This window comes from Eretmochelys imbricata, chromosome 1, assembly GCF_965152235.1.
Source record: "Eretmochelys imbricata isolate rEreImb1 chromosome 1, rEreImb1.hap1, whole genome shotgun sequence".
Lineage (NCBI taxonomy): Eukaryota > Metazoa > Chordata > Testudines > Cheloniidae > Eretmochelys > Eretmochelys imbricata.
Genome location: NC_135572.1, coordinates 7020635 through 7092406, shown reverse-complemented (window position 1 = coordinate 7092406; position 71772 = coordinate 7020635). Strand labels below are relative to the sequence as shown.

General features: G+C 45.9%; 5 protein-coding genes across 5 annotated transcripts; all 5 read right to left on the bottom strand.

Annotated features, from left to right (window-relative positions):
- Positions 1 to 4221: 4221 nt before the first annotated feature.
- On the bottom strand, positions 4222 to 5157 carry LOC144279144 (olfactory receptor 51G2-like). The gene has a single exon (XM_077840614.1). It carries the CDS (start codon positions 5155 to 5157, stop codon positions 4222 to 4224), a length of 936 nt encoding a protein of 311 aa, XP_077696740.1.
- An 11774-nt stretch (positions 5158 to 16931) lies between these two features.
- Positions 16932 to 17867, bottom strand: LOC144279135 (olfactory receptor 51G2-like). The gene has a single exon (XM_077840602.1). The coding sequence runs from the start codon at positions 17865 to 17867 to the stop codon at positions 16932 to 16934; it is 936 nt and encodes a 311-aa protein (XP_077696728.1).
- A 9999-nt stretch (positions 17868 to 27866) lies between these two features.
- Positions 27867 to 28802, bottom strand: LOC144279130 (olfactory receptor 51G2-like). Its single transcript, XM_077840588.1, has one exon. The coding sequence runs from the start codon at positions 28800 to 28802 to the stop codon at positions 27867 to 27869; it is 936 nt and encodes a 311-aa protein (XP_077696714.1).
- A 14230-nt stretch (positions 28803 to 43032) lies between these two features.
- On the bottom strand, positions 43033 to 43968 carry LOC144279121 (olfactory receptor 51G2-like). Its single transcript, XM_077840576.1, has one exon. The coding sequence runs from the start codon at positions 43966 to 43968 to the stop codon at positions 43033 to 43035; it is 936 nt and encodes a 311-aa protein (XP_077696702.1).
- A 14206-nt stretch (positions 43969 to 58174) lies between these two features.
- Positions 58175 to 59110, bottom strand: LOC144279112 (olfactory receptor 51G2-like). The gene has a single exon (XM_077840564.1). The coding sequence runs from the start codon at positions 59108 to 59110 to the stop codon at positions 58175 to 58177; it is 936 nt and encodes a 311-aa protein (XP_077696690.1).
- Between the last annotated feature and the right edge of the window lie 12662 nt (positions 59111 to 71772).

The window sequence follows — 71772 nt, the reverse complement described above, 5'->3', positions numbered from 1 at the left end:
ATAGAACTACTATTGCAATCCCCTTTCCTGCACCTCAGGTCGACTATTTGCTGAAACACAGACCAGTGGTTCTGTTGTCTCATGACTTAGAAAATACATTTGCTGATTAAGTTTCCAGGAGCAAATAAACCTGAGGCAATTTGGGAACTAGTCACTGAGATTCTGTGGGGTCTTCTCTCACACAGGCCCTGGAAGGATCGGGCCCAGAGCACATGGCTCCTCTAGAAACGGGACCCCTTTGACAAATCCTGACTTGGGGCATTGGAGTTTAACACTCCGAGTTCGCTTTTAGTATCAGCTTTCTGTGTAGTTTGAATAACCCAGCATGGAGCATGGGCAGATGTGGGGGAGGGGCTCCCAAGCTGCCTAACCCTGCCTGCCCTCCAGCCCCCTCACTGAGTCACCCCGACAGCCCAGCTGAGTCCTCTGCCACTGCATAGAACACCTGCCAATGAAAACAGCTTCCAGCCTTTCCCCTTCACTTCACATTTTAAAGACAGTGAAACCTGCCAATGTACCCAGTTCTTGCTCGGCGTGGAACTGCTGACACCAGAGGTCTTCACCCAAAAGGACAAGGAGTCATCGGAGAGGTGGCACAGGCGGCAGGCAGTCTCTGTTCAGACGGGGAGGCAGGTGTCTTTATGAAGATGCCGGCACAGTCCCCTGGGGGCCACTTGGCCATCAGGGAATCTCAGCTGCTTGGCTTCGTGTGCACCAGATTTAACTCCCATCACGGCCAATGGCAAACTGCAGGAGGCCAAATCATGGGGGATGTGATGATGCTACCCAACTGAACTAAAGCAGAAGCCCTCGCACAGGCTCTAATTTTGGAATCCGGGCTTATCATCACTTCTTGTATGGTTCTGATCAGTCACATGGCTACCTTGGGGGCGGCCAAGTGGTAACAATGAGATAGTCACAACTGTGATCTTGCTGAAATAAAATAGAATAATAATAATATAGGACCAGATTTTTCCCCATCATCCCCCTTTCCTGCATTACAAACCCAGAGTGCAAGCCAAGGAGGGGAAATTCTACATGGCTCGCTACATGGGAATTTTCCTATTTTTTGACTCTATGAATCATTGTCTTGAGTGGATCTTTATTTTGGCTGCAAGCTGAACAAGCTGCTATTCTGAATATTCAAAGGCACTCAAGGATAGACGCTCACCACGAAGAACTGGTATTGTCACAGTAAAACAAAGATATATGTTCCCTTTACCCTCCCTTCTTTGGGGGAATCTCATGTTGTTCCACTCTTTGAATTGGGAACAATGCCCCTTCCATGCTAAATGCTTCTCATCATGCAGGTCTGGCTACGCTCCTCAGTTTCTTCCCTTCAGGTGCTTGTGACCAGCACGATACAGTCACCCCAGCCACCCTACAACAAATAGGTTTATTAAGAAGCAGAAAAAAGCATTAGGAAAAGTGGTTTAAAAATATCAGGCAGCTCTCATATGTCTAAACTCATCTGTCTCATGTATCACTACAAGCTAAGTTAGACAGGTTTGCTGTGGAGATACAGGAGCAAAACTGTCCCAACTTACGTTCTTTTGGGATGCCAAAGAGCTCCTGGTACCCAGCCTAGTTTCCCAGTGTCCCTGAGAGCATCTTCCCCTCTGTTTGCCCCTTTCTTGCGGCAGCAGCCTTTGCTGAAACCTCTGTGAGCCTGGGCCCAGTCACCATAGCTCGGAGCCATGGCCATGTTACAGGGCCAAATGGTGAAGCTGATCTTTGTGCTCAGACGGCTTTCTCCCAGCCAGATGTCTAAGATGAGGCCCGCCCCCGTGTCTGTTGACCCGTTGCTTGACAGTTAGACCTCATGACACTCCAAATCTCACCTCAGACACAAGTCCGGTAACTTTGCTGAACCTCCCAGCCATCCCATGATGCTCCAGCTCTCCCTCATAAATCCACAACCTACTCCACACTGTTACCCCTGAGCACCCCCACCTCTGCCACAGACACCAAGGGGTGGATTCATGCAGCTTCCCAGAGGCCAGCTGTCACAGGAGGCTGTGGTAAGAAGCCTTTTATAGACAAAGGTCAGAGGTGTTGGTCTGTGGAACCCTGAAACCGCCCTGATCTTACGCTCTCAGAGTATTTGTGCATCCTTGAATGTATTTATCCTCTCGCTACTGCTGTGAGGCCCCACCTCCTGCCTCGTCTTTTTGCACCAGGCCCTTCCTCCTACTCCTCCACTTCCACTAAGTCTCCTCCCCTTGGCTAGGCAGCAGCTAGGCCATGGTAAGAGGTGTCCTAAGAGCACAGACTACTATAGGGAGGCCAGACTCTCCACCTTCCTTAGGCGGTGCATACTGGGGGCTGTGGATGCAGGCTGGGGGATTCTTTTCGGCCCTTCAGCCTAATGCCAAGGACAGGTGGAGGGTCTGGGGCTCCTCACAGTCACTCTGGATCCCTGAGCAGCCCTTTCCATGGCCCAGCTCTGGCTTCTCTCTTGAAGAGAGGGTGGAGTCTCAGGTAAAGAGGAGTGTCAGAAGTGGGGTGTTGGGGGAAGGGACAGGGCAAAGAGAGGGGCCTCAAATGGGAAGAAGAGGGGCATAGCTGGGGGTCACAGAGGGGGTGGGGCTTCTGCATGTGTCCCGCTTTTTCCTTTGGAGAAGGTGATCACCCTACAGTGAATGGGCTGGGCTGGGATAGGAGCCAGCCGTGCTTCTGTGCGGGAGCTGAGTACCATTTCCACCCCTTTGTATTGCTAGGGCAACACAAACAGAAGGGCCAGGGAGGGAATCTGGGTCTGAGTCTCTTGCAAGGTCTCTTGTGTGTCAGATCCACATTCACACATAACTTTTTGAATGTATTTATCCTCTCACCACCTCTGTGAGGCAGGGCAGGGCTATTATCCACCTCTACGGAGGCCACACTGGGTCAGACCAAAGGTCCATCGAACCCAGTATCCTGTCTTCAGACAGTGGCCAGTGCCAGGTGCCCCAGAAGGAATGAACAGAACAGGCAAACATCAGGTGTTCCACCCCTGTTACCCATTCCAAGCTTCTGGCAAACAAAGGCTACGAACACCATCCCTGCCCATCCTGGCTAATAGCCTTTGAGGGGCCTTTCCTCCGTGAATTTATCTAGTTCTTTTTTGAACTCTGTTATAGACTTGGCCTTCACAACATCTTGTGGGTTCTGGGACTAGCTGCTCCAAGAAGCAATCAGTTAAGATGTCGAGAAACTTTATCTCTGCATCCCATCCTGAAGTTACATGTACCCAGTCAGTATGGGGACAGGTGAAATCCCCCATTATTATTATTAATGATTTTTTAAAAATTTTAATAGCCTCTCTAATCATCCTGAGCATTTCACAGTCACTATCACCATCCTGGGTAGGTGGTCGGTAATATATCCCTGCCACTGTATTCTTAACATTAGAGCATGGAATTTCCACTCATAGAGATTCTCTGGTACAGTTTGCTTCATTGAGGATTTTTCCTTCATTTGATGGTCCACTTTCTTTCACATATAGTGCAACTCCCTCACCAGCATTATCTATTCTGTTCATTCAATATATTTTGCATTACAGACAGATGGGTGTGGATTCATCAGGTGCACAGTGCACAGTCATCAATGGGAGAGGAGCTGCCTAAATGACTGCTCCTGGGGCTCCTGCTTTAACCATGTCTCTGACATGACTCAGACACATGCACCTGGCTGAGGGCAGAGGGAAAGGGGGGTGACTGTGTCACTTGAATAGCCCCTGAACACAGCTGTTGGATCACGCGGTACCCAGAGCACTCAGGAAAGGCGAGGACTGGAACTGCAGAACATTTCTCAGTTTTTTCCCTGGCTCATGGGTGTTTAACCAGAGACAGAACAGTGACAGGTCAGGTATAATGGGGAACAACATCCACATCCCTTCTCTTTACTGACTCTTTCAAGAGGAATTCTGAGGTTGGAGCAGGCACCGATACGGCTCTTTATGAGCAAACATCACACTGGTCCACTGGCTCTCCATGAACACAGACAGATTGTAAAAGCTGCTACCTGCCTTGGTCTCCTTCCCCCAGTGTGCTAGCCTCCCTCACCAGCCCCTCTCCCATTTTTCCAGGCCTTATACCCAATCTGAACCTCTCTTTACAGAGTGGAGTTCAGTAGATCATGTCATCTCGGATGTAAGGTCCTGAATAGAATAGGTGGTCGTGGCCCGTGTTTTTCATCTCCCATGTCACTGGCCCTGGAGCCAAGTGATGAACTGACCCTTCACTTGAGAAACGCCCTGATTATCCTTGCACGAAGCTGTTTGCTTTTCACGCTGTACACAATTGGGTTCATAAGTGGTGGGACAAACAGAGAGATGTAGCCCAGGAGAACCTTGAGCAATGGAGGAGAGCCCTCCTCAAATCTGTGTATCACAGACAAGCCAATCCGTGGTGTGTAGAAGAGCAGGACAGCACAGAGGTGGGAGACACATGTGTTCAGGGCCCTAAGGCACTCCGCACGGGATGCGACTTTCAGCACTGTTTTGAGGATCATCACATATGAGAGGAAGATGAACAGTGAATCTAACCCCACCACGGAGATGTTAAGAAAGAAGCCATAGATGTAATTGACTGTGATGTCTGAACAAGCCATCTTCATGACCTCTTGGTGCAGGCAGTAGCAATGGGAGAGGACATTGGCTCGACAATATCGGAACCGTTTAAGGAGAAAGGGGAGTGGGAAGATTAAGGTCACTCCTCTTAGCACAAACACCAGTCCCATCTTTCCAATTCTTGGCAGGGTTAAGATAGAAGCATATCTCAGTGGGTTACAGATAGCAACAAATCGATCAAAGGCCATCAATAGGAGTACCGATGATTCAATGATTGAAAGTGAGTGAATGAAGAACAGCTGGGCAAAACAAGCATCCAGGCTGATCTCCCTAGAGTTAAACAAGAATATACCCAGGGTTGTAGGCATGGTGGATATGGATAAGGCAAGGTCTGTGACGGCCAACATGGAAAGGAAAATGTACATGGGCTCGTGGAGGCTTTGATCTGTTTTTATAATAAACAGAATGACTGAATTTCCTACAATTGAAATAACATACACTAAGCAGAAGGGGATAGAGATCCAGAGATGGAAGTCTTCCTGTCCAGGTATCCCGGTGAGAAGGAGCAGAGCAGAGCTGAATTTGGTGTCATTGACAGCTGACATAATATACTGGAGAAGTCCAAGGAGTTTTGAAATACCCTTCCTGAAAGAAAAAAAAAACCCATGAGACTCGATGATATTTAATGAGACATGGTTCTGATCTCAGTGCAAGTCTAGAGACTCCCAGGAGCTCAAGGAAGATTACCTAAAGCATGGTCTTGGATTTACACCATCGATAGGAACATAGGCATTGCCAGACTAGATTAGACCTGTAGTCCATCTAGGCTCATATGCAGTGCCCAGTACCACATGGTTCAGAAGAAGGTGAAAGAAGCCCTGAAATAGGCAGCTGTGAGATAACCTGCTCCCAGGGAGAGTTTGTCCCCAAGACCCACTAATTAGACATCTATTGTAGTATAAATTAGGCAGGTTTAGAGCCCTTCTAAGAGCTTTGTTGCTAAGTCCTCACTACTGTAATTGGATTTTCTGTTTACCCATATAAACATCCAGTCCCTGTTTGACACCTGTTGAGCTCTCGAGCCCACTGATATTGTTAGGCAACAGTTAAAATTTAGCGAACAGCTAAGATAGAAACAGCAGAACAAGCAGGAATGCTATAGTAGCATTCAGTAGCAAGGACACTGACAACTGTGAACAATTGATAAGTTCATATGGTTAATGGTTGCCCACTAATGTAGCTTTTAGAAGAGAACAAACCTTCCCTTTACAGCCCACCGGATATTTGTAAGCATTTATTTTTACCCCCACCCTGCCTTCTTCCCCCGCAAGGTAGTTATAAATGTTTGATGCAGATAGGATAACCTTTATATGTAGGTATTGTTTTCATTTTTATTTTTGTTTAGGGTTTTATTTTGATTTGTAATAATGTTTGTTTTCATATGTATAAATACATGTAAATACATTAACAAGAAAATGTGTAGAACTGGCCACAATGGCACCATATTTTCAAAGCTGCTTGTCAGTCTTCCCGGTACCGTGACTAAACCCCCTTCAGTATTGTCTGTGCTTGCCTGATTCTTGGGGAAAAGAATCTTTTTGCTTAACAGTTTTGGCTCAACGAGCAGGGTGTGATCGGGAATCCGCAGAGAGTTTCTCACATCCAGGAATAGAGATGAATATCCTTTTACTTACGACCTCTAGTGCACGCTTTGGTTTGGGACACCCCTTCACACCCCTTTTTTTTAATAGGAACCACACATAGGACACACAGACAAGAGGACTGAATGTGCATGTGTTTGTGGCCAAGTTTTCTGGGTGCAGGGATCGCTGGAGGCGACGGCTGCACTGCCAGGGTTTTTGGGGTGCAGGGATCGCTGGAGGCGACGGCTGCACTGCCAGATACTGAGCACCAGAATGTGTGCTGCAGTAAAACTGAGTACAAGGGTGTGCTCAGTTGGTCTCCCCTGAAGTGCTGCTTAAGTGGGTTTCAGGAAGCTGGGATAAAATGTTGTATAAATTGCCCCAGAATGCATCGATGTTTCCCTCTCTGGGAGGGGGACTCGCTGGCATGCCCCAGGGTGCCCCAATCATACCCTCTAGGAGGGAGAGACATTGACTGGTCCTGGGGAACCTCACGAATGCCCTCTGTGGGAGGGAGACTCATTGATTTTATAAAAGGAAAACATAAAAAGCTTCTAAAAACAATAGCAAAAAATAAATGAAATAAGGGCATGAGTACAATGGACAGCACGTTGTGGTGGTCTAATCAAACCAAAAAAAATTAGAGAAGGGGATTGTAATTATAGAATGTGAATATAAAAAAAATGACAAAAGTTGGAAATACTCCAAAAGGCTCTTACAACAGAGCTAAATCAAAAGGCAGATTGCAACTGCAAGCTAAGTCAGTTTAAAGCAAAAAACAAGGCTCTAAAACAAAACTAAAAAAAAAAAGACACAACTCCTCTGCACGTCGTATTGTTGCAAGCATACAACAGAAGGGTATTTTTACTGACCCTGACTCAAAGAGCGATACTGACAAAAACCAAAATAAAATTAATTGGAAACACCTTTAAAAACAAATTCAAAATTGGAACCTGGCACACAGGGGGAAAATCAAGATAATCGGTGGTCTGGGACAGGAGAAAACAGAGTGGCTCATAATACTGATAAGTACACTGCTCTCAGCACAAAGGAAATGAGGGGCTTACTAAAAAAATCTCCCTAATCTAAAACCCAAACCCCCAAATTTAATATTCTGGAAAAAAGTAAGTCACCTTTTCGTTACATCCCAGGAATCTTTATATCTTAACAAAAGCTAAATGCCCTGATCTAGCTTGGGCCAAAATCCCTACAAAAGAACACCGAAACGGCATTTGGGCCTCTGTTACATTTAAATCTTAAAATGGTATGACCCGTGCCTGCACTGAGTTTAAGGAAGCCATCCAGGAAGCCTTGGGGAACAAAGCCAGTAATTGGGGACCGATCGTGGGCTGCATACAAGACAAGAATGAGCCTGCGGCTCAATATTGTAAAAATATAAAAGGGAAATGTATCCCAGCAATGCAGGCATTGCAGACCCAAAGAAAACGAATCAGGTCTTTCTAAAAATCTTAAAGAAAGGTTTTAACTCTCACCTACAAACAGCCCTTAATTTAAAAGTGAACCCAGGCTCTGATTATAAATCCATCTGTATGTGGGCCTCTAAATGCAAAGCCAAACAAGCTAAAGAAATAAGGACAGAGGCTACTCGCGTTTCTGTGGTAACAGCAAAAAGTAATTTAGCCTGCTACAATTGTGGGTGTCTCGGGCATACCCAAAAGAACTGCAGGTGCAAGGCCCAAAAGCCTAGTCAGGGACAAAATCATGGCCAATTGAAGCCGTGCAGCACCTCCCTGACCTTTCAATCTGGTCCTGGTCCCGTCCCCACCCTTCCCCCTATCTCACAGTGTTTTGTATGTGGGGACACAGGACATTGGGCAGCTGAATGCTCAAGCCAAGTACCCCTGGGCAACCGGTCCCAAACGGTATGTCAACCAGCTGCCAAGCCTTACTCACACCTAAGCAAAAAAAAAAAAAAACTGCTCAGGCTTTTAAATTTCATGACCCGCTAGGATCCAGCGACCGCCCCCGCCACACACACACACACTTTTGCCTGTAAGTACTGCTAATGCAAATATAAATCCCTCGAGGCTACACTTACAGGCATGGATAAGGGGCCAGCCATGCACATGCCTCTGTTTCCATTACTGACCTCCCCCTCCCTACTACTCAACAGGATATTACTATTCTGGGGAGGAGGTGCGCAACTCACAGATTATTAAAGCTATCCTCTTCCTATAAAATCTAATATATTCTTCTGGAATCAGTCTTTTCTTTACATAGCTCCAAATGCACAGGGGACTATTTTGGGCATGGACGTCCTCTGCGACCTTGCAGCAATTCTTAACCTCACTCAAAGTACAGTTCCGAATAAACGTATGTATACTCATACCATTCCTCTCCGTGATAATACATTTCTTTCTTCTCTAGCACTGCCAAATCTGAGGCTTTCCCTTGGGATACCTCAAACCCTTTTCCCAGGTGTTATGTCCCAGATTCCCCTGGGTTTGGGCAAAAAATAAGCTGTTTTGCAGTTCAATGCCTGCTCATCTTTGCCCACCCATCCAAGTTACCAGTCAACTCCCTTTTTTTAAGGTCAGGCTTGACAAAGCCCTGGCTGGGATGATTTAGTTGGGGATTGGTCCTGCTTTGAGCAGGGGGTTGGACGAGATGACCTCCTGAGGTCCCTTCCAACCCTGATATTCTATGATATTCTAGTCCCACTCCCTCCACCTACCAAGCAATACCCTCTCACACCTAAGGTTGCAACCTGAACAAGCTGCTATTCTGCTATACTTCAGCAAGGCATACTGGTTCCTTGTGGAAGTGCACCTTCTTAATCCCAGGACCCTCCAGAAACCCCCTCTTGGGCGGATGTACAGGAGGGAAATCAGGTCATGGCAAGAACATATAACCCCCTGTTTTCATAAAATACGTAGCACCCAGGAATGGCATGCTGTCAGACATGGAGCTGAGCTGCCATAATGTATGAACATGTTTAACCCAGTTCTTGGGATGTTTGCGGTAGAGCTATATTGGGTTAACGATTGGGATGTTTATGTTATCTCTCTATTGGCTGAAACCATTGTGGCTCTTCCTAGTTTCATAGCAGGCTGCTGGAAAACAAGCAGGAAGGGAAGCAACTGTTCAAAAATAGGCATTTCTCAGACAGCACTTCAGGGAGGTCGAGAGATAGAACTGGAGCTACAAGCTGGGAAGAGCCTATTTCTGGGTTCCAGCCACAACACACAGCTTGTTTTGGCCAGTGCTGTGAGTCTGGCCAGAGGTGGGACAGCTGCTGTGAGAAGCGCTGCAGACCGACAGACACAGACACCTCTGGGGAGATCTGAAGGCCTCGGCCTGCCTGGGTCCCCATCAGAGTAGGAGGGTTTGGAGGTCAGTGACGCGCACAAACTGCTGTTTGAAAACCCTCTGATTCTCCCATGTTACGCTTTTTCCTGCTGTTCACATTAAAGAGTAGTTTGGGTTAAGAAGGCTGGTTGGTCCCTCATCTCACCACGGGTCACAGGCTCCCAAGGGAAGAACTATGGGATGCAGTCTGAGGGTGGGAGGATGGCGAGATTCTACCCCATGAAAGGGAAGGCTACTTGCCCTGACATCTGGCACTCGGAGACCAGAGAGGGGGGTGAGATGCAGGTAGCCCTGTAACTTTTAGTGATATCTACAGAGCAGAGATGCTAGAGCCCTCAGCCATTCAGAAAACAGAAATATGCCTTATCTCACCTGTTACCACAGAGCAACACAGCTCTGAATACCTGCGTTCATAATCAATCCAAATAATAAAACCTTTGAAAATTTATTTGCTGATTCAATTTCCAGGAGCAAATAAACCTGTGGCAATTTTTTGAACTATTGACTGATATTTCATGGGTTCTCCAGTCACTCAGCCCTTGGCAGGATTGGGCCCAGAGCACACCGTACCTCCAGAAATGGGACCCACTGATAAAATCTCATTGGGGATATTGCGGTTCTTTAACACTTCAAGTTCTCTTTGATTGTCAGATTGATGTGTAGGTTCAATAGCCCCTTGAGGAGTTTGGGCAGGTGTAGTGGAGGGGTTCCCAAGTTCCCCAGTTCTACCAGCCTTTCATTGAGTCAACCCAACAGCCCAGCTGAGTTCTCTGACACTGCACAGAACATCGACACATGTAAACAGCTTGCAGCCTTTCCCCTCCACTTTGCATTTGTAAGGTAGCAAAACCTGCCAACGTACCCAATTCCTACTAGAAGGGGAGCCGCTGACACCAGAGGTCTTCACCCTAAAGGACAAGGAGTCATCAGGGAGGTAGCACGGGCAGCAGGCAGTCTCTGTTCACATAGGGAGGCAGCTGTCTTTATGAAGCGTGCTTGCATATTCCCTTGGGGGGTCACTTGGCCATCAGGGAGCCTCAGCTGCTTGGCTCAGTGTGCACCAGCTGTAACCCCCATCACGGGCAATGGCAAAGTGCAGGAAGCCAAATCACAGGGGATTTGTGGTGATCCTACCCAACTGGACTGCAGGCCAGCCCTGCTGCAGGCTCTATTCCTGGAAACTGGGCTTCTCATCACTGTTCCTATTGTTCGGATTAGTCCCTCGGGGGCAGCTGAGCGGTAATGATGATGCTGTCACACCTGTGATCTTGCTGAAATAAATAATAGTAATAATACTGATACTTAATAGAGGATCAGATTTCTCCCCGGCAGCCCCCTTTCCTGCATTACACACCCAGGGTGCAAGCTCGGAAAGGGAGAGTCTACAAGGCTGCATACTTGGAAATTTCCTTGGATCCTTCCAGTAGGATATAAACTTCGTCTCCGTTAGGGTGGTTAAGTGCTGGAATAAATTGCCCAGGGAGGTTGTGGAATCTCCATCAGTGTAATTTTTAAGAGCAGGTTAGACAAACACCTGTCAGGAATGGTCTCGATAATACTTAGATCTTCTATGAGCACCGGAGTCTGGACTTGATGACCTCTTGAGGTCCCTTCCAGTCCTGCAATTCTCCCTGAGGCATAATAGGAGGCCCCAGGATCCAGGGGGACCCAAAGTTATACACACATTTCAGTGACCACTGGTAGCTAGGCCACCTCCCCACAATCTCTGGGCCTCCACAAGTGCTCTAGGACCCTCTCCAGCTCCCGGATAGCACAGGTTCATCAGAGATGTGTGACCTGGGCCTATCACAGTAGCCACTGCCCCCAGGATCTGCTGAAGGAGCGCTGTACAGTGTGGAAGGGGCTGTACAGTGATGGGAAGGCTGCTTAGAGTAGCGGATGGACACAATACCCCAGCCCTAGACTGGTCAGGGGGTTTTGAACTTTCTATACCCAGAGTGCAGCCATAGACTCCATCAGTGCAACCTTCATTATGTTGTGAGGGAGAGGCAGATGGAAAGTCTCCAATTTCTCTTGGGGATCCATAAGCTCATTGGTCATTCAAAGGTCATCACCTATCTATTCCACATTGAGTGGAAGGTGACCTATATTAATGAGCTTGTATTGTGCAGATCTATGTGCGGTGCAAGACGGTATGAATCCGGGTTTATACTTCATCAAGGGTGCAAGGTTGGGGAGCTGGGAAATTGGCTGTTGTCTCCTGTTTGTCCTTGAGTGGTTTAGGAATAAAACACTCAGGTAGCTTAGTTGGGTGTGTGGCATCACCTGCTCTCGCGTTGGGTAACAGCATTGTCTGGGGAAGCTAGCAGAGCAGTGTGAGAGAGGCCAGCCCAGCTGACTGGATAAGGGGGCTCAATAGTTCCATCAGCTCCCAGATTGCACCCCAAGGGGGACAACGCATCACAGAGTTTTTACAACTAACTGATAAATTAAACATAAAAGTCACTAGGACCAGATGATACTCACCCAAGAGTTCTGCAGGAACTCAAATATCAAATTGCAGAACAATTAACTGTGGCGTGTAACCTATCACTTAAGGCAACCTCTGGACCAGAGGACTGGCATATAGCTAATGTGATGCTGATTTTTAAAAAAAGACTGCGGTGGTGATCCTGTCACTTACAAGGCCTGTAATTCTTGCTTCAGTACAAAGCAAACTGGTTGAAACTATGGTAAAGAACAGAATTATCAGACACATGGACGAACATGGTTTGTTCTTGTTCCCACAGGGATCTGTACTGGGACCAGTGCGGTTCCACATATTCATAAATGATCTGGGAAAAGGGGTAAAAAATGAGGAGGCAAAATTTGCAGACAAGACACAATTATTCAATATACTTAACTCCAAAGTAGTCTATGATAAGTTACAAAGGGATCTCAGAAAATTTGGTGACTGGGGAACAAATTTTTTTTGCTTGACAAATACAAAGTCATGCATTCAAAATGATGGTTCCAAATTAGTTGTTGCCACTCAAGAATGAGATCTTGGAGTCTGTCAAGGTTCCTTCCCCACTCTGAACTCCAGGGTACAGATGTGGGGAGTTGCATGAAAACCTCCAAAGCTTACTTTTACCAGCTTAGGTTTAAACTTCCCCAAGGTACAAACTATTTTACCCTTTGCCCTTGGACTTCCACTGCCACCTGGAACTTTGCCTGGAATATATGTTTTACATCCTTCCCCCATGGATTCCTCCAGTAAAGGGGAGATTTTTTTTCAATTCACATGACTGGCATCTACCAGTTTTCGCAGCATGAGTTGAAGAACATAAGAATGGCCATAGTGAGTCAGACCAAATGTCCCTCAAGCCCAGTATCCTGTCCTCTGACAGTGGCCAATGGCAGGTTCCCCAAAGGGAATGAAAAGGCAGGTCATCATCAAGTGATCCATGCCCTGTCACCCAATCCCAGCTTCTGGCAAACTAAGGCTCGGGACATCATCCCTGCCCATCCCGGTTAATAACCATTGATGGACCTAACTTTCATGAATCTATCTACCTTCCTTTTGAACCCTATTATAGTATTGGCCTTCACAACACCCTCTTGCAAGGAGGTCCAGAGGTTGACAATACATTCAATGAAAAAATACTTTCTTGTGTTTGATTTTAACCTGCTACCTATTAATTTCATTTGGTGGCCCCTAGCTCTTATATCATGGGAACAAGTAAATAACTTTTCCTTATTTACTTTCTCCACACCACTCATGATTTTATAGACCTCCATCATATCCGCCCCTTTGTTGCCTCAAGCTGAAAAGTCCCACTCTTATTAATCTCTCCAAATATGGAAGCCGTTCTATCCCCCTAATCATTTTTGTTGCCCTTTTCTGAACCTTTTCCAATTCCAGTCCATCTTTTTTGATATGGGACGACCACATCTGCACGCAGTATTCAAGGTGTGAGCATATCATGGATTTATATAGAGGCAACGTGATATTTTCTGTCTTATTATCTATCGCTTTCTTGATGATTCCCAACATTCTGTTTGCTTTTTTGACTGCCGCTGCTTGTTGACTGGATGATTTCAGAGAACTATCCACAATGACTCCAAGATCTCTTTCTTGAGTGGTAACAGCTAATTTCGACCCCATCGTTGTAGATGTGTAGTTGAGATTATGTTTTCCAATGTGTATTACTTTGCATTTAGCAACATTAAAATGCATCTGCCATTTTGTTGCCCAGTCACCCAGTTTTGTGCGATCCTTTAGTAGCTCTTCACAGTCTGCCTGAGAGTTAACTATCTTGAGTAGTTTTGTATCATCTGCCAATTTTGCCACCTCACTGTTTACCCCTTTTTCCAGATCATTTATGAATATTTTAAATAGGACTGGGCCCAGTACAGATCCCTGGGCGACACCACTATTTACCTCTCTCCATTCTGAAAACTGACCCTTTATTCCTACCCTTTGTTTCCTATCTTTTAACCAGTTCCTGATCCAGGAGACAACCTTCCTTCTTATCCCAAGAGTGCTGTTTTCTTAAGCGCCTTTGGGGAGGGAACTTGTCAAAGGCTTTCTGGATCACCTTTGACCACATGTTTGTTCCCCCCTCAAAGAATTATAATTAATTGGTGAGGCAGGATTTCCCTTTGAAAAGCTGTGTTGAGTCTACCCAACAAATCATGTTCATCTATGTGTCTGATAATTCTGTTCTTTATGAGTTTCAGCCAATTTGCTTGGTACTGAAGTTGGCCTGCGTTGCCAGTGTCAGCTCTGGAGCCTATTTTAAAAATCAGCATCTCACCTGATGTACACAGAAAAGACTTTTCCTCTAAAGCTTGTTACATCCCTTTCTATGAAGACATTCTGCACCACCCAAGGGGGTCCTGCCCCTTCCCATTTGAGAAGCTCTGGACGAGATAATTTATTCGCTCCTTCTGGCCTTTAGTTATTTGACTCTATAAATCATTGTCTTGAGTGGATCTTTATCTTGGCTGCAAGCTGAACAAGCTGCTATTCTGAATATTCAAAGGCATTCAAGGATAGATGCTCCCCAAGAAGAACTGGTATTGTCACAGTAAAACAAAGATATATGGTCCCTTTCCCCTCCCTTCTTTAGGGGAATCTCATGTTGTTCCACTCTTTGAATTGGGAACAATGCCCCTTCCATGCTAAATACTTCTCACCATGGAGGTCTGGCTACACTCCTCAGTTTCTTCCCTTCAGGTGCTTGTGACCAGCGTGATTCAGTCACCCCAGCCTCCCTACAACAAATAGGTTTATTAAGAAGCAGAAAAAAGCATTAAGAAATGTGGTTTAAAAATATCAGGCAGCTCTCATATGTCTACACTCATCTGTCTCATGTATCACTGCAAGCTAAGTTAGACAGGTTTGCTGTGGAGATACAGGAATAGAACTGGCCCAACTTACGTTCTTTTGGGATGCCAAAGAGCTCCTGGTACCCAGCCTAGTTTCCCAGTGTCCCTGAGAGCATCTTCCCCTCTGTTTGCCCCTTTCTTGCGGAAGCAGCCTTTGCTGAATCCTCTGTGAGCCTGGGCCCAGTCACCATAGCTCGGAGTCATGGCCATGTTACAGGGCCAAATGGTGAAGCTGATCTTTGTGCTCAGACAGCTTTCTCCCATCTAGATGTCTAAGATGAGACACTCCCCCCACCCCGCCCCGTGTCTGTTGATCCGTTGCTTGACAGTTAGACCTCATGACACGCCAAATCTCACCTCAGACACAAGTCCGGTAACTTTGCTGAACCTCCCAGCCATCCCATGATGCTCCAACTCTCCCTCATAAATCCACAGCCTATCCTGCACTGTTACCCCTAAGCACCCCCACCTCTGCACAGACACCAAGGGGTGGATTCATGGAGCTTCCCAGAGGCCAGCTGTCACACGAGGCTGTGGTAAGAAGCCTTTTATAGACAAAGGTCAGAGGTGTTGGTCTGTGGAACCCTGACACCGCCTTGATCTTACGCTCTCAGAGTATTTGTGCATCCTTCCATGTATTTATCCTCTCACTACTGCTGTGAGGCCCCACCTCCTGCCTCGTCTTTTTGCACCAGGCGCTTCCTCCTACTCCTCCACTTCCACCAAGACTCCTCCCCTTGGCTAGGCAGGAGCTAGGGCATGGTAAGAGGTGCCCTAAGAGCACAGACTACTATAGGGAGGCCAGACTCTCCACCTTCCCTAGGCGGTGCATACTGGCGGCTGTGGATGCAGGTTGGGGGATCTTTTGGACCCTTCAGGTTAATGCCAAGGACAGGAGGAGGGTCTGGGGCTCCTCACAGTGGCTCTGGATCCCTGAGCAGCCCTTTCCATGGCCCAGATCTGGCTTCTCTCCTGGAGAGAAGGTGGAGTCTCAGGTAAAGAGGAGTGGCAGGAGTGGGGTGTTGGGGAAGGGACAGGGCAGAGAGAGGGGACTGAAATGGGAAGAAGAGGGGCATAGTTGGGGGTCACAGAGGGGGTGGGGCTTCTGCATGTGTGCTGCTTTTTCACTGTGATCACCCTACAGTGAATGGGCTGGGCTGGGATAGGAGCCAGCCGTGCTTCTGTGTGGGAGCTGAGTACCATTTCCACCCCTTTGCATTGCTAGGGCAGCACAAACAGAGGGGCCAGGGAGGAAATCTGGGCCTGAGTCTCTTGCAAGGTCTCTTGTGTGTCAGACCCTCATTCACACATAACTTTTTGAATGTATTTATCCTCTCGCCACCTCTGTGAGGCAGGGCAGGGCTATTATCCACCTCTACGGAGGCCACACTGGGTCAGACCAAAGGTCCATCTAACCCATTATCCTGTCTTCAGACTCTGTGAATTTATCTCGTTCTTTTTGGAACCCTGTTATAGGCTTGGCCTTCACAACTTCTTGTGGGTTCCAGGAGTAGCTGCTCCAAGAAGCAGTCAGGTAAGGTGTCAAGAAACTTTATCTTGGCATCCCGTCCTGAAGTGACATGGTCCCAGTCAGTATGGGGACAGTTGAAATCCCCCATTACTATGATTAATGATTTTTTTAAAATTTTAACAGCCTTTTTCCCTGACGCATGGATGTTTAACCAGAGACGGAACAGTGACAGGTCAGGTACAATGGGAAACAACATCCACATCCCTTCTCTTTATTGACTCTATCAAGAGGTAATCTGAGGTTTGAGCAGGCACCGATACGGCTCTTTGTGAGCAAACATCACACTGGTCCACTGGCTCTCCAGACAGATTGTAAAAGTTGCTACCTTCCTTGGTCTCCTTCTCCCAGTGTGCTAGCCTCCCTCACCAGATCCTCTCCCATTTTTCCAGGCCTTATACCCAATCTGAACCTCTCTTTACAGAGTGGAGTTCAGTAGATCATGTCATCTCGGATGTAAGGTCCTGAATAGAATAGGTGGCCATGGCCTATGTTTTTCATCTCCCATGTCACTGGCCCTAGGGCCAAGTGATGAACTTACCCTTCACTTGACAAACACCCTGATTATCCTAGCACGAAGCTGTTTGCTTTTCACGCTGTACACAATTGGGTTCATAAGTGGTGGGACAAACAGAGAGATGTAGCCCAGGAGAACCTTGAGCAATGGAGGAGAGCCCTCCTCAAATCTGTGTATCACAGCCAAGCCAATCCGTGGTGTGTAGAAGAGCAGGACAGCACAGAGGTGGGAGACACATGTGTTCAGGGCCCTAAGGCACTCCGCACGGGATGCGACTTTCAGCACTGTTTTGAGGATCATCACATATGAGAGGAAGATGAACAGTGAATCTAACCCCACCACGGAGATGTTAAGAAAGAAGCCATAGATGTAGTTGACTGTGATGTCTGAACAAGCCATCTTCATGACCTCTTGGTGCAGGCAGTAGCAATGGGAGAGGACATTGGCTCGACAATATCGGAACCGTTTAAGGAGAAAGGGGAGTGGGAAGATTAAGGTCACTCCTCTTAGCACAAACAGCAGTCCCATCTTTCCAATTCTTGGCAGGGTTAAGATAGAAGCATATCTCAGTGGGTTACAGATAGCAACAAATCGATCAAAGGCCATCAACAGGAGTACCGATGATTCAATGAATGAAAGTGAGTGAATGAAGAACAGCTGGGCAAAACAAGCATCCAGGCTGATCTCCCTAGAGTTAAACAAGAATATACCCAGGGTTGTAGGCATGGTGGATATGGATAAGGCAAGGTCTGTGACGGCCAACATGGAAAGGAAAATGTACATGGGCTCATGGAGGCTTTGATCTGTTTTTATAATAAACAAAATGACTGAATTTCCTACAATTGAAATAACGTACACTAAGCAGAAGGGGATAGAGATCCAGAGATGGAAGTCTTCCTGCCCAGGTATCCCGCTGAGAAGGAGCAGAGCAGAGCTGAATTCGGTGTCATTGACTGCTGACATAATATACTGGAGAGGTCCAAGGTGTTTTGAAATACCCTTCCTGAAAGAAAAAAAAAACCCATGAGAGTAGATGATATTTAATGAGACATGGTTCTGATCTCAGTGCAAGTCTAGAGACTCCCAGGAGCTCAAGGAAGATTACCTAAAGCATGGTCTTGGATTTACACCATCGATAGGAACATAGGCATTGCCAGACTAGATTAGACCTGTAGTCCATCTAGGCTCATATGCAGTGCCCAGTATCACATGGTTCAGAAGAAGGTGAAAGAAGCCCTGAAATAGGCAGCTGTGAGATAACCTGCTCCCAGGGAGAGTTTGTCCCCAAGACCCACTAATTAGACATCTATTGTAGTATAAATTAGGCAGGTTTAGAGCCCTTCTAAGAGCTTTGTTGCTAAGTCCTCACTACTGTAATTGGATTTTCTGTTTACCCATATAAACATCCAGTCCCTGTTTGACACCTGTTAAGCTCTCGAGCCCACTGATATTGTTAGGCAACAGTTAAAATTTAGCGAACAGCTAAGATAGAAACAGCAGAACAAGCAGGAATGCTATAGTAGCATTCAGTAGCAAGGACACTGACAATTGTGAACAATTGATAAGCTTATATGGTTCATGCTTGCCCACTAATGTAGCTTTTAGAAGAGAACAAACCCTCCCTTTACAGCCCACCGGATATTTGTAAGCACTTATTTTTACCCCCACCCTGCCTCCTTCCCCGCAAGGTAGTTATAAATGTTTGATGTAGATAGGATAACCTTTATATGTAGGTATTGTTTTCATTTTTATTTTTGTTCAGGGTTTTATTTTGATTTGTAATAATGTTTGTTTTCATATGTATAAATACATGTAAATACATTAACAAGAAAATGTGTACAACTGGCCACAATGGCACCATATTTTCAAAGCTGCTTGTCTGTTTTCCCGGTACCGTGAATAAACCCCCTTCAGTATTGTCTGTGCTTGCCTGATTCTTGGGGAAAAGAATCTTTTTGCTTAACAGTTTTGGCTCAGCGAGCAGGGTGTGATCGGGAATCCGCAGAGAGTTTGTCACATCCAGGAATAGAGATGAGTATCCTTTTACTTACGATCTCTAGTGCACGCTTTGGTTTGGGACACCCCTTCACACCCCTTTTGTTTAATAGGAACCACGTATAGGACACACAGACAAGAGGACTGAATGTGCGTGTGTTTGTGGCCAAGTTTTCTGGGTGCAGGGATCACTGGAGGCAAAGGCTGCACTGCCAGGGTTTTTGGGGTGTGGGGATCGCTGGAGGCGACGGCTGCATTGCCAGGTACTGAGCACCAGAATGTGTGCTGCAGTAAACAGAAGGGTATTTTTACTGACCCTGACTCAAGGAGCGATACTAATAAAAACCAAAATAAAATTAATTGGAAACACCTTAAAAACAAATTCAAAATTGGAACCTGGCACACAAGAGGGAAAATCAAGATAATGGGTGGTCCGGGACAGGTGAAAACAGACTGGCTCATAATACTGATAAGTACACTCCTCTCAGCACAAGGGAAATGAGGGGCTTACTAAAAAATCTCCCTAATCTAAAACCCAAACCTCCAAATTTAATATTCTGGAAAAAAGTAAGCCACCTATACGTTAAATCCCAGGAATCTTTATATCTTAACAAAAGCTAAATGCCCTGATCTATCATGGGCCTAAATCCTTACAAAAGAACACCGAAACGGCATTTGGGCCTCTGTTACATTGAAATCTTAAAATGATATGACCCGTGCCTGCACTGAGTTTAAGGAAGCTGTTCAGGAAGCCTTGGGGAACAAGCCAGTAATTGGGGACCGATCATGGGCTGCATGCAAGGCAAGAATGAGGTTGCGGCTCAATATTTTAAAAATATAAAAGGGAAATGTATCCCAGCAATGCAGGCATTGCAGACCCAAAGAAAACGAATCAGGCCTTTCTAAAAACCTTAAAGAAAGGTTTTAACTCTCACTTGCAAACAGCCCTTAATTTAAAAGTGAACCCAGGCTCTGATTATTAATCCATCCAAATCCAAATGCAAAGCCAAACAAGCTAAAGAAATAAGGAGCAAGGCTACTCGTGTTTCTGTGGTAACAGCAAAAAGTAATTTAGCCTGCTATAATTGTGGGTGTCTCGGGCATACCCAAAAGAACTGCAGGCGCAAGACCCAGAAGCCTAGTCAGGGACAAAACCATGGTCAATTGAAGCCGTGCAGCACCCCCCTGCCCTTTCAATCTGGTCCTGATCCTGTCCCCACCCTTCCCCCATCTCACATGTGTTTTGTATGTGGGGACACAGGACATTGACTAAATGCTCAAGCCAAGTACCCCTGGGCAACCGGCCCCAAGCGGTATGTCAACCAGCTGCCAAGCCTTCCTCACACCTAAGCAAAAAAAAAAACTGGTCAGGCTTTTAAAATCCATGACACGGTCGGATCCATCACCCCCCCCACACACACACACACACTTTTGCCTGTAAGTACTTCTAATGCAAATATAAATCCCTCAAGGCCACACTTACAGGCATGGATAAGGGGCCAGCCATGCACATGCCTCTGTTTCCATTACTGACCTCCCCCTCCCCTCCCTACTACTCAACAGGATATTACTATTCTGGGGAGGAGGTGCGCAACTCACAGCTTATTAAAGCTATCCTCTTCATATAAAATCTAATCTATTCTTCTGGACTCAGTCTTTTCTTTACATAGCTCCAAATGCACAGGGGACTATTTTGGGCATGGATGTCCTCTGCGACCTTGCAGCAATTCTTAACCTCACTCAAAGTACAGTTCCAAATAAACGTATGTGTACTCATACCATTCCTCTCCGTGATAATACATTTCTTTCTTCTCTTGCACTGCCAAATCTGAGGCTTTCCCTTGGGATACCTCGAACCCTTTTCCCAGGTGTTATGTCCCAGATTCCCCTGGGTTTGGGCAAAAAATAAGCTGTTTTGCTGTTCAATGCCTGCTCATCTTTGCCCACCCATCCAAGTTACCAGTCAACTCCCTTTTTTTAAGGTCAGGCTTGACAAAGCCCTGGCTGGGATGATTTAGTTGGGGATTGGTCCTGCTTTGAGCAGGGGTTTGGACGAGATGACCTCCTGAGGTCCCTTCCAACCCTGATATTCTATGATATTCTATTCCCACTCCCTCCACCTACCAGGCAATACCCCCTCACACCTAAGGCTGCAACCTGAACAAGCTGCTATTCTGCTATACTTCAGCAAGGCATACTGGTTCCTTGTGGAAGTGCACCTTCTTAATCCCAGGACCCTCCAGAAACCCCCTCTTGGGCGGATGTACAGGAGGGAAATCAGGTCATGGTAAGAACATATAACCCCCCTGTTTTCATAAACTACGTAGCACCCAGGAATGGCATGCTGTCAGACATGGAGCTGAGCTGCCATAATGTATGAACATGTTTAACCCAGTTCTTGGGATGTTTGCGGTAGAGCTATATTGGGTTAACGATTGGGATGTTTATGTTATGGCTCTATTGGCTGAAACCATTGTGGCTCTTCCTAGTTTCATAGCAGGTTGCTGGAAAACAAGCAGGAAGGGAAGCAACTGTTCAAGAACAGGCATTTCTCAGTCAGCACTTCAGGGAGGTCGAGAGATAGAACTGGAGCTACAAGCTGGGAAGAGCCTATTTCTGGGTTCCAGCCACATCACACAGCTTGTTTTGGCCAGTGCTGTGAGTCTGGCCAGAGGTGGGACAGCTGCTGTGATAAGCGCTGCAGACCGACAGACACAGACACCTCTGGGGAGATCTGAAGGCCTCGGCCTGCCTGGGTCCCCATCAGAGTAGGAGGGTTTGGAGGTCAGTGACCTGCACAAACTGCTGTTTGAAAACCCTCTGATTCTCCCATGTTACGCTTTTTCCTGCTGTTCAGATTAAAGAGTAGTTTGGGTTAAGAAGGCTGGTTGGTCCCTCATCTCACCACGGGTCACAGACTCCCAAGGGAAGAACTATGGGATGCAGTCTGACGGTGGGAGAATGGCGAGATCCTACCCCATGAGAGGGAAGGCTACTTGCCCTGACATCTGGCACTCGGAGACCAGAGATGGGGGTGAGATGCAGGTAGCCCTGTAACTTTTAGTGATATCTACAGAGCAGAGATGCTACAGCCCTCAGCCATTCAGATAACAGAAATATGCCTTATCTCACCTGTTACCACAGAGCAACACAGCTCTGAATACCTGCGTTCATAATCAATCCAAATAATAAAACCTTTGAAAATGTATTTGCTGATTCAATTTCCAGGAGCAAATAAACCTGTGGCAATTTTTTGAACTATTGACTGATATTTCATGGGTTCTCCAGTCACTCAGCCCCTGGCAGGATCGGGCCCAGAGCACACCGTACCTCCAGAAATGGGACCCACTGATAAAATCTCATTGGGGATATTGCGGTTCTTTAACACTTCAAGTTCTCTTTGAATCTCAGATTTGTGTGTAGCTTCAATAGCCCCTTGAGGAGCTTGGGCAGGTGTAGTGGAGGGGTTCCCAAGTTCCCCAGTTCTACCAGCCTTTCACTGAGTCAACCCAACAGCCCAGCTGAGTCCTCTGACACCCCACAGAACATCGACACATGTAAACAGCTTGCAGCCTTTCCCCTCCACTTTGCATTTGTAAGGTAGCAAAACCTGCCAACGTACCCAATTCCTACTAGAAGGGGAGCCGCTGACACCAGAGGTCTTCACCCTAAAGGACAAGGAGTCATCAGGGAGGTAGCACGGGCAGCAAGCAGTCTCTGTTCAGATAGGGAGGCAGCTGTCTTTATGAAGCGTGCTTGCATATTCCCTTGGGGGGTCACTTGGCCATCAGGGAACCTCAGCTGCTTGGTTCAGTGTGCACCAGCTGTAACCCCCATCACGGCCAACGGCAAAGTGCAGGAGGCCAAATCACAGGGGATTTGCGGTGATCCTACCCAACTGGACTGCAGGCCACCCCAGCTGCAGGCTCTGCTCCTGGAAACTGGGCTTCTCATCACTGTTCCTAGTGTTCAGATTAGTCCCTCGGGGGCAGCTGAGCGGTAATGATGATGCTGTCACAGCTGTGATCTTGCTGAAATAAATAATAGTAATAATACTGATACTTAATAGAGGGTCAGATTTCTCCCCGGCAGCCGCGTTTCCTGCATTACACAACCAGGGTGCAAGCTCGGAAAGGGAGAGTCTACAAGGCTGCATACTTGGAATTTCCTTGGATCCTTCCAGTAGGATATAAACTTCGTCTCCGTTAGGGTGGTTAAGTGCTGGAATAAATTGCCCAGGGAGGTTGTGGAATCTCCATCAGTGTAATTTTTAAGAGCAGGTTAGACAAACACCTGTCAGGAATGGTCTCGATAATACTTAGATCTTCTATGAGCACCGGAGTCTGGACTTGATGACCTCTTGAGGTCCCTTCCAGTCCTGCAATTCTCCCTCAGGCATAACAGGAGGCCCCAGGATCCAGGGGGACCCAAAGTTATACACACATTTCACTGACCACTGGTAGCTAGGCCACCTCCCCAAAATCTCTGGGCCTCCACAACTGCTCTAGGACGCTCTCCAGCTCCCGGATAGCACAGGTTTATCAGAGATGTGTGACCTGGGCCTATCACAGTAGCCACTGCCCCCAGGATCTGCTGAAGGAGCGCTGTACAGTGTGGAAGGGGCTGTACAGTGATGGGAAAGCTGCTTAGAGTAGCGGATGGACACAATACCCCAGCCCTAGACTGGTCAGGAGGTTTTGAACTTTCTATACCCAGAGTGCAGCCATAGACTCCATCAGTGCAACCTTCATTATGTTGTGAGGGAGAGGCAGATGGAAAGTCTCCAATTTCTCTTGGGGATCCATAAGCTCAGTTCTGTAAACAAAGGTCACATCCTATGTATTCCACACTTTGTGGAAAGTGACCTATATTAATGAGCTTGCATTGTGCAAATCTTTGTGCGGTGCAAGATGGTATGAATCTGGGTGGACGCTCCACCAAGGGTGCTAGGCTGGGGAGCTGGGAAATTGGCTGTTGTCTCCTGTTTGTCCTTGAGTGGTTTAGGAATAAAACACTCAGGTAGCCTAGTTGGGTGTGTGGCATCACCTGCTCTCGCGTTGGGTAACAGCGTTGCCTGGAGAAGCCAGCAGACCAGTGTGAGAGAGGCCAGCCCAGCTGACTGGATAAGGGGGCTCAACAGTTCCATCAGCTCCCAGATTGCACCCCAGGGGGGACATCCCATCACAGAGTTTTTACAACAAACTTCTCTGACAACATCTGCTCAATGTGCAGGGGCAGTCAAAAGAAAAGCTAGCTGAATTTTGGGAACCAGAGGTGGTGGATATAAAATACCAGGACAGGCTTAGCCTCCCCTGGTGCAGCTGTGACCTCCGGACACCAGTTGTGGGGTGTGCACAGGGAAATTTTTGCTTATTTTTATGTGCCATGTAGGTTCCAGTGTGGCTGAGGAGGCAGAATGTGCTACTCAGTTTCCTGGGTTCATTTGTAATCTCCGTGGACTCAATGGAGATTACCGATGAACTCAGGAAGCTGAGTTGGCCAATCCGACTCTGCTTTGCTGGTGACACAGCCAGCCTCTCCAGGCCCTGTTATCACCCAACACGACAGTAGGTGGTGTCACACACCCAACTAAGATGCCTGAGTGCTTTACCGAAGCCGATTGTACACAGGCAGAAGACAACAGCCAATTTCCCAGCTCCCCTGCCTTGCGCCCTTGCTGGCGTATTAACTCAGAATTATACTCTCTTGCACTGCACAGGTGTCTATACACCGGGAAAGATATACAACAGCCTTTGAACACAGAGCTGAGATTTTCCCCTGACACGTTACTCAAAACACGCTGGTAAATAAAAGGCATAAAACAAGTTTATGCATGAATTGTACTTGGTGGATTAATACCCCTGGCATAGGTGTGGCAGTGAGATGACTAGGAGGGCCTTTCTGTAATGATGGACATTCCACGGAGTTCTATGAATCGTGGTTCCCCCCCTTCCCCGCTGTCATTGCCTTTACCTCTACTTTAAAATATGTATGAATAACTTTGACATTATCCAAAACCTTAATTAGTTTACTGGCTTTATATTTTTCCTTATTCTTATGCTTTAGATTGTATTTGAATATTGCGTCACTTCTTATTGAGCTGGTATGGTCACAGTAAAACAAAGATATATCGTCCCTTTCCCCTCCCTTCTTTAGGGGAATCTCATGCTGTTCCACTCTTTGAACTGGGAACAATTCCCCTTCCATGCTAAATGCTTCTCACCATGGAGGTCTGACTGCACTCCTCAGTTTCCTCCCTTCGGGTGCTTGTGACCAGCGAGATACAGTCACCCCAGCCACCCTAAAAGAAATAGGTTTATTAAGAAGTAGAAAAAAGCATTAGGAAAAGTGGTTTAAAAATATCAGGCAGCTCTCATATGTCTACACTCATAGTCTCATGTATCACTGCAAGCTAAGTTAGACAGGTTTGCTCTGGAGATACAGGAACAGAACTGGCCCAACTTATGTTGTTTTGGGATTCCAAGGAGCTCCTGGTACCCAGTCTAGTTTCCCAGTGTCCCTGAGAGCATCTTCCCCTCTGTTTGCCCCTTTCTTGCGGAAGCAGCCTTTGCTGAAACCTCTGTGAGCCTGGGTCCAGTCACCATAGCTCGGAGCCATAGCCATGTTCCAGGGCCAAATGGTGAAGCTGATCTTTGTGCTCAGACAGCTTTCTCCCAGCTAGATGTCTAAGATGAGGGCCCCCCATGTCTGTTGACCCATTGTTTGACAGTTAGACCTCATGACACTCCAAATCTCACCTCAGACACAAGTCCGGTAACTTTGCTGAACCTCCCAGCCATCCCATGATGCTCCAACCCTCGCTCATAAATCCACAGCCTATCCCACACTGTTACCCCTGAGCACCCCCACCTCTGCCACAGACACCTAGGGGTGGATTCATGGAGCTTCCCAGAGGCCAGCTGTCACAGGAGGCTGTGGTAAGAAGCCTTTTATAGACAAAGGTCAGAGGTGTTGGTCTGTGGAACCCTGACACCGCCCTGATCTTACGCTCTCAGAGTATTTGAGCATCTTCGAATGTATTTATCCTCTCACTACTGCTGTAAGGCCCCACCTCCTGCCTCGTCTTTTTGCACCAGGCCCTTCCTCCTACTCCTCCACTTCCACCAAGCCTCCTCCCCTTGGCTAGGCAGGAGCTAGGGCATGGTAAGAGGTGCCCTAAGAGCACAGACTACTATAGGGAGCCCGGACTCTCCACCTTCCCTAGGCGGTGCATACTGGCAGCTGTGGATGCAGGTTGGGGGATCTTTTGGACCCTTCAGCCTAATGCCAAGGACAGGAGGAGGGTCTGGGGCTCCTCACAGTGGCTCTGGATCCCTGAGCAGCCCTTTCCATGGCCCAGCTCTGGCTTCTCTCCTGAAGAGAAGGTGGAGTCTCAGGTAAAGAGGAGTGGCAGGAGTGGGGTGTTGGGGGAAGGGACAGGGCAAAGAGAGGGGCCTCAAATGGGAAGAAGGGGGCATAGTTGGGGGTCACAGAGGGGGTGGGGCTTCTGCATGTGTGCTGCTTTTTCACTGTGATCACACTACAGTGAATGGGCTGGGCTGGGATAGGAGCCAGCCATGCTTCTGTGCGGGAGCTGAGTACCATTTCCACCCCTTTGCATTGCTAGGGCAGCACAAACAGAGGGGCCAGGGAGGGAATCTTGTCCTGAGTCTCTTGCAAGGTCTCTTGTGTGTCAGACCCTCATTCACACATAACTTTTTGAACGTATTTATCCTCTCGCCACCTCTGTGAGGCAGGGCAGGGCTATTATCCACCTCTACGGAGGCCACACTGGGTCAGACCAAAGGTCCATGGAACCCAGTATCCTGTCTTCAGACAGGTTTCAGAGTAGCAGCCGTGTTAGTCTGTATTCGCAAAAAGAAAAGAAGGACTTGTGGCACCTTAGAGACTAACCAATTTATTTGAGCATAAGCTTTCGTGAGCTACTGCTCACTTCATTGGATGCATGAAGTGGAAAACACAGTGAGGAGATTTATATACACACAGAACATGAAAAAATGTGTGTTTATCATGCACACTGTAAGGAGAGTGATCACTTTAGATGAGCTATTACCAGCGGAGAGTGGGTGGTGGGGGGGAAGAAAACCTTTTGTAGTGATAATCAAGGTGGGCCATTTCCAGCAGTTAACAAGAATGTCTGAGGAACAGTGAGTGGGCCAGTGCCAGGTGCCCCAGAAGGAATGAACAGGACAGACAAACGTCAAGTGTTCCACCCCTTTTTACCCATCCCAAGCTTCTGGCAAAGAAAGGCTATGAACACCATCCCGGCCTATCCTGGCTAATAGCCTTTGAGGGGCCTGTCCTCCGTAAATTTATCTAATTCTTTTTGGAACCCTGTTATAGGCTTCGCCTTCAAAACATCTTGTTGGTTCCAGGACTAGCTGCTCCAAGAAGCAGTCAGGTAAGGTGTCAAGAAACTTTATCTCGGCATCCCGTCCTGAAGTGACATGGTCCCAGTCAGTATGGGGACAGTTGAAATCCCCCATTACTATGATTAATGATTTTTTAAAATTTTAATCGCCTTTTTCCCTGGCTCATGGATGTTTAACCAGAGACAGATAAGTGACAGGTCAGGTACAGTGGGGAACAACATCCACATCCCTTCTCTTTACTGACTCTTTCAAGAGGAATTCTGAGGTTGGAGCAGGCACCGATACGGCTCTTTATGAGCAAACATCACACTGGTCCACTGGCTCTCCATGAACACAGACAAATTGTAAAAGCTGCTACCTGCCTTGGTCTCCTTCCCCCAGTCTGCTAGCCTCCCTCACCAGCCCCTCTTCCATTTTTCCAGGCCTTATACCCAATCTGAAGCTCCCTTTACAGAGTGGAGTTCAGTAGATCATGTCATCTCGCATGCAAGGTCCTGAATAGAATAGGTGGTCGTGGCCCATGTATTTAATCTCCCATGTCACTGGCCCTGGAGCCAAGTGATGAACTGACCCTTCACTCGACAAACACCCTGATTATCCTAGCACGAAGCTGTTTGCTTTTCACACTGTACACAATTGGGTTCGTAAGTGGTGAGACAAACAGAGAGATGTAGCCCAGGAGAACCTTGAGCAATGGAGGAGAACCCTTCTCAAATCTGTGTATCACAGACAAGCCAATCTGTGGTGTGTAGAAGAGCAGGACAGCACAGAGGTGGGAGACACATGTGTTCAGGGCCCTAAGGCACTCCGCACGGGATGCGACTTTCAGCACTGTTTTGAGGATCATCACATATGAGAGGAAGATGAACAGTGAATCTAACCCCACCACGGAGATGTTAAGAAAGAAGCCATAGATGTAGTTGACTGTGATGTCCGAACAAGCCAGCTTCATGACCTCTTGGTGCAGGCAGTAGCAATGGGAGAGGACATTGGCTCGACAATATCGGAACCGTTTAAGGAGAAAGGGGAGTGGGAAGATTAAGGTCACTCCTCTTAGCACAAACACCAGTCCCATCTTTCCAATTCTTGGCAGGGTTAAGATAGAAGCATATCTCAGTGGGTTACAGATAGCAACGAATCGATCAAAGGCCATCAACAGGAGTACCGATGATTCAATGAATGAAAGTGAGTGAATGAAGAACAGCTGGGCAAAACAAGCATCCAGGCTGATCTCCCTAGAGTTAAACAAGAATATACCCAGGGTTGTAGGCATGGTGGATATGGATAAGGCAAGGTCTGTGACGGCCAACATGGAAAGGAAAATGTACATGGGCTCATGGAGGCTTTGATCTGTTTTTATAATAAACAGAATGACTGAATTTCCTACAATTGAAATAACATACACTAAGCAGAAGGGGATAGAGATCCAGAGATGGAAGTCTTCCTGTCCAGGTATCCCAGTGAGAAGGAGCAGAGCACAGCTGAATTCGGTGTCATTGACAGCTGACATAATATACTGGAGAGGTCCAAGGGGTTTTGAAATGCCCTTCCTGAAAGAAAAAAAAACCCATGAGAGTAGATGATATTTAATGAGACATGGTTCTGATCTCAGTGCAAGTCTAGAGACTTGCAACAGTTAAAATTTAGCGAACAGCTAAGATAGAAACAGCAGAACAAGCAGGAATGCTATAGTAGCATTCAGTAGCAAGGACACTGACAATTGTGAACAATTGATAAGTTATATGGTTAATGATTGCCCACTAATGTAGCTTTCAGAACAGAACAAACCCTCCCTTTACAGCCCACCGTATATTTGTAAGCACTTATTTTTACCCCCCCACCCACCGCCTCCTTCCCCCGCAAGGTAGTTATAAATGTTTGATGCAGATAGGATAACCTTTATATGTAGGTATTGTTTTCATTTTTATTTTTGTTTAGGGTTTTAGTTTGATTTGTAATAATGTTTGTTTTCATATGTTTAAATACATGTAAATACATTAACAAGAAAATGTGTAGAACTGGCCACAATGGCACCATATTTTCAAAGCTGCTTGTCAGTCGTCCCGGTACCGTGAATAAACCCCCTTCAGTATTGTCTGTGCTTGCCTGATTCTTGGGGAAAAGAATCTTTTTGCTTAACAGTTTTGGCTCAGCGAGCAGGGTGTGATCGAGAATCCGCAGAGAGTTTCTCACATCCAGGAATAGAGATAAGTATCCTTTTACTTATGACCTCTAGTGCACGACTTGGTTTGGGACACCCCTTCACACCCCTTTTTTTTTAATAGGAACCACATATAGGACGCACAGACAAGAGGACTGAATGTGTGTGTGTTTGTGACCAAGTTTTCTGGGTGCAGGGATCACTGGAGGCGACGGCTGCATTGCCAGGTACTGAGCACCAGAATGTGTGCTGCAGTAAACAGAAGGGTATTTTTACTGACCCTGACTCAAGGAGCGATACTAATAAAAACCAAAATAAAATTAATTGGAAACACCTTAAAAACAAATTCAAAATTGGAACTTGGCACACAAGAGGGAAAATCAAGATAATGGGTGGTCCGGGACAGGTGAAAACAGACTGGCTCATAATACTGATAAGTACACTCCTCTCAGCACAAAGGAAACGAGGGGCTTACTAAAAAATCTCCCTAATCTAAAACCCAAACCCCCAAATTTAATATTCTGGAAAAAAGTAAGCCACCTATACGTTAAATCCCAGGAATCTTTATATCTTAACAAAAGCTAAATGCCCTGATCTAGCATGCGCCTAAATCCTTACAAAAGAACACCGAAACGGCATTTGGGCCTCTGTTACATTGAAATCTTAAAATGATATGACCCGTGCCTGCACTGAGTTTAAGGAAGCCGTTCAGGAAGCCTTGGGGAACAAGCCAGTAATTGGGGACTGATCATGGGCTGCATGCAAGACAAGAATGAGGCTGCAGCTCAATATTTTAAAAATATAAAAGGGAAATGTATCCCAGCAATGCAGGCATTGCAGACCCAAAGAAAACGAATCAGGCCTTTCTAAAAACCTTAAAGAAAGGTTTTAACTCTCACTTGCAAACAGCCCTTAATTTAAAAGTGAACCCAGGCTCTGATTATTAATCCATCTGTATGTGGGCCTCTAAATGCAAAGCCAAACAAGCTAAAGAAATAAGGAGCAAGGCTACTCGCGTTTCTGTGGTAACAGCAAAAAGTAATTTAGCCTGCTACAATTGTGGGTGTCTCGGGCATACCCAAAAGAACTGCAGGCGCAAGACCCAGAAGCCTAGTCAGGGACAAAACCATGGTCAATTGCAGCACCTCCCTGCCCTTTCAATCTGGTCCTGATCCTGTCCCCACCCTTCCCCCATCTCACATGTGTTTTGTATGTGGGGACACAGGACATTGACTAAATGCTCAAGCCAAGTACCCCTAGGCAACCGGTCCAAACCGGTATGTCAACCAGCTGCCAAGCCTTACTCACACCTAAGGAAAAAAAAAAAACTGGTCAGGCTTTTAAATTCCATGACACGGTGGGATCCATCACACACACACACACACCCCCCACACACACTTTTGCCTGTAAGTACTGCTAATGCAAATATAAATCCCTCAAGGCCACACTTACAGGCATGGATAAGGGGCCAGCCATGCACATGCCTCTGTTTCCATTACTGACCTCCCCCTCCCTACTACTCAACAGGATATTACTATTCTGGGGAGGAGGTGCGCAACTCACAGCTTACTAAAGCTATCCTCTTCATATAAAATCTAATCTATTCTTCTGGACTCAGTCTTTTCTTTACATAGCTCCAAATGCACAGGGGACTATTTTGGGCATGGATGTCCTCTGCGACCTTGCAGCAATTCTTAACCTCACTCAAAGTACAGTTCCAAATAAACGTATGTGTACTCATACCATTCCTCTCCGTGATAATACATTTCTTTCTTCTCTTGCACTGCCAAATCTGAGGCTTTCCCTTGGGATACCTCGAACCCTTTTCCCAGGTGTTATGTCCCAAGTTCCCCTGGGTTTGGGCAAAAAATAAGCTGTCTTGCAGTTCACTGCCTGCTCATCTTTGCCCACCCATCCAAGTTACCAGGCAACTCCCTTTTTTTAAGGTCAGGCTTGACAAAGCCCTGGCTGGGATGATTTAGTTGGGGATTGGTCCTGCTTTGAGGAGGGGGTTGGACGAGATGACCTCCTGAGGTCCCTTCCAACCCTGATATTCTATGATATTCTAGTCCCACTCCCTCCACCTACCAGGCAATACCCTCTCACACCTAAGGCTGCAACCTGAACAAGCTGCTATTCTGCTATACTTCAGCAAGGCATACTGGTTCCTTGTGGAAGTGCACCTTCTTAATCCCAGGACCCTCCAGAAACCCCCTCTTGGGTGGATGTAGAGGAGGGAAATCAGGTCATGGTAAGAACATATAACCCCGGGGTACTTCAGCCAAAATACTCCAGCACGCACATGGTATTGGCCTATACAAAAACCTCTGTAAAAGTGCAAAACATTCCAACATAAGTTCATAAAACCAAAGTTAAAATATATAAATAAATTCATATTGTTTATATTGTATCCTTTTAAAAGTGACTCCCCATGTTAATCCTGCTGGCAAACATACCTGATGCAGCCTCCTGGGACCTGCCCTTGGTACATGTAACACAAAATACCTGTTTCAAAGCTGGCCAGTTTGTGCAACTCCCTACAAAAGGCAGCTGCAAAAGGGTAAAAAAAAAGAAACACTTGGCTTACCCCCAGACCAAACCACCTCGGACCTATCATGCTTACAAAAACGGACAGTTACATCGTGCATTCCTGTTCCACCCTTCGTCCTTTAACCTTGGTCTCTTCTGTCGTTGTGGATGTCCTTCCTCTTGCAAATGATAAAATTGCTGTACAAGTATCCGCTCCTCAGTGGTGTTTCATCACTGCTGCATCTTATTACATGTATGAACCATTACAGTGCCTGCAAATTACTAACTCATTTATCCCAGGGAATGTGCACCTCCCCAGCCGTATGTTCACTAAAATAACAGCGGCTTCTCAATAATATAACAACCTATACCTAACCTTTACACTGGTTCAACTGGCCAAAAAGCTACTACTCAAAGTGGTCCCGGCTGCTGCATCTGCGTTTATCACCGTTCATAACCACATCACCAAAGGTCGCATTCAAGTCCAACTCTCCAATCAAACTATCACCCATCTAAAAAACTCATTCATAATGCATGCTACATCCCCATCTCCCAATGAACTATTGTCCAACCAACAATTTCTGCTGCTTCTATATTTGTGTTACTAACCTCTCTGGTCACGTGTGAGTACTTTAAACACAGGCATAAAAATCTTACTATGTTTCTTACCTTTACCCCCTTCCCCCAATTCCCCTCTCCCTCCTCCTTCCCACCTCCCTTGGGCAACCCTAAAACAAATCATGCATATCAAAGCATTTACAGTATTAAATTTATCTCATCTAAAAGTTCAATATGTCAACAGGAGGGCATTGTCAGGCAAACGTTAAAATTTAGCTCACAGCTAAGACAAACACCACAGAACAAGCAGGAATGCTTCAGTAGCATTCAGTAGCAAGGACCCGGACAATTGTCAACAATTGATAAGCTTATATGGTCAATGCCCTCCTGGTAACTCAGGTCTTAGAACAGAACAAACCCTCCCTTCACAGCCCGCTGGATATCTGTAAGCACTCATCCCTACCTCCCCGCACTCCGCCTCCTTCCCCCGCAAGGTAGTCATAAACGTTTGATGCAATTAGGATAAACTCTATATGTACGTACTGTTCCTATTTTTATCTTTGTTCACCGTTCTCTCTTGATTTGTAACAATGTCTGTCTCTGTATGTACAAATAAATGCAAATAAATTAATAAGAAAATGTATATAACTGGCCACTATGGCACCATATTTTTAAAGCTGCTTGTCAGTCTTCCCCATACCATGAATAAACCCCCTTCAGTATTGTATGGGCTTGCCTAATTCTTGGGGGGAAAAAAAACCTTTTGCCTAACAACATGTTGTCGTTGGGAGTTCCGCAGCCTACTTGAACACTGTGTGATTTTACAGTTGTGACTCTCCACTGATACCCCTTCTGGCCCTCCACTTTGGAGTGTGGCCCACAGTACCATGACATGTGCGTAAACACATGGCAAGTGCATAGTGAAAATGGTCATTGTATTCACCTGTCCTGCATTGAAGCTATTTATTAATGTGTTTCCTTCATGGGCAGAGGGTAAGGAAGGCAAGGGAAGGCAGGCTGCTCTTGGTCTGGTGCTGGGGCTGGCAACTGGGTCCAGGTGGCTGCCCGGACCCTGAGCTCCAGGGCCAGAGAGGCTGGGGCTGCACCTCAAATTGGGAGCGGGGAGGCTGGGGAGCTTGGTGTGCTCTGGGGCTGGGGGCAATAGTCTGGGGAACGGCCTGTTGCGGCGGTTGGGGGGCTGGCTTGGCTCCATGGGGGGTTGTGGAAGGGGCGGGGCTGGCGGCCTGCCTGCCCCAGTTCAGGCTTCAACACCACCCATGATTTCCTTGCCTAATTTTTTATATATATTATTATTATATTATAGATAGATTAGATAGAAAGATTATTTTCTCCACTCCTCAAATTCTACATTATGCCATTGTCTCTTTGCGGTAGAGGGATAAATTCTTAGGGCCAGTTTCTTAATTCAGTAATAATGACTTCAACTGCATCACTCCAGATTTATATGTGTAAATTCAACCAGAACTAGGCCCGAATACATTTCTCTACCAAATGCTCCCAGTGATACACTCTGACTTAGAAGAATCCCTTCATAGAGAAGCTGAAGTGCTTTGCCTGGCCAATGTTGACTGACTCCAGAGAGTCTGATCATCCTACAGGCTTCATTTTATCCTCACAGGATCTGCATCCTCTCCCCATGCAAGTGTCGGTAGGTATTTGGCAAGTTACAAGCAAACATAGTCAGACGGGCAGGGGAGGGGTTGGCGTCACAAGGTGAATAGTGCAAACACTAGGTTTCCACTTATATCCAGTTGAGGGTGCAAGTTACTTCAGCCATGCTCATGTAAGAGATGATAGGTGTCAATTACATACAACCCTTATTACACTCCCCTATCCTGCACCTCAGCTCTATTCTTTCCTCCTTTGCTGAAACACTGACCAGCAATTCGGTTCTCTTAGGACGTCTTTAAAAGGTATTGCAGTGTTATTGAGTGCATGACCCTGAATATAAGTGTTAGAAACAGTTTTTGGTCGGTTACCAGGAGACAGTATCGTATAACTGTTCACTGAAGATAGATTTAATAACACAAACTATTACAAACAGCATTTAGAGTATTTCTGAAATACTTTCTAAACCTAAAACCATTAAATAATTTTGATATGTAATATTTGTATTACAAAGAAAAGTCTTGGCATAATATTTACACCTCTGTACTTTAGTACACACATGTCAACTCATTCTTTCCCCTCTGATCTGCTTTCAGAGATGATTTCTCGGGATAGAGAGTGACTTAAAATGTAGCGTCTGTCGCTTGGATTTCTTCAGAACCTGGACAGATCACAGCATCTCAGTCCTCATTCAGTCACTTGTCAGCAAAGAAAAGTCTAGTAGCTCCTCTGTCCCTGGGTTAATAACTGACCGGTTCTCCTCTTGTTCTGTTCTGTCAGTCTGTAGGCTGTACCGGGAGTGGTAACAGGCATTGGGGTCAGTATAGAAAATATTCATTCCCTGAGCTCTCACTGTCTTGTATATAGTAACCGCAGCACCTGTTATTCAGCCACGATGAAGGTTGGCAGGACACAGATTTCAAAGTCAAATGCATGAGTATTCATGGAAATGGAATTTAATTTCCCACGTGAAAGTACTCTCCCCACCCCCAGCCCTACCCCCCGTTTTCATAAAATACGTAGCACCCAGGAATGGCATGCTGTCAGACATGCAGCTGAGCTGCCATAATGTATGAACACGTTTAACCCAGTTCTTGGGATGTTTTCGGTAGAGCTATATTGGGTTAACGATTGGGATGTTTATGTTATGGCTCTATTGGCTGAAACCATTGTGGCTCTTCCTAGTTTCATAGCAGGCTGCTGGAAAACAAGCAGGAAGGGAAACAACAGCTCAAGAAAAGCCATTTCTCAGTCAGCACTTCAGGGAGGTCGAGAGATAGAACTGGAGCTACAAGCTGGGAAGAGCCTATTTCTGGGTTCCAGCCACATCACACAGCTTGTTTTGGCCAGTGCTGTGAGTCTGGCCAGAGGTGGGACAGCTGCTGGGAGAAGCGCTGCAGACCGACAGACACAGACACCTCTGGGGAGATCTGAAGGCCTCGGTCTGCTTGGCTCCCCATCGGAGTAGGAGGGTTTGGAGGTCAGTGACCTGCACAAACTGCTGTTTGAAAACCCTCTGATTCTCCCATGTTACGCTTTTTCCTGCTGTTCACATTAAAGAGTAGTTTGGGTTAAGAAGGCTGTTTGGTCCCTCATCTCGCCAAGGGTCACAGACTCCCAAAGAGAAGAACCAGAGGATGCAGTCTGAGGGTGGGAGGATGGCGAGATCCTACCCCATGAGAGGGAAGGCTACTTGCCCTGACATCTGGCACTCAGAGACCAGAGATGGGGGTGAGATGCAGGTAGCCCTGTAACTTTTAGTTGTATCTACAGAGCAGAGATGCTGGAGCCCTCAGCGATTCAGATAACAGAAATATGCCTTATCTCACCTGTTACCACAGAGCAACACAGCTCTGAATACCTGCGTTCATAATCAATCCAAATAATAAAACCTTTGAAAATGTATTTGCTGATTCAGTTTTCAGGAGCAAATAAACATGTGGCAATATTTTGTAATACAGACTGATATTTCATGGGTTCTCCAGTCACTCAGCCCCTGGCAGGATCGGGCCCAGAGCACACCGTACCTCCAGAAATGGGACTCACTGATAAAGTCTCACTGGGGATATTGCAGTTTTTTAACACTTCAAGTTCTCTTTGAATGTCAGATTTGTGTGTAGCTTCAATAGCACCTTGAGGAGCTTGGGCAGGTGTAGTGGAGGGGTTCCCAAGTTCCCCAGTTCTACCAGCCTTTCACTGAGTCAACCCAACAGCCCAGCTGAGTCCTCTGACACCGCACAGAACATCGACACATGAAAACAGCTTGCAGCCTTTCCCCTCCACTTTGCATTTGTAAGGTAGCAAAACCTGCCAACGTACCCAATTCCTACTAGAAGGGGAGCCACTGACACCAGAGGTCTTCACCCTAAAGGACAAGGAGTCATCAGAGAGGTAGCACGGGCAGCTGGCAATCTCTGTTCAGATAGGGAGGCAGCTGTCTTTATGAAGCGTGCTTGCATATTCCCTTGGGGGGTCACTTGGCCATCAGGGATCCTCAGCTGCTTGGCTCAGTGTGCACCAGCTGTAACCCCCATCACGGGCAATGGCAAAGCGCAGGAGGCCAAATCACAGGGGATTTGCGGTGATCCTACCCAACTAGACTGCAGGCCAGCCCTGCTGCAGGCTCTATTCCTGGAAACTGGGCTTCTCATCACTGTTCCTATTGTTCGGATAAGTCCCTCGGGGGCAGCTGAGCAGTAATGATGATGCTGTCACAGCTGTGATCTTGCTGAAATAAATAATAGTAATAATACTGATACTTAATAGAGGATCAGATTTCTCCCCGGCAGCCCCCTTTCCTGCATTACACACCCAGGGTGCAAGCTCGGAAAGGGAGAGTCTACAAGGCTGCATACTTGAAATTTCCTTGGATCCTTCCAGTAGGATATAAACTTCCTCTCCGTTAGGGTGATTAAGTGCTGGAATAAATTGCCCAGGGAGGTTGTGGAATCTCCATCAGTGTAATTTTTAAGAGCAGGTTAGACAAACACCTGTCAGGAATGGTCTCGATAATACTTAGATCTTCTATGAGCACCGGAGTCTGGACTTGATGACCTCTTGAGGTCCCTTCCAGTCCTGCAATTCTCCCTGAGGCATAACAGGAGGCCCCAGGATCCAGGGGGACCCAAAGTTATACACACATTGCAGTGACCACTGGTAGCTAGGCCACCTCCCCACAATCTCTGGGCCTCCACAACTGCTCTAGGACCCTCTCCAGCTCCCGGATAGCACAGGTTCATCAGAGATGTGTGACCTGGGCCTATCACAGTAGCCACTGCCCCCAGGATCTGCTGAAGGAGCGTAGTACAGGGTGGAAGGGGCTGTACAGTGATGGGAAGGCTGCTTAGAGTAGCGGATGGACACAATACCCCAGCCCTAGACTGGTCAGGGGGGTTTGAACTTTCTATACCCAGAGTGCAGCCATAGACTCCATCAGTGCAACCTTCATTATGTTGTGAGGGAGAGGCAGATGGAAAGTCTCCAATTTCTCTTGGGGATCCATAAGCTCATTGGTCATTCAAAGGTCATCGCCTATCTATTCCACATTGAGTGGAAGGTGACCTATATTAATGAGCTTGTATTGTGCAGATCTATGTGCGGTGCAAGACGGTATGAATCTGGGTTTATACTTCATCAAGGGTGCAAGGTTGGGGAGCTTGGAAATTGGCTGTTGTCTCCTGTTTGTCCTTGAGTGGTTTAGGAATAAAACACTCAGGTAGCTTAGTTGGGTGTGTGGCATCACCTGCTCTCGCGTTGGGTAACAGCGTTGTCTGGAGAAGCCAGCAGAGCAGTGTGAGAGAGGCCAGCCCAGCTGACTGGATAAGGGGGCTCAATAGTTCCATCAGCTCCCAGATTGCACCCCAAGGGGGACAACGCATCACAGAGTTTTTACAACTAACTGATAAATTAAACATAAAAGTCACTAGGACCAGATGATACTCACCCAAGAGTTCTGCAGGAACTCAAATATCAAATTGCAGAACAATTAACTGTGGCGTGTAACCTATCACTTGAGGCAGCCTCTGGACCAGAGGACTGGCACATAGCTAATGTGATGCTTTTTTTAAAAAAAGGCTGCGGTGGTGATCCTGTCACTTACAAGGCCTGTAATTCTTGCTTCAGTACAAAGCAAACTGGTTGAAACTATGGTAAAGAACAGAATTATCAGACACATGGACGAACATGGTTTGTTCTTGTTCCCACAGGGATCTGTACTGGGACCAGTGCGGTTCCACATATTCATAAATGATCTGGGAAAAGGGGTAAAAAATGAGGAGGCAAAATTTGCAGACAAGACACAATTATTCAATATACTTAACTCCAAAGTAGTCTATGATAAGTTACAAAGGGATCTCAGAAAATTTGATGACTGGGGAACACATTTTTTTTGCTTGACAAATACAAAGTCATGCATACAAAATGATGGTTCCAAATTAGTTGTTGCCACTCAAGAATGAGATCTTGGAGTCTGTCAAGGTTCCTTCCCCACTCTGAACTCCAGGGTACAGATGTGGGGAGCTGCATGAAAACCTCCAAAGCTTACTTTTACCAGCTTAGGTTTAAACTTCCCCAAGGTACAAACTATTTTACCCTTTGCCCTTGGACTTCCACTGCCACCTGGAACTTTGCCTGGAATATATGTTTTACATCCTTCCCCCATGGATTCCTCCAGTAAAGGGGAGATTTTTTTTCAATTTGCATAACTGGCATCTACCAGTTTTCGCAGCATGAGTTGAAGAACATAAGAATGGCCATAGTGAGTCAGACCAAATGTCCATCAATCCCAGTATCCTGTCCTCTGACAGTGGCCAATGGCAGGTTCCCCAAAGGGAATGAAAAGGCAGGTCATCATCAAGTGATCCATGCCCTGTCACCCAATCCCAGCTTCTGGCAAACTAAGGCTCGGGACATCATCCCTGCCCATCCCGCTTAATAACCATTGATGGACCTAACTTTCATGAATCTATCTACCTTCCTTTTGAACCCTATTATAGTATTGGCCTTCACAACACCCTCTTGCAAGGAGGTCCAGAGGTTGACAATGCATTCAATGAAAAAATACTTTCTTGTGTTTGATTTTAACCTGCTACCTATTAATTTCATTTGGTGGCCCCTAGCTCTTATATCATGGGAACAAGTAAATAACTTTTCCTTATTTACTTTCTCCACACCACTCATGATTTTATAGACCTCTATCATATCCCCCCCTTTGTTGCCTCAAGCTGAAAAGTCCCACTCTTATTAATCTCTCCAAATATGGAAGCCGTTCTATCCCCCTAATCATTTTTGTTGCCCTTTTCTGAACCTTTTCCGATTCCAATCCATCTTTTTTGATATGGGACGACCACATCTGCACGCAGTATTCAAGGTGTGAGCATATCATGGATTTATATAGAGGCAACGTGATATTTTCTGTCTTATTATCCATCGCTTTCTTGATGATTCCCAACATTCTGTTTGCTTTTTTGACTGCCGCTGCTTGTTGACTGGATGATTTCAGAGAACTATCCACAATGACTCCAAGATCTCTTTCTTGAGTGGTAACAGCTAATTTCGACCCCATCGTTGTAGATGTGTAGTTGAGATTATGTTTTCCAATGTGTATTACTTTGCATTTAGCAACATTAAAATGCATCTGCCATTTTGTTGCCCAGTCACCCAGTTTTGTGCGATCCTTTAGTAGCTCTTCACGGTCTGCCTGAGAGTTAACTATCTTGAGTAGTTTTGTATCATCTGCCAATTTTGCCACCTCACTGTTTACCCCTTTTTCCAGATCATTTATGAATATTTTAAATAGGACTGGGCCCAGTACAGATCCCTGGGTGACACCACTATTTACCTCTCTCCATTCTGAAAACTGACCCTTTATTCCTACCCTTTGTTTCCTATCTTTTAACCAGTTCCTGATCCAGGAGACAACCTTCCTTCTTACCCCATGAGTGCTGTTTTCTTAAGCGCCTTTGGGGAGGGAACTTGTCAAAGGCTTTCTGGATCACCTTTGACCACATGTCTGTTCCCCCCTCAAAGAATTATAATCAATTGGTGAGGCAGGGTTTCCCTTTGAAAAGCTGTGTTGAGTCTACCCAACAAATCATGTTCAACTATGTGTCTGATAATTCTGTTCTTTATGAGTTTCAGCCAATTTGCTTGGTACTGAAGTTGGCCTGCGTTGCCAGTGTCAGCTCTGGAGCCTATTTTAAAAATCAGCATCTCACCTGGTGTACACAGGAAAGACTTTTCCTCTAAAGCTTGTTACATCCCTTTCTATGAAGACATTCTGCACCACCCAAGGGGGTCCTGCCCCTTCCCATTTGAGAAGCTCTGGATGAGATAATTTATTCGCTCCTTCTGGCCTTTAGTTTTTTGACTCTATAAATCATTGTCTTGAGTGGATCTTTATCTTGGCTGCAAGCTGAACAAGCTGCTATTCTGAATATTCAAAGGCATTCAAGGATAGATGCTCCCCAAGAAGAACTGGTATTGTCACAGTAAAACAAAGACATATGTTCCCTTTAACCTCCCTTCTTTAGGGGAATCTCATGTTGTTCCACTCTTTGAATTGGGAACAATGCCCCTTCCATGCTAAATGCTTCTCACCATGGAGGTCTGGCTACACTCCTCAGTTTCTTCCCTTCAGGTGCTTGTGACCAGCGTGATACAGTCACCCCAGCCTCCCTACAACAAATAGGTTTATTAAGAAGCAGAAAAAAGCATTAAGAAATGTGATTTAAAAATATCAGGCAGCTCTCATATGTCTACACTCATCTGTCTCATGTATCACTGCAAGCTAAGTTAGACAGGTTTGCCGTGGAGATACAGGAACAGAACTGGCCCAACTTACGTTCTTTTGGGATGCCAAAGAGCTCCTGGTACCCAGCCTAGTTTCCCAGTGTCCCTGAGAGCATCTTCCCCTCTGTTTGCCCCTTTCTTGCGGAAGCAGCCTTTGCTGAATCCTCTGTGAGCCTGGGCCCAGTCACCATAGCTCGGAGCCATGGCCATGTTACAGGGCCAAATGGTGAAGCTGATCTTTGTGCTCAGACGGCTTTCTCCCAGCTAGATGTCTAAGATGAGACACCCCCGCCCCCCCCGCCCCGTGTCTGTTGATCCGTTGCTTGACAGTTAGACCTCATGACACTCCAAATCTCACCTCAGACACAAGTCCGGTAACTTTGCTGAACCTCCCAGCCATCCCGTGATGCTCCAACTCTCCCTCATAAATCCACAGCCTATCCCACACTGTTACCCCTAAGCACCCCCTCCTCTGCCACAGACACCAAGGGGTGGATTCATGGAGGTTCCCAGAGGCCAGCTGTCACACGAGGCTGTGGTAAGAAGCCTTTTATAGACAAAGGTCAGAGGTGTTGGTCTGTGGAACCCTGACACCGCCTTGAGCTTACGCTCTCAGAGTATTTGTGCATCCTTCCATGTATTTATCCTCTCGCTACTGCTGTGAGGCCTCACCTCCTGCCTCGTCTTTTTGCACCAGGCGCTTCCTCCTACTTCTCCACTTCCACCAAGCCTCCTCCCCTTGGCTAGGCAGGAGCTAGGGCATGGTAAGAGGTGCCCAAAGAGCACAGACTACTATAGGGAGGCCAGACTCTCCACCTTCCCTAGGCGGTGCATACTGGGGGCTGTGGATGCAGGTTGGGGGATCTTTTGGACCCTTCAGCCTAATGCCAAGGACAGGAGGAGGGTCTGGGGCTCCACAAAGTGGCTCTGGATCCCTGAGCAGCCCTTTCCATGGCCCAGCTCTGGCTTCTCTCCTGAAGAGAAGGTGGAGTCTCAGGTAAAGAAGAGTGGCAGGAGTGGGGTGCTGGGGGAAGGGACAGGGAGAGAGAGGGGACTCAAATGGGAAGAAGAGGGGCATAGTTGGGGGTCACAGAGGGGGTGGGGCTTCTGCATGTGTGCTGCTTTTTCACTGTGATCACCCTACAGTGAATGGGCTGGGCTGGGATAGGAGCCAGCCGTGCTTCTGTGTGGGAGCTGAGTACCATTTCCACCCCTTTGCATTGCTAGGGCAGCACAAACAGAGGGGCCAGGGAGGAAATCTGGGCCTGAGTCTCTTGCAAGGTCTCTTGTGTGTCAGACCCTCATTCACACATAACTTTTTGAATGTATTTATCCTCTCGCCACCTCTGTGAGGCAGGGCAGGGCTATTATCCACCTCTACGGAGGCCACACTGGGTCAGACCAAGGGTCCATCTAACCCAGTATCCTGTCTTCAGACTCTGTGAATTTATCTCGTTCTTTTTGGAACCCTGTTATAGGCTTGGCCTTCACAACTTCTTGTGGGTTCCAGGAGTAGCTGCTCCAAGAAGCAGTCAGGTAAGGTGTCAAGAAACTTTATCTTGGCATCCCGTCCTGAAGTGACATGGTCCCAGTCAGTATGGGGACAGTTGAAATCCCCCATTACTATGATTAATGATTTTTTAAAAATTTTAACAGCCTTTTTCCCTGACGCATGGATGTTTAACCAGAGACGGAACAGTGACAGGTCAGGTACAATGGGAAACAACATCCACATCCCTTCTCTTTATTGACTCTATCAAGAGGTAATCTGAGGTTTGAGCAGGCACCGATACGGCTCTTTGTGAGCAAACATCACACTGGTCCACTGGCTCTCCAGACAGATTGTAAAAGTTGCTACCTTCCTTGGTCTCCTTCCCCCAGTCTGCTAGCCTCCCTCACCAGCTCCTCTCCCATTTTTCCAGGCCTTATACCCAATCTGAACCTCTCTTTACAGAGTGGAGTTCAGTAGATCATGTCATCTCGGATGTAAGGTCCTGAATAGAATAGGTGGCCATGGCCTGTGTTTTTCATCTCCCATGTCACTGGCCCTGGGGCCAAGTGATGAACTGACCCTTCACTTGACAAACACCCTGATTATCCTAGCACGAAGCTGTTTGCTTTTCACGCTGTACACAATTGGGTTCATAAGTGGTGGGACAAACAGAGAGATGTAGCCCAGGAGAACCTTGAGCAATGGAGGAGAACCCTTCTCAAATCTGTGTATCACAGACAAGCCAATCTGTGGTGTGTAGAAGAGCAGGACAGCACAGAGGTGGGAGACACATGTGTTCAGGGCCCTAAGGCACTCCGCACGGGATGCGACTTTCAGCACTGTTTTGAGGATCATCACATATGAGAGGAAGATGAACAGTGAATCTAACCCCACCACGGAGATGTTAAGAAAGAAGCCATAGATGTAATTGACTGTGATGTCCGAACAAGCCATCTTCATGACCTCTTGGTGCAGGCAGTAGCAATGGGAGAGGACATTGGCTCGACAATATCGGAACCGTTTAAGGAGAAAGGGGAGTGGGAAGATTAAGGTCACTCCTCTTAGCACAAACACCAGTCCCATCTTTCCAATTCTTGGCAGGGTTAAGATAGAAGCATATCTCAGTGGGTTACAGATAGCAACGAATCGATCAAAGGCCATCAATAGGAGTACCGATGATTCAATGATTGAAAGTGAGTGAATGAAGAACAGCTGGGCAAAACAAGCATCCAGGCTGATCTCCCTAGAGTTAAACAAGAATATACCCAGGGTTGTAGGCATGGTGGATATGGATAAGGCAAGGTCTGTGACGGCCAACATGGAAAGGAAAATGTACATGGGCTCGTGGAGGCTTTGATCTGTTTTTATAATAAACAGAATGACTGAATTTCCTACAATTGAAATAACATACACTAAGCAGAAGGGGATAGAGATCCAGAGATGGAAGTCTTCCTGCCCAGGTATCCCGGTGAGAAGGAGCAGAGCAGAGCTGAATTCGGTGTCATTGACAGCTGACATAATATACTGGAGAGGTCCAAGGAGTTTTGAAATACCCTTCCTGAAAGAAAAAAAAACCCGTGAGAGTAGATGATATTTAATGAGACATGGTTCTGATCTCAGTGCAAGTCTAGAGACTCCCAGGAGCTCAAGGAAGATTACCTAAAGCATGGTCTTGGATTTACACCATCGATAGGAACATAGGCATTGCCAGACTAGATTAGACCTGTAGTCCATCTAGGCTCATATGCAGTGCCCAGTATCACATGGTTCAGAAGAAGGTGAAAGAAGCCCTGAAATAGGCAGCTGTGAGATAACCTGCTCCCAGGGAGAGTTTGTCCCCAAGACCCACTAATTAGATATATATTGTAGTATAAATTAGGCAGGTTTAGAGCCCTTCTAAGAGCTTTGTTGCTAAGTCCTCACTACTGTAATTGGATTTTCTGTTTACCCATATAAACATCCAGTCCCTGTTTGACACCTGTTAAGCTCTCGAGCCCATTGATATTGTTAGGCAAAAGTTAAAATTTCGCTAACAGCTAAGATAGAAACATCAGAACAAGCAGGAATGCTATAGTAGCATTCAGTAGCAAGGACACTGACAATTGTGAACAATTGATAAGCTTATATGGTTCATGCTTGCCCACTAATGTAGCTTTTAGAAGAGAACAAACCCTCCCTTTACAGCCCACCGGATATTTGTAAGCACTTATTTTTACCCCCACCCTGCCTCCTTCCCCGGCAAGGTAGTTATAAATGTTTGATGCAGATATGATAACCTTTATATGTACGTATTGTTTTCATTTTTATTTTTGTTCAGGGTTTTATTTTGATTTGTAATAATGTTTGTTTTCATATGTATAAATACATGTAAATACATTAACAAGAAAATGTGTAGAACTGGCCACAATGACACCATATTTTCAAAGCTGCTTGTCTGTTTTCCCGGTACCGTGAATAAACCCCCTTCAGTATTGTCTGTGCTTGCCTGATTCTTGGGGAAAAGAATCTTTTTGCTTAACAGTTTTGGCTCAGCGAGCAGGGTGTGATCTGGAATCCGCAGAGAGTTTCTCACATCCAGGAATAGAGATGAGTATCCTTTTACTTACGATCTCTAGTGCACGCTTTGGTTTGGGACACCCCTTCACACCCCTTTTGTTTAATAGGAACCACGTATAGGACACACAGACAAGAGGACTGAATGTGCGTGTGTTTGTGGCCAAGTTTTCTGGGTGCAGGGATCACTGGAGGCAAAGGCTGCACTGCCAGGGTTTTTGGGGTGTGGGGATCGCTGGAGGCGACGGCTGCATTGCCAGGTACTGAGCACCAGAATGTGTGCTGCAGTAAACAGAAGGGTATTTTTACTGACCCTGACTCAAGGAGCGATACTAATAAAAACCAAAATAAAATTAATTGGAAACACCTTAAAAACAAATTCAAAATTGGAACTTGGCACACAAGAGGGAAAATCAAGATAATGGGTGGTCCGGGACAGGTGAAAACAGACTGGCTCATAATACTGATAAGTACACTCCTCTCAGCACAAAGGAAACGAGGGGCTTACTAAAAAATCTCCCTAATCTAAAACCCAAACCCCCAAATTTAATATTCTGGAAAAAAGTAAGCCATCTATACGTTAAATCCCAGGAATCTTTATATCTTAACAAAAGCTAAATGCCCTGATCTATCATGCGCCTAAATCCTTACAAAAGAACACCGAAACGGCATTTGGGCCTCTGTTACATTTAAATCTTAAAATGATATGACCCGTGCCTGCACTGAGTTTAAGGAAGCCGTTCAGGAAGCCTTGGGGAACAAGCCAGTAATTGGGGACTGATCATGGGCTGCATGCAAGACAAGAATGAGGCTGCAGCTCAATATTTTAAAAATATAAAAGGGAAATGTATCCCAGCAATGCAGGCATTGCAGACCCAAAGAAAACGAATCAGGCCTTTCTAAAAACCTTAAAGAAAGGTTTTAACTCTCACTTGCAAACAGCCCTTAATTTAAAAGTGAACCCAGGCTCTGATTATTAATCCATCTGTATGTGGGCCTCTAAATGCAAAGCCAAACAAGCTAAAGAAATAAGGAGCAAGGCTACTCGCGTTTCTGTGGTAACAGCAAAAAGTAATTTAGCCTGCTATAATTGTGGGTGTCTCGGGCATACCCAAAAGAACTGCAGGCGCAAGACCCAGAAGCCTAGTCAGGGACAAAACCATGGTCAATTGCAGCACCTCCCTGCCCTTTCAATCTGGTCCTGATCCTGTCCCCACCCTTCCCCCATCTCACATGTGTTTTGTATGTGGGGACACAGGACATTGACTAAATGCTCAAGCCAAGTACCCCTAGGCAACCGGTCCAAACCGGTATGTCAACCAGCTGCCAAGCCTTACTCACACCTAAGGAAAAAAAAAAAACTGGTCAGGCTTTTAAATTCCATGACATGGTCGGATCCATCACACCCCCCCACACACACACACACTTTTGCCTGTAAGTACTGCTAATGCAAATATAAATCCCTCGAGGCCACACTTACAGGCATGGATAAGGGGCCAGCCATGCACATGCCTCTGTTTCCATTACTGACCTCCCCCTCCCTACTACTCAACAGGATATTACTATTCTGGGGAGGAGGTGCGCAACTCACAGCTTACTAAAGCTATCCTCTTCATATAAAATCTAATCTATTCTTCTGGACTCAGTCTTTTCTTTACATAGCTCCAAATGCACAGGGGACTATTTTGGGCATGGATGTCCTCTGCGACCTTGCAGCAATTCTTAACCTCACTCAAAGTACAGTTCCAAATAAACATATGTGTACTCATACCATTCCTCTCCGTGATAATACATTTCTTTCTTCTCTTGCACTGCCAAATCTGAGGCTTTCCCTTGGGATACCTCGAACCCTTTTCCCAGGTGTTATGTCCCAAGTTCCCCTGGGTTTGGGCAAAAAATAAGCTGTCTTGCAGTTCACTGCCTGCTCATCTTTTCCCACCCATCCAAGTTACCAGTCAACTCCCTTTTTTTAAGGTCAGGCTTGACAAAGCCCTGGCTGGGATGATTTAGTTGGGGATTGGTCCTGCTTTGAGCAGGGGGTTGGACTAGATGACCTCCTGAGGTCCCTTCCAACCCTGATATTCTATGATATTCTAGTCCCACTCCCTCCACCTACCAGGCAATACCCTCTCACACCTAAGGCTGCAACCTGAACAAGCTGCTATTCTGCTATACTTCAGCAAGGCATACTGGTTCCTTGTGGAAGTGCACCTTCTTAATCCCAGGACCCTCCAGAAACCCCCTCTTGGGGGGATGTAGAGGAGGGAAATCAGGTCATGGTAAGAACATATAACCCCGGGGTACTTCAGCCAAAATACTCCAGCACGCACATGGTATTGGCCCATACAAAAACCTCTGTAAAAGTGCAAAACATTCCAACATAAGTTCATAAAACCAAAGTTAAAATATATAAATAAATTCATGTTGTTTATATTGTATCCTTTTAAATGTGACTCCCCATTTTAATCCTGCTGTCAAACATACCTGATGCAACCTCCTGGGACCTGCCCTTGGTACATGTGACACTAAATACCTGTTTCAAAGCTGGCCAGTATGTGCAACTCCCTACAAAAGGCAGCTGCAAATGAGTGAAAAAAAGAAACACTTGGCTTACCCCCAGACCAAACCACCTGGGATCTATCATGCTTACAAAAACGGACAGTTACATCGTGCATTCCTGTTCCACCCTTCGTCCTTTAACCTTGGTCTCTTCTGTCGTTGTGGATGTCCTTCCTCTTGCAAAAGATTAAATTGCTGTACAAGTATCCGCTCCTCAGTGGTGTTTCATCACTGCTGCATTTTATTACATGTACGAACCATTACAGTGCCTGCAAATTACCAACTCATTTATCCCAGGGAATGTGCACCTCCCCAGCCGTATGTTCACTAAAATAACAGCGGCTCCTCAATAATATAACAACCTATACCTAAACAATACACTGGTTCAACTGGCCAAAAAGCTACTACTCAAAGTGGTCCTGGCTGCTGCATCTGCGTTTATCACCGTTCATAACCACATCACCAAAGGTCGCATTCAAGTCCAACTCTCCAATCAAACTATCACCCATCTAAAAATCTCATTCATAATGCATGCTACATCCCCATCTCCCAATGAACTATTGTCCAACCAACAATTTCTGCTGCTTCTATATTTGTGTTACTAACTCTCTGGTCACGTGTGAGTACTTTAAACACAGGCTTAAAAATCTTACTATGTTTCTTACCTTTACCCCCTTCCCCCAATTCCCCTCTCCCTCCTCCTTCCCACCTCCCTTGGGCAACCCTAAAACAAATCATGCATATCAAAGCATTTAAAGTATTAACTTTATCTCATCTAAAAGTTCAATATGTCAACAGGAGGGCATTGTCAGGCAAAAGTTAAAATTTAGCTCACAGCTAAGACAAACACCACAGAACAAGCAGGAATGCTTCAGTAGCATTCAGTAGCAAGGACCCGGACAATTGTCAACAATTGATAAGCTTATATGGTCAATGCCCTCCTGGTAACTCAGGTCTTAGAACAGAACAAACCCTCCCTTCACAGCCCGCTGGATATCTGTAAGCACTCATCCCTACCTCCCCGCACTCCGCCTCCTTCCCCCGCAAGGTAGTCATAAACGTTTGATGCAATTAGGATAAACTCTATATGTACGTACTGTTCCTATTTTTATCTTTGTTCACCGTTCTCTCTTGATTTGTAACAATGTCTGTCTCTGAATGTACAAATAAATGCAAATAAATTAATAAGAAAATGTATATAACTGGCCCCTATGGCACCATATTTTCAAAGCTGCTTGTCAGTCTTCCCCGTACCATGAATAAACCCCCTTCAGTATTGTCTGGGCTTGCCTAATTCTTGGGGGGAAAAAAAACCTTTTGCCTAACAACATGTTGTCGTTGGGAGTTCTGCAGCCTACTTGAACACTGTGTGATTTTACAGTTGTGACTCTCCACTGATACCCCTTCTGGCCCTCCACTTTGGAGTGTGGCCCACAGTACCATGACATGTGCGTAAACACATGGCAAGTGCATAGTGAAAATGGTCATTGTATTCACCTGTCCTGCATTGAAGCTATTTATTAATGTGTTTCCTTCATGGGCAGAGGGTAAGGAAGGCAAGGGAAGGCAGGCTGCTCTTGGTCTGGTGCTGGGGCTGGCAGCTGGGTCCACGTGGCTGCCCGGACCCTGAGCTCCAGGGCCAGAGAGGCTGGGGCTGCACCTCAAATTGGGAGCAGGGAGGCTGGGGAGCTTGGTGTGCTCTGGGGCTGGGGGCAATAGTCTGGGGAACGGCCTGTTGCGGCGGTTGGGGGGCTGGCTTGGCTCCATGGGGGGTTGTGGAAGGGGCGGGGCTGGCGGCTTGCCTGTCCCAGTTCAGGCTTCAACACCAACCATGATTTCCTTGCCTAATTTTTTATATATATTATTATTATATTATAGATAGATTAGATAGAAAGATTATTTTCTCCACTCCTCAAATTCTACATTATGCCATTGTCTTTTTGTGGTAGAGGGATAAATTCTTAGGGCCAGTTTCTTAATTCAGTAATAATGACTTCAACTGCATCACTCCAGATTTATATGTGTAAATTCAACCAGAACTAGGCCCGAATACATTTCTCTACCAAATGCTCCCAGTGATGCACTCTGACTTAGAAAAATCCCTTCATAGAGAAGCTGAAGTGCTTTGCCTGGCCAATGTTGACTGACTGCAGAGAGTCTGATCATCCTACAGGCTTCATTTTATCCTCACAGGATCTGCATCCTCTCCCCATGCAAGTGTCGGTAGGTATTTGGCAAGTTACAAGCGAACATAGTCAGACGGGCAGGGGAGGGGTTGGCGTCACAAGGTGAATAGTGCAAACACTAGGTTTGCACTTATATCCTGTTGAGGGTGCAAGTTACTTCAGCCATGCTCATGTAAGAGATGATAGGTGTCAATTACATACAACCCTTATTACACTCCCCTGTCCTGCACCTCAGCTCTATTCTTTGCTCCTTTGCTGAAACACTGACCAGCAATTCGGTTCTCTTAGGATGTCTTTAAAAGGTATTGCAGTGTTATTGAGTGCATGACCCTGAATATAAGTGTTAGAAACAGTTTTTGGTCGGTTACCAGGAGACAGTATCGTATAACTGTTCACTGAAGATAGATTTAATAACACAAACTATTACAAACAGCATTTAGAGTATTTCTGAAATACTTTCTAAACCTAAAACCATTAAATAATTTTGATATGTAATATTTGTATTACAAAGAAAAGTCTTGGCATAATATTTACACCTCTGTACTTTAGTACACACATGTCAACTCATTCTTTCCCCTCTGATCTGCTTTCAGAGATGATTTCTCGGGATAGAGAGTGACTTAAAATGTAGCGTCTGTCGCTTGGATTTCTTCAGAACCTGGACAGATCACAGCGTCTCAGTCCTCATTCAGTCACTTGTCAGCAAAGAAAAGTCTAGTAGCTCCTCTGTCCCTGGGTTAATAACTGACCGGTTCTCCTCTTGTTCTGTTCTGTCAGTCTGTAGGCTGTACCGGGAATGGTAACAGGCATTGGGGTCAGTATAGAAAATATTCATTCCCTGAGCTCTCACTGTCTTGTATATAGTAACCGCAGCACCTGTTATTCAGCCACGATGAAGGTTGGCAGGACACAGATTTCAAAGTCAAATGCATGAGTATTCATGGAAATGGAATTTAATTTCCCACGTGAAAGTACTCTCCCCACCCCCACCCCTACCCCTCGTTTTCATAAAATACGTAGCACCCAGGAATGGCATGCTGTCAGACATGGAGCTGAGCTGCCATAATGTATGAACACGTTTAACCCAGTTCTTGGGATGTTTTCGGTAGAGCTATATTGGGTTAACGATTGGGATGTTTATGTTATGGCTCTATTGGCTGAAACCATTGTGGCTCTTCCTAGTTTCATAGCAGGCTGCTGGAAAACAAGCAGGAAGGGAAACAACAGCTCAAGAATAGGCATTTCTCAGTCAGCACTTCAGGGAGGTCGAGAGATAGAACTGGAGCTACAAGCTGGGAAGAGCCTATTTCTGGGTTCCAGCCACATCACACAGCTTGTTTTGGCCAGTGCTGTGAGTCTGGCCAGAGGTGGGACAGCTGCTGTGATAAGCGCTGCAGACCGACAGACACAGACACCTCTGGGGAGATCTGAAGGCCTCGGCCTGCCTGGGTCCCCATCAGAGTAGGAGGGTTTGGAGGTCAGTGACGTGCAGAAACTGCTGTTTGAAAACCCTCTGATTCTCCCATGTTACGCTTTCTTCCTGCTGTTCAGATTAAAGAGTAGTTTGGGTTAAGAAGGCTGGTTGGTCCCTCATCTCACCACGGGTCACAGACTCCCAAGGGAAGAACTATGGGATGCAGTCTGAGGGTGGGAGGATGGCGAGATCCTACCCCATGAGAGGGAAGGCTACTTGCCCTGACATCTGGCACTCGGAGACCAGAGAGGGGGGTGAGATGCAGGTAGCCCTGTAACTTTTAGTTGTATCTACAGAGCAGAGATGCTGGAGCCCTCAGCCATTCAGATAACAGAAATATGCCTTATCTCACCTGTTACCACAGAGCAACACAGCTCTGAATACCTGTGTTCATAATCAATCCAAATAATAAAACCTTTGAAAATGTATTTGCTGATTCAGTTTTCAGGAGCAAATAAACCTGTGGCAATATTTTGAAATACAGACTGATATTTCATGGGTTCTCCAGTCACTCAGCCCCTGGCAGGATCGGGCCCAGAGCACACCCTACTTCCAGAAATGGGACCCACTGATAAAATCTAATTGGGGATATTGCGGTTCTTTAACACTTCAAGTTCTCTTTGAATGTCAGATTTGAGTGTAGCTTCAATAGCCCCTTGAGGAGCTTGGGCAGTTGTAGTGGAGGGGTTCCCAAGTTCCCCAGTTCTACCAGCCTTTCATTGAGTCAACCCAACAGCCCAGCTGAGTCCTCTGACATGGCACAGAATATCGACACATGAAAACAGCTTGCAGCCTTTCCCCTCCACTTTGCATTTGTAAGGTAGCAAAACCTGCGAACGTACCCAATTCCTACTAGAAGGGAGCTGCTGACACCAGAGGTCTTCACCCTAAAGGACAAGGAGTCATCAGAGAGGTAGCACGGGCAGCAGGCAGTCTCTGTTCAGATAGGGAGGCAGCTGTCTTTATGAAGCGTGCTTGCATATTCCCTTGGGGGGTCACTTGGCCATCAGGGATCCTCAGCTGCTTGGCTCAGTGTGCACCAGCTGTAACCCCCATCACGGCCAACGGCAAAGTGCAGGAGGCCAAATCACAGGGGATTTGCGGTGATCCTACCCAACTGGACTGCAGGCCAGCCCTGCTGCAGGCTCTATTCCTGGAAACTGGGCTTCTCATCACTGTTCCTATTGTTCGGATTAGTCCCTCGGGGGCAACTGAGCAGTAATGATGATGCTGTCACAGCTGTGATCTTGCTGAAATAAATAATAGTAATAACACTGATACTTAATAGAGGATCAGATTTCTCCCCGCCAGCCCCCTTTCCTGCATTACACAACCAGGGTGCAAGCTCGGAAAGGGAGAGTCTACAAGGCTGCATACTTGGAATTTCCTTGGATCCTTCCAGTAGGATATAAACTTCCTCTCCGTTAGGGTGATTAAGTGCTGGAATAAATTGCCCAGGGAGGTTGTGGAATCTCCATCAGTGTAATTTTTAAGAGCAAGTTAGACAAACACCTGTCAGGAATGGTCTCGATAATACTTAGATTTTCCATGAGCACCGGAGTCTGGACTTGATGACCTCTTGAGGTCCCTTCCAGTCCTGCAATTCTCCCTGAGGCATAACAGGAGGCCCCAGGATCCAGGGGGACCCAAAGTTATACACACATTGCAGTGACCACTGGTAGCTAGGCCACCTCCCCACAATCTCTGGGCCTCCACAACTGCTCTAGGACCCTCTCCAGCTCCCGGATAGCACAGGTTCATCTGAAATGTGTGACCTGGTCCTATCACAGTAGCCACTGACCCCAGGATCTGCTGAAGGAGCATTGTACAGGGTGGAGGGGGCTGCACAGAGATGGGGAGCCTGGTTAGAGTAGCGGATGGACACAGTACCCCAGCCCTAGACTGGTCAGGAGGTTTTGAACTTTCTATACCCAGAGTGCAGCCATAGACTCCATCAGTGCAACATTCATTATGTTGTGAGGGAGAGGCAGATGGAAAGTCTCCAATTTCTCTTGGGGATCCATAAGCTCAGTTCTGTAAACAAAGGTCACAGTCTATCTATTCCACACTGTGTGGAAGGTGACCTATATTAATGAGCTTGCATTGTGCAGATCTATGTGCGGTGCAAGATGGTATGAATCTGGGTGGACGCTCCACCAAGGTTGCAAGGCTGGGGAGCTGGGAAATTGGCTGTTGTCTCCTTTTTGTCCTTGAGTGGTTTTGGAATAAAACACTCAGGTAGCCTAGTTGGGTGTGTGGCATCACCTGCTCTCGCGTTGGGTAACAGCGTTGTCTGGAGAAGCCAGCAGACCAGTGTGAGAGAGGCCAGCCCAGCTGACTGGATAAGGGGGCTCAACAGTTCCATCAGCTCCCAGATTGCACCCCAGGGGGGACATCCCATCACAGAGTTTTTACAACAAACTTCTCTGACAACATCTGCTCAATGTGCAGGGGCAGTCAAAAGAAAAGCTAGCTGAATATTGGGAACCAGAGGTGGTGGATATAAAATACCAGGACAGGCTTAGCCTCCCCTGGTGCAGCTGTGACCTCCGGACACCAGTTGTGGGGTGTGCACAGGGAAATTTTTGCTTATTTTTATGTGCCATGTAGGTTCCAGTGTGGCTGAGGAGGCAGAATGTGCTACTCAGTTTCCTGGGTTCATTTGTAATCTCCCTGGACACAATGGAGATTACTGATGAACCCAGGAAGCTGAGTTGGCCAATCCGACTCTGCTTTGCTGGTGACACAGCCAGCCTCTCCAGGCCCTGTTATCATCCAACACGACAGTAGGTGGTGTCACACACCCAACTAAGATGCCTGAGTGCTTTACCGAAGCCGATTGTACACAGGCAGAAGACAACAGCCAATTTCCCAGCTCCCCTGCCTTGCGCCCTTGCTGGCGTATTAACCCAGAATTATACTCTCTTGCACTGCACAGGTATCCATACACCGGGAAAGATATGCAACAGCCTTTGAACACAGAGCTGAGATTTTCCCCAGACACATTACTCAAAACACGCTGGTAAATAAAAAGCATAAAACAAATTTATGCATGAATTGTACTTGGTTGATTAATACCCCTGGCATAGGTGTGGCAGTGAGATGACTAGCAGGGCCTTTCTGTAATTCTGGAGATTCCACGGAGTTCTATGAATCGTGGTTCCCCCTCTCCCCCACTGTCATTGCCTTTACCTCTACTTAAAGTATGTATGAATAACTTTGACGTTATCCAAAACCTTAATTAGTTTACTGGCTTTATATTTTTCCTTATTCTTATGCTTTAGATTGTATTTGAGCTTTGACATTTGATTCTGTTTTCCCATGATCCAAATGCAATTTCATTACTTATTGGCAAAGAGTGAACTTTGCCTGGAATATATGTTTTACATCCTTCCCCCCTAGATTCCTCCAGTAAAGGGGAGATTTTTTTTCAATTCACATAACTGGCATCTACCAGTTTTCGCAGCATGAGTTGAAGAACATAAGAATGGCCATAGTGAGTCAGACCAAACATCCATCAAGCCCAGTATCCTGTCCTCTGACAGTGGCCAATGGCAGGTGCCCCAAAGGGAATGAAAAGGCAGGTTATCATCAAGTGATCCATGCCCTGTCACCCAATCCCAGCTTCTGGCAAACTAAGGCTAGGGACACCATCCCTGCCCATCGCGTTTAATAACCATTGATGGACCTAACTTTCATGAATCTATTTAGCTTCCTTTTGAACCTGTTATAGTATTGGCCTTCACAACACCCTCTTGCAAAGAGGTTCAGAGGTTGACAGTGTGTTGCATGAAAAAAATACTTTCTTGTGTTTGTTTTAAACCTGCTACCTATTAATTTCATTTGGAGGCCCCTAGTTCTTGTATAACGGGAACAAGTAAATAACTTTTCATTATTTACTTTCTCTATACCACTCATGATTTTATGGACCTCTATCATATCCCCCCCTTTGTTGCCTCTTTTCCAAGTTGAAAAGTCCCAGTCTTATTAATCTATCCTCATACGGAAGCTGTTCTATACCTCTAATCTAATCTATTCGCTCCTTCTGGCCTTTAATATTTTGACTCTATGAATCATTGTCTTGAGTGGATCTTTATCTTGGCTGCAAGCTGAACAAGCTGCTATTCTGAATATTGAAAGGCACTCAAGGATAGACGCTCACCAAGAAGAACTGGTATTGTCACAGTAAAACAAAGATATATGGTCCCTTTCCCCTCCCTTCTTTAGGGGAATCTCATGTTGTTCCACTCTTTGAACTGGGAACAATACCCCTTCTATGCTAAATGCTTCTCACCACGCAGGTCTGACTGCACTCCTCAGTTTCTTCCCTTCGGGTGCTTGTGACAAGCGTGATACAGTCACCCCAGCCTCCTTAAAACAAATAGGTTTATTAACAAGCAGAAAAAAGCATTAGGAAAAGTGGTTAAAAAATAGCTTGCAGTGATACATGAGACAGATGAATGTAGACACATGAGAGCTGCCTGTTAAGTTAGACAGGTTTGCTCTGGAGATACAGGAACAGAACTGGCCCAACTTACGTTCTTTTCGGATGCCAAGGAGCTCCTGGTACCCAGCCTAGTTTCCCAGTGTCCCTAAGAGCATCTTCCCCTCTGTTTGCCCCTTTCTTGTGGAAGCAGCCTTTGCTGAAACCTCTGTGGCCCAGTCACCATAGCTCTGAGCCATGGCCATGTTACAGGTTACATGAAGCTGATCTTTGTGCTCAGACAGTTTTCTCCCAGCCAGATGCCTCAGGTAAAGAGGAGTGTCAGAAGTGGGGTGTTGGGGGAAGGGACGGGGCAGAGAGAGGGTTGTCAAATGAGAAATAGAGGGGCATAGTTGGGGGTCACAGAGGGGGTGGGGCTTCTGCATGTGTCCCACTTTTTCCTTTGGAGAAGGTGGTCACCCTACAGTGAATGGGCTGGGCTGGGATAGGAGCCAGCCGTGCTTCTGTGCGGGAGCTGAGTACCATTTTCACCCCTTTGCATTGCTAGGGCTGCACAAACAGAGGGCCAGGGAGGGAATCTGGGTCTGAGTCTCTTGCAAGGTCTCTTGTGTGTCAGATCCACATTCACACATAACTTTTTGAATGTATTTATCCTCTCACCAACTCTGTGAGGCAGGTTAGGGCTATTATCCAGCTCTATGGAGGCCATACTGGGTCAGACCAAAGGTCCATCGAACACAGTATCCTGTCTTCAGACAGTGGCCAGTGCCAGGTGCCCCAGAAGGAATGAACAGAACAGGCAAACATCAGGTGTTCCACCCCTGTTACCCATTCCAAGCTTCTGGCAAACAAAGGCTATGAACACCAACCCTGCCTATCCTGGCTAGTAGCCTTTGAGGGGTCTGTCCTCCGTGAATTTATCTAGTTTTTTTTTTAACCCTGTTGTAGACTTGGCCTTCACAACATCTTGCGGGTTCCCGGACTAGCTGCTCTAAGAAGCAGTCAGTTATGGTGTCAAGAAACTTTATCTCGGCATCCTGTCCTGAAGTGACATGTACCCAGTCAGTATGGGGACAGCTGAAATCCCCCATTATTATCATTAATGATTTTTTAAAATTTTAATAGCCTCTCTAATCGCCCTGAGCATTTCACAGTCACTATCACCATCCTGGGTAGGTGGTCAGTAATATATCCCTACCACTGTATTCTTAACATTAGAGCATGGAATTTCCACTCATAGAGATTCTCTGGTACAGTTTGCTTCATTGAGGATTTTTCCTTCATTTGATGGTCCACTTTCTTTCACATATAGTGCAACTCCCTCACCAGCATTATCTATTCTGTTCATTCAATATATTTTGTATTCTGGTATTACTGTGTCACATTGATTATCCTCATTCCACCACGTTTCTGTGATGGCTATTAGATCAATATCCTCATTTAATACGAGGCACTCTAGTTCACCCATCTTATTATTTAGCTTTCTGCATTACGTGATGTAATTGAACGGGACTTTTTTTGAATTGGATTTTTTCTCAACAGATCCTACCTGTATTTTATCATCTTCCATCCTCTCCTCCTTACTAGGAAATAGAGAATCTCCATTAATCTATCCTCCCTAACGGGTGTCGCTGTCCAAAGTATGTTCTCCTCTGCACCTCTCAGCTGTCCCCCAGCCCTTAGTTTATAAATGGCTCTACAACCTTCTTAATGTTAAGCGCTAGCAATCTGGTTCTATTTTGGCTTAGGTGGAGCCCAGCCTTCCTGTTCAGGCTCCCTCATTCACAAAAATTTCTCCATTTCCTAATAACACACGCAGCACTGCTCTGACTGGCATTACAGTCAGATGGGGGTGGATTCATCAGGTGTGCAGTGCGCAGTCATCAATGGGAGAGGAGCTGCCTAAATGACTGCTCCTGGGGCTCCTGCTTTAACCATGTCTCTGACACATGCACCTGGCTGAGGGCAGAGGGAAAGGGGGGTGACTGTGTCACTTGAATAGCCCCTGAACACAGCTGTTGGATCACACGGTACCCAGAGCACTCAGGAAAGGCGAGGACTGGAACTGCAGAACATTTCTCAGTTTTTTCTCTGGCTCATGGGTGTTTAACCAGAGACAGAACAGTGACAGGTCAGGTATAATGGGGAACAACATCCACATCCCTTCTCTTTACTGACTCTTTCAAGAGGAATTCTGAGGTTGGAGCAGGCACCGATACGGCTCTTTATGAGCAAACATCACACTGGTCCACTGGCTCTCCATGAACACAAACAGATTGTAAAAGCTGCTACCTGTCTTGGTCTCCTTCCCCCAGTCTGCTAGCCTCCCTCACCAGCCCCTCTCCCATTCTTGCAGGCCTTATACCCAATCTGAAGCTCCCTTTACAGAGTGGAGTTCAGTAGATCTTGTCATCTCAGATGTAAGGTCCTGAATAGAATAGGTGGTCGTGACCCATGTTTTTCATCTCCCATGTCATTGGCCCTGGAGCCAAGTGATGAACTGACCCTTCACTTGACAAACACCCTGATTATCCTAGCACGAAGCTGTTTGCTTTTCACACTGTACACAATTGGGTTCATAAGTGGTGGGACAAACAGAGAGATGTAGCCCAGGAGAACCTTGAGCAATGGAGGAGAGCTCTCCTCAAATCTGTGTATCACAGCCAAACCAATCTCTGGTGTGTAGAAGAGTAGGACAGCACAGAGATGGGAGACACATGTGTTCAAGGCCCTAAGGCACTCCGCACGGGATGCGACTTTCAGCACTGTTTTGAGGATCATCACATATGAGAGGAAGATGAACAGTGAATCCAACCCCACCATGGAGACTGTAAGAAAGAAGCCATAGATGTAGTTGACTGTGATGTCCGAACAAGCCATCTTCATGACCTCTTGGTGCAGGCAGTAGCAATGGGAGAGGACATTGGCTCGACAGTATCGGAACTGTTTAAGGAGAAAGGGGAGTGGGAATATAACAGCCACTCCTCTTAGCACAAACACCAGTCCCATCTTTCGAATTCTCGAAAGGGTTAAGATAGAAGCATATCTCAGTGGGTAACAGATAGCAACAAATCGATCAAAGGCCATCAGAAGGAGTACCGATGATTCAATGAAAGAAAGTGAGTGAATGAAGAACAGCTGGGCAAAACAAGCATCCAGACTGATCTCCCAAGAGTTAAACAAGAATATACCCAGGGTTGTAGGCATGGTGGATATGGATAAGGCAAGGTCTGTGACAGCCAACATGGAAAGGAAAATGTACATGGGCTCATGGAGGCTTTGATCTGTTTTTATAATGAACAGAATGACTGAATTTCCTACTATTGAAATAACATACACTAAGCAGAAGGGGATAGAGATCCAGAGATGGATGTCTTCCTGCCCAGGTATCGCAGTGAGAAGGAACACTGCAGACCTGAATTCGGTGTCATTGACAGCTGACATAATATACTGGAGAGGTCCAAGGAGTTTTGAAATATCCTTCCTGAAAGGCAAAAAAAAAAACGCATGAGAGTAGATAATATTTAATGAGACATGGTTCTGATCTCAGTGCAAGTCTAGAGACTCCTAGGAGCTCAAGGAAGATTACCTAAATCATGGTCTTGGATTTACACCATCGATAGGAACGTAGGCATTGCCAGACTAGATCAGACCTGTAGTCCATCTAGGCTCGTATTCAACGCTCAATACCAGATGGTTCAGAAGAAGGTGAAAGAAGCCCTGAAATAGGTAGTTGTGAGATAACCTGCTCCCAAGGAAAGTTTCTCCCCAAGACCCACTAATTAGACATATATTGTAGTACAAATTAGGCAGGTTTAGAGCCCTTCTAAGAGCTTTTTTGTTAAGTACTCACTACTGTAGTTGGATTTTCTGTTTACCCATATAAACATCCAGTCCCTGTTTGAAACCTGTTAAGCTCTTGGGCCATTGCTATCTTGTGGTTGGGAGTTCCGCAGTCTAACTGGGCACTTTGCAATTTTACAGTTGTGACCTTTCCGCTGATACCCTTTCTGGCCCTCCACTTTGGAGTGTGGCCCAATGTACTATGACATGTGTGTAAACACATGGCAGGTGCATAGTGAACATGGTCATTGTATTTATCTGTCCTGCATTGAAGCTATTTGTTAATGTGTTTCCTTCATGGGCAGAATGTAAGGAAGGCAAGGGGAGGCAGGCTGCTCTTGGTCTGGTGCTGGGGCTGGCGCCTGGGTCCGCATGGCTGCCTGTTCCCCAAGCTCCAGGGCCAGAAAGGCTGGGGCTGTCCCACACACTGGGAGGGAGGAGGCTGGGGAGCTTGGCGTGCTCTGGGGCTGGAGGCACTAGTCTGGGGCATGGCCTGTTGCTACGGATGGGGGCTGGCTTGGCTCCATGGGGGGGTTGTGGAAGGGGTGGGGCCTTGGGTGGAAGGGGCAGGGCTGGGGACTTGCCTGCTCCAGTTGGGGGTTCTCCACCACCCATGGTTTCCTTGCCTAATATATATATATATAATTTCCTCCACTCCTCAGATTATATATTATGCCACTGTCTCTTTGCAGTAGAGGGGTACATTCTTAGGGCCAATTTCTTAATTTGGTAATTATGACTTCAACTGCATCACTCCAGATTTACAAGTGTAAATTCAACCAGAACCAGGCCCAACAATCTGTTGTCTACAGCCAAGCGCTAAGATACAACCACATTTGCTCCAATCCCTCAGACAGGGACAAACCCCTACAGGATCTCCATCAAGCATTCTTAAAACTACAATACCCACCTGCTGAAGTGAAAAAAAAACAGATTGACAGAGTCAGAAGAGTACTCAGAAGTCACCTACAACAGGACAGGCCCAACAAAGAAACGCCACTAGCCATCACCTTCAGCCCCCAACTAAAACCTCTCCAGCGCATTATCAAAGATTTACAACCTATCCTGAAAAAATGATTCCTCACTCTCACATATCTTGGGAGACAGACCAGTCCTTCCTTACAGACAGCCCCACAACCTGAAGCAAATACTCACCAGCAACCACACACCACACAACAGAACCACTAACCCAGGAACCTATCCTTGCAACAAAGCCTAATGCCAACCCTGTCCACATATTTATTCAAGTGACACCATCATATGACCTAATCACTTTAGCCATTCCATCAGGGGCCCGTTCATCTGCACATCTACCCATGTGATATATGCCATCATGTGCCAGCAATGCCCCTCTGCATGCATATTGGCCAATGCAAAAGAATAAATGGACACAAATCTGACATCAGGAATCATAACTTTTAAGAAATCGGTAGGAGAACTTCAGCCTCTCTGGCCACCCAATAAAAGATTTAAAGTTGGCAATTTTGCAACAGAAAAGCTTCAAAAACAGACTCCAACGAGAAACTCTTGTGCCTGAATTAATATGCAAACTAGATACCATTAACTTGGGTTTGAATAGAGATTGGGAGTGGCTGGCTCATTTCACAAATTGAATCTATTTCCCTATGATAAGTATCCTCACACCTTCTTGTCAACTGTCCAAATGGGCCATCTTGATTATCACTGCAAAAGATTTTTTTTTCTCCTGCTGATAATTGCTCATCTTAATTAATTAGCCTCTTACAGTTTTTATGGCAACTTCCACCTTCTCTGTATATATATATATATATTCTTCTATGCATCCGATGAAGTGGGCCATAACTATAGCCCACGAATGCTTATGCTCTAATAAATTTGTTAGTCTCTAAGGTGACACAAATACTCCTGTTCTTTTTGCGGATACAGAGTAACATGGCTGCTACTCTGAAACTTCTCTTGTACATAGTAACCCCAGCACCTGTTATTCAGCCACAATGAGGGTCTGGAGGACACAGATTTCAAAGATAAATGCATGAGTATTCATGGAAATGGAACTTCATTTCACACGTGAAAGTAGCTACTTTACCTGACATCTAGCACTCGTAGACCAGAGAGGGGGGTGAGATGCAGGTAAAGCCCTGTAACTCTTAGTGGTATCTACAGAGGAGAAATGCAGGAGCCATCAGTCATTCAAGAAACAGAAATATGCCTTATCTCACCTGTTACCACAGAGCAACACAGCGCTGAATACTTGCATTCATAATCGGTCCAAATAATAAAACTTTTGAAAATGTATTTGCTGATTCAATTTTCAGGAGCAAATAAACCTGTGGCAATTTTTGAACTATTAACTGATATTCCCTGGGGTCTCCTGTTGCTCAGCCCCTGGCAGGATCGGGCCCAGAACACACTGCACCTCCAGAAACGGGACCCACTGAAAAAGCCTCATTTGGAATATTGTGTTTTTTTAAAACTCCAGGCTCCCTTTGAATGTCAGATTTATGTGTAGCTTCAATAACCCCCTGAGGAGCATGGGCAGGTGTAGTGTGGGGGGGGGGGGTTCCCAAGCTCCCCATGCTACCAGTCCACCAGCCTTTCACTGAGCCACCCCGTTAGCCCAGTTGAGTCCCCTGCTGCTGCACAGAACATCGACACATGAAAACAGCTTCCAGCCTTTCCCCTCTCACATTTTAAAGATAGTGAAACCTGCCAACGTACCCAGTTCCTACTAGAAGGGAGCCGCTGACACCAGAAGTCTTCACCCTAAAGGACAAGGAGTCATCAGAGAGGCAGCAGGCAGTCTCTGTTTAGATAGGGAGGCAGCTGTCTTTATGAAGCGTGCTTGCATATTCCCTTGGGGGGTCACTTGGCCATCAGGGAGCCTCAGCTGCTTGGCTCAGTGTGCACCAGCTGTAACCCCCATCATGGGCAATGGCAAAGTGCAGGAAGCCAAATCACAGGGGATTTGCGGTGATCCTACCCAACTGGACTGCAGGCCAGCCCTGCTGCAGGCTCTATTCCTGGAAACTGGGCTTCTCATCACTGTTCCTATTGTTCGGATTAGTCCCTCGGGGGCAGCTGAGCGGTAATGATGATGCTGTCACAGCTGTGATCTTGCTGAAATAAATAATAGTAATAATACTGATACTTAATAGAGGATCAGATTTCTCCCCGCCAGCCCCCTTTCCTGCATTACACACCCAGGGTGCAAGCTTGGAAAGGGAGAGTCTACAAGGCTGCATACTTGGAATTTCCTTGCACCCTTCCAGTAGGATATAAACTTCCTCTCTGTTAGGGTGGTTAAGTGCTGGAATAAATTGCCCAGGGAGGTTGTGGAATCTCCATCAGTGTAATTTTTAAGAGCAGGTTAGACAAACACCTGTCAGGAATGGTCTCGATAATACTTAGATTTTCCATGAGCACAGGAGTCTGGACTTGATGACCTCTTGAGGTCCCTTCCAGTCCTGCAATTCTCCTTGAGGCATAACAGGAGTCCCCAGGATCTAGGGGGACCCGAAGTTATACACAGATTTCAGTGACCACTGGTAGCTAGGCCACCTCCCCACAATCTCTGGGCCTCCACAACTACTCTAGGACCCTCTCCAGCTCCCAGATAGCACAGGTTCATCAGAAATGTGTGACCTGGTCCTATCACAGTAGCCACTGACCCCAGGATCTGCTGAAGGAGCATTGTACAGGATGGAAGGGGCTGTACAGTGATGGGAAGGCTGCTTAGAGTAGCGGATGGGCACAATACCCCAGCCCTAGACTGGTCAGGAGGTTTTAAACTTTCTATACCCAGAGTGCAGCCATAGACTCTACCAGTGCAACCTTCATTATGTTGTGAGGGAGAGGCAGATGGAAAGTCTCCAATTTCTCTTGGGGATCCATAAGCTCATAGGTCATACAAAGGTCATCGCCTATCTATTCCACATTGAGAGGAAAGTGACCTATATTAATGAGCTTGCATTGTGCAGATCTCTGTGCAGTGCAAGATAGTATAAATCTGGGTTTATACTCCACCAAGGGTGCAAGGCTGGGGAGCTAAGAAATGGGCTGTTTTGTCCTGATTGTCCTTGAGTGGCTTAGGAATAAAACACTCAGGTAGCTTAGTTGGGTGTGTGGCACAGAACTGAGATTTTCTCCAGACACGTTACTCAAAACACGCTGGTAAAAAAAAAAATAAAACAAGTTTATGCATGAATTGTACTTGGTTGATTAATACTCCTAGCGTAGGTGTGGCAGTGAGATCAGTAGGAGGGCCTTTCTGGAATTCTGGACATTCCACTGAGATCTTTGAATCATGGTTCCCCCTCACCCCCGCCCCGTCAGCCGCTGTCATTGCCTTTACCTCTACTTTAAAATAAGTATGAATAACTTTGACATTATCAAAGTAGCAGCCGTGTTAGTCTGTATCCGCAAAAAGAAAAGGAGGACTTGTGGCACCTTAGAGACTAACACATTTATTTGAGCATAAGCTTTTATGAGCTACAGCTCACTTCATCGGATGCATTCAGTGGAAAATACAGTGGGGAGATTTATATACACAGAGAACATGAAACAATGGGTGTTACCATACACACTGTAATGAGAGTGATCAGGTAACGTGAGCTATTACTGGCAGGAGAGCGGGGCCGGGGGAGGGGGGACCTTTTGTAGTGATAATCAAGGTGGGCCATTTCCAGCAGTTGACAAGAACATTCAGTAGTCTCTAGTTGGAATCTGTTTTTAAAGTTTTTTTGTTGAAGAATTGCCACTTTTACGTGTCTAATCGAGTGACCAAAGAGATTGAAGTGTTCTCCGACTGGTTTTTGAATGTTATAATTCTTGACGTCTGATTGTGTCCATTTATTCTTTTACGTAGAGACTGTCTGGTTTGGCCAATGTCCATGGCAGAGGGGCATTGCTGGCACATGATGTCATTTATCACATTGGTAGATGTGCAGGTGAACAAGCCTCTGATAGTGTGGCTAATGTGATTAGGCCCAATGATGGTGTAGATATGTGGACACAGCTGGCAACGGGCTTTGTTGCAAGGAGATGTAGCTCATGAAAGCTTATGCTCAAATAAATTGGATAGTCTCGAAGGTGCCACTAGTACTCCTTTTCTTTTTGCGAATACAGACTAACACGGCTGCTACTCTGAAATCTGGTTCCTGGTTTAGTGGTTCTGTTGTGTGGTGTGTGTTTGCTGGTGAGTATTTGCTTCAGGTTGGGGGGCTGTCTGTAAGCAAGGACTGGCCTGTCTCCCAAGATCTGTGAGAGTGATGGTTTGTCCTTCAGGATAGATGGTAGATCCGTGATGATGAGTTGGAGAGGTTTTAGTTGGGGCCTGAAGGTGATGGATAGTGGCATTCTGTTAAGTTCTTTGTTGGGCCCATCCTGTAGTGGGTAACTTCTGGGTACTCTTCTGGCTCTGTCAATCTGTTTCTTCACTTCCGCAGGTGGGTATTGTAGTTGTAAAAATGCTTGATAGAGATCTTTTAGGTGTTTGTCTGTTTGAGGGGTTGGAGCAAATGCGGTTGTATCAGAGAGCTTGGCTGTAGACAATGGATCATATGGTGTGGTCTGGGTGAAAGCTGGAGGCATGTAGGTAGGCATAGCGGTCAGTAGGTTTCCGGTATAGGGTGGTGTTTATGTGACCATCGCTTATTAGCACTGTAGTGTTCAGGAAGTGAATCTCTTGTGTGGACTAGTCCAGGCTGAGGTTGATGGTGGGATGGAAATTGTTGAAATCATGGTGGAATTCCTCAAAGGCTTCTTTTCCATGGGTCCAGATGATGAAGTTGTCATCAATGTAGTGCAAGAAGAGTACCCAGAAGAGTACCCAAAAGTTAGTTGATTAATACCCCTGGCATAGATGCGGCGGTGAGATCACTAGGAGGGTGTTTCTGTAATTCTGGACATTCCACTGAGATCTATGAATCGTAGTGTGTGGTTGATCAAGCCCAGTATCCTGTCCTCTGACAGTGGCCAATGGCAGGTGCCCCAAAGGGAATGAACAGACAGGTTATCATCAAGTGATCCATGCCCTGTCACCCAATCCCAGCTTCTGGCAAACTTAGGCTAGGGACACCTGCCCATCCCAGTTAATAACCATTGATGGACCTATCTTTCATGAATCTATCTAGCTTCCTTTTGAACCCCGTTATAATATTGGCCTTCACAACACCCTCTTGCAAGGAGTTCCAGTGGTTGACAGTGTGTTGCATGAAAAAATACTTCCCTGTGTTTGTTTTAAACCTGCTACCTATTAATTTTATTTGGTGGCCCCTAGTTCTTATATTAGGGGAACAAGTAAATAATTTTTCATATTTACTTTTTCTATACCACTCATGATTTTATGGACATCTATCATATCCCCCACTTTGTTGCCTCTTTTCTAAGTTGAAAAGTCCCAGTCTTATTAATCTCTCCTCATACGGAAGCCGTTCTATACCTCTAATCATTTTTGTTGCCCTTTTCTGAACCTTTTCCAATTCCAATATATGTTTTCTGAGATGGGACGACCACATCTGCACGCAGTATTCAAGGTGTGGATGTACCATGGATTTATATAGAGGCAATATGATATTTTCTGTCTTATTATCTATCCCTTTCTTGATGATTCCCAACATTCTGTTTGCTTTTTTGACTGCCGCTGCACTTTGAGTGGATGATTACAGAGAACTATCCACAATGACTCCAAGATCTCTTTGTTGAGTGGTAACAGCTAATTTTGACCCCATCATTGTATATGTTTAGTTGGGATTATGTTTTCCAGTGTGCATTACTTTGCATTTACTAACATAAAATTTCATCTGCCATTTTTTTGCCCAGTCACTCAGTTTTGTGCGATCCTTTAGTAGCTCTTCACTGTCTACCTGGGACTTAACTATCTTGAGTATCATAGAATCATAGAATATCAGGGTTGGAAGGGACCTCAGGAGGTCATCTAGTGCAACCCCCTGCTCCAAAGCAGGACCAATCCCCAATTAAATCATCCCAGCCAGGGCTTTGTCAAGCCTGACCTTAAAAACTTCTAAGGAAGGAGATTCTACCACCTCCCTAGGTAACACGTTCCAGTGTTTCACCACCATCCTAGTGAAAAAGTTTTTCCTAATATCCAACCTAAACCTCCCCCACTGCAACTTGAGACCATTACTCCTTGTCCTGTCCTCTTCTACCACTGAGAATAGTCTAGAACCATCCCCTCTGGAACCACCTCTCAGGTAGTTGAAAGCAGCTATCAAATCCCCCCTCATTCTTCTCTTCTGCAGACTAAACAATCCCAGTTCCCTCAGCCTCTCCTCATAACTCATGTGTTCCAGACCCATAATCATTTTTGTTGCCCTTCACTGGACTCTCTCCAATTTATCCACATCCTTCTTGTAGTGTGGGGCCCAAAACTGGACACAGTACTCCACATGAGGCCTCACCAATGTCGAATAGAGGGGGACGATCATGTCCCTTGATCTGCTCGCTATGCCCCTACTTATACATCCCAAAATGCCATTGGCCTTCTTGGCAACAAGGGCACACTGTTGACTCATATGCAGCTTCTCGTCCACTGTCACCCCTAGGTCCTTTTCCGCAGAACTGCTGCCTAGCCATTCGGTCCCTAGTCTGTAGTTGTGCATTGGGTTCTTCCATCCTAAGTGCAGGACCCTGCACTTATCCTTATTGAACCTCATCAGATTTCTTTTGGCCCAATCCTCCAATTTGTCTAGGTCCCTCTGTATCCTATCCCTGCCCTCCAGCGTATCTACCACTCCTCCCAGTTTAGTATCATCCACAAATTTGCTGAAAGTGCAATCCACACCATCCTCCAGATCATTTATGAAGATATTGAACAAAACCAGCCCCAGGACCGACCCCTGGGGCACTCCACTTGACACTGGCTGCCAACTAGACATGGAGCCATTGATCACTACCCATTGAGCCCGACAATCTAGCCAACTTTCTACCCACCTTATAGTGCATTCATCCAGCCCATACTTCTTTAACTTGCTGACAAGAATACTGTGGGAGACCGTGTCAAAAGCTTTGCTAAAGTCAAGAAACAATACATCCACTGCTTTCCCTTCATCCACAGAACCAGTAATCTCATCATAGAAGGCGATTAGGTTAGTCAGGCATGACCTTCCCTTGGTGAATCCATGCTGACTGTTCCTGATCACTTTCCTCTCATGTAAGTGTTTCCGGATTGAGTAGTTTGTATCATCTGCAAATTTTGCCACCTCACTGTTTACCCTTTTTCCAGATCGTTTATGAATATGTTAAATAGGACTGGGCCCAGTACAGATCCCTGGGCGACACCACTATTTACCTCTCTCCATTCTGAAAACTGACCATTTATTCCTACCCTTTGTTTCCTATCTTTTAACCAGTTACTGATCCAGGAGACAACTTTCCTTCTTACCCCATGAGTGCTTATTTTGCTTAAGAGCCTTTGCTGAGGGACCTTGTCAAAAGCTTTCTGAAAATCTAAATACACTATATCCACTAGATCTCCTTTGTCCACATGCTTGTTGACCCCCTCAAAGAATTCTAGTAGATTGCTGAGGCATAACTTCCCTTTACAAAAACCATGTTGACTCTTCCCCAACAAACTTTGTTCATCTATGTGTCTGACAATTTTGTTCTTTACGATAGTTTCAACCAATTTGCCCAGTACTGAAGTGAGGCTTACTGGCCTGTAGTTGCCAGGGTCACCAATGGAGCCCTTTTAAAAATTGGCATCACATTAACTATCCTCCAGTCATTTGGTACAGAAGCTGATTTAAATGATAGGTTACAGATGGCAGTTAGTACTTCTGCAATTTCACATTTGAGTTCCATCAGAACTCTTGGGTGAATACCATCAGGTCCTGGAGACTTATTACTGTTTAGTTTATCAATTTGTTCCAAAACATCATCTAATGACACCTCAATTTGGGACAGTTCCTCAGATGTCTCACCCAAAAAGAATGGCTCAAGTTAGGGAATCTCCCTAACATCCTCTACAGTTAAAACTGATGCAAAGAATTCGTTTAGCTTCTCCGCAATGGCCTTATTGTCTTTGAGTGCTCCTTTAGCATCTCGATCGTCTAGTGGCCCCACTTGTTGTTTTGCAGGCTTGCTGCTTCTGATGTATTTAAAAATGTTCTTGCTATTACTTTTGGAGTCTTTGGCTAGCTCTTCTTCAACTTCTTGTTTGGTCTTTCTAATGATATTTTTACACTTCATTTGCCAGAGTTTATGCTATTTTCTATTTTCCTCATTTAGATTTATCTTCCACTTTTTAAAGGATGTCTTTTTGCCTCTCACTGCTTCTTTTACTTTGTTGTTTAACCATGGTGGCTCTCTTTTGGTTCTCTTACTATGTTTTTTAAATTGGGATATACATTTAAGTTGAGCCTCTATTATGGTGTCTTTAAAAAGTTCCCATGCAGCTGGCAGGGATTTTACTTTTGGTACTCTACCTTTTAATTTCTGTTTCTAGCTAGTTATTCTGAGTTAACGAAGAGGAACGGCTAACAGGGGAGTTTGGCATGGGAGTTTACAGGGGGAGTGTGAGTAGGGGATAGATACACCTAACATTCTTTGCACTCAAAACACCACTTGATAAAAACAAATCACCAACAAGGGAACAAGCCTTGGGAGTAAAAAAAAATAAAGCAGGCAGAAGTCCAGCAACAAACAGAGTGGAAGCTACCCAGTTTACTGTACCCAATGCAGCATGTATGATTACCTGCCCTGTGGGCTGGTGGCATATGTGTGCACTTTGTGCAAGGAGCTCCTGGCCCTAAGAGACCATGTACGGGCTTTGGAGACCAGGGTGGCTGAGCTGGAGGAGCTAAGGGAGACAGAGAGGTACAGAGATGAGGCTTTCTGGGACACAGTAGAACGGTCCCACCCCCAGTCTGACAGCCTCTGTGTTGTTGAGGAAGTTGAAAGCCTCAGGGAAGGAGAACATCCAACTGGAGCAGAGGGAAAGGACCCCACAGTTGGGACCCTCCTCTCAGATGATGTTGTGGTATCCTCTTGCTCTGAGGATACTTCTCTGGGGGAGGGAACTCCAGTTATTAGGAAGAGACAGGTATTAGTAATGGGCAATTTGATCATTAGAAACATAGATCGTTGGGTTTGTGATGATTGGGAGAACCTCATGGGGACTTGCCTGCCTGGGATGAAGGTGGCAGATTTCTCAAGACATCTAGATAGGCTTATGTGCAGTGCTGGGGAGGCACCGGTGGTCGTGGTACATGTAGGTACCAGTGACATGGGGAAGGATAGGAGAGAGGTCCTGGAGGCCAAATTTAGGCTCCTAGGTAAGAGATTGAAGTCCAGGACCTCTATGGTAGCATTCTCTGAAATGCTTCCAGTTCCATGCACAGGGCCAGTTAGACAGGCAGAACTGCAGGGTCTCAATGCATGGATAAGATGATGGATTAGGGAGGAGGGTTTAGATTTATTAGGAACTGGGGAAGCTTTTGGGACGGGGGAGCCTCTACAGGAAGGATGGGCTCCACCTAAACCAAAACGGAACCAGATTGCTGGTGCTTAAAATTAAAAAGGTCGTAGAACAGTTTTTAAACTAAGGGCTGGGGGAAAGCCGACAGGATTTTGAATTTGGGGACTTTGTGGTATGGCCCCTCTTGGGTTTGGTTTGATTTTAATATTATTACCTGACCCTTTTGGACCAGGTGATTGTTCTTGTCTAACAGTTTGTGGGCCTTTTACTTTGATTACTGATTTACCTGAGCCTCCTTGAGCAACTGCTGTAGGAGGGTGAGTTCTTTTGGAACCTTTTTGTTGAGTTTGAATATAGCCATAGGCTTTAGACAATAAGTCCAGCACTTCTGGAAGCGTGCTCCCGGGTTGACTTTGCCCCGAACTGCTGATAAAGAATGGTTAACAAGCAAATTAATAAATGGTGGTTCTGTTTCCTTTCTAGGCATTTTATTAGATGTCCAGGCTGCAGAAAGTCTGTTATGAAATTCATACAGTGACTTGCCTTCCTGCTGCTTCATATGAACTTCCAAAGGAACTTCTGCCTGGTCTGGATGCATATTATTTTGCTAACAGACACACAGTGTCTCTGAATGATTTTCCCCCTGTTTGAAATTCTGGTAGTCCATAAGTCTTAGCGTCCACTTAACTGTAACATTTCAACTAAATCCTCATTAGCTAACTGGAGGAGTTTCACTACAGTTTCCAAGTGTGCTGGGTGGGCAGCCGCTGGATCTCCCTTTTTCACTGGCCCTACCATTTTTGAAATGGCTTCTACATTTTTTACATTTGCTAACATGGCTACTGGACAGATATGAGTAACTGGATTTGACTGGTTCCACTTTAGAAATTAATTCTTTCTCCTTCTTCATGGTTATATTGGGGAGTCTGGGTTCCATTTCCTCTAAAGGAATTCTTATCTCCCAAGTTTGGGCAACTTTAACAGTAGATAATTTAGGTGCAGGATCTTGCCTTAACCTTTTACATTTTCTTGGGGCTGGGGTAGGTGCCTGTACCATAGAAAGGTCTGGAACTGGCATGGGTTTCTGTGGAGATTCTGGTTTTGACTCTAAGGTGGCTTGGGGTACAATGGGCATATCAGATTTAAAATCAGTTATGTCACTTGTTCTTTTCATTATTCCTTCTGACTTAGTTCATTTAGAGTTATCAGAAATACCTCCTGGAATCACAGGTTGCAAAGACTTTTGTTTTTCCTGAGAAGTGCTGTTATCTAAAATTGCTTCCTTACAGGCCTTTACATCAACTTTTACACTTTCCTGAGTTTCTTGTAACAAACAGCACAATTGCAGAGAGGTTTGTGACATGTCTGGCTAATTCATTCTTTGTCTCTCTTTCTCCTCACTCTCATGACAGCTACTCATTTCTGTTCATTCTATTTCTTGCTTTAACTCTATGGGCCCACCAGATGCCACTGCGTGGTCTTCTCACGAATCCTCCCCCATTAAAATAAATGCCTATACAGATAATTTATTCGGTTTCATACTTTTCTTAGAAAAATAATAGAATGTGTCCCTTCCTTGCTCCTGATAAATATTATATAGTGATTTCTCTATTTGAGAAGGGTTTGTGGTGCTTACTTCTCCTTCAGCTGTTTACAGCTATGTCTTAAATGTAAAGGGAAGGGTAACCACCTTTCTGTATACAGAACTATAAAATCCCTCCTGGACAGATGCAAAACCCCTTCACCTGTAAAGGGTTAAGAAGCTAAGATAACCTCTCTGGCACCTGACCAAAATGACCCAGCAGGAGACAAGATATTTTCAGAACTTGTGGGGGGGGGGGAACAAAGG

What these genes read in the sequence shown, in the direction of transcription:
- LOC144279144 (XM_077840614.1), bottom strand. Translation starts at nt 5,157, where the DNA reads ATGTCAGCTGTCAATGACACCAAATTCAGCTCTGCTCTGCTCCTTCTC.
- LOC144279135 (XM_077840602.1), bottom strand. Translation starts at nt 17,867, where the DNA reads ATGTCAGCAGTCAATGACACCGAATTCAGCTCTGCTCTGCTCCTTCTC.
- LOC144279130 (XM_077840588.1), bottom strand. Translation starts at nt 28,802, where the DNA reads ATGTCAGCTGTCAATGACACCGAATTCAGCTGTGCTCTGCTCCTTCTC.
- LOC144279121 (XM_077840576.1), bottom strand. Translation starts at nt 43,968, where the DNA reads ATGTCAGCTGTCAATGACACCGAATTCAGCTCTGCTCTGCTCCTTCTC.
- LOC144279112 (XM_077840564.1), bottom strand. Translation starts at nt 59,110, where the DNA reads ATGTCAGCTGTCAATGACACCGAATTCAGGTCTGCAGTGTTCCTTCTC.